The following is a 65,707-nucleotide window of genomic DNA, read 5'->3' as shown; positions in this document are numbered from 1 at the left end:
GGAGAAGGGGGAGGGTGGCTGGGCTGCGCCACGGCGCCGCCGGACAGGGAAGGAGCCCGACCGGGGAGCAGCCGCCGGCCTTACCCAGCTGTACACCTCCTCCCCCTCCTTGCTCTTGCGCATGCGCTGCACGTAGCGGGAGAAGATGGAGAGCAGGGCGACGAGCACGGCGTCCGACTCCGCGCTGCAGGAGCGCTTAGAGAACAGGTGGGACATGATGGTGGAGCGCTCCACGACCAGCCGGGCCACGTCCTGGGGGCAGCAGCACGGCCGTCAGAGGGCCTCCCCCGCCGGCCCTCATCTCCACACCAAGCCCACAGGCAGTGGCGGCCTGCCATGGCCAGGGTCACCAAGACCCAGCTGCATGCAGTGGGCGGGCACACGGGCCACCAGAGAAGACTCCGGGCGAGGTGTCAGGGCCTGGGCTGCTGTTCCCACCCAGCCCTCAGCAAGGAACCCAGACTTGGAAAGAAGCCCCCCTCCAAGGACCTCTAGCTGACTGCATGTCTTCATCCCACAAAGCCTGGGGTCCTCAGGAGCCGTGTGAGGGCCAGAGCAGGCGGATGCGACAGTAAGGTCCCAAGAAAGCTGACCAGGGCAGCAGGCGAAGAGGAAACGGCCAAGCCCTGGGCCCCACTGCCCACCCTGGAGGGAACTGCCCCACGGAGAGGGGCGAGAACACCCCGGTTTGGCCTGGCTCCCTGTCCTGCCCACCCCAAGCCAGTGTGCCTGGGTGGGGGGTGCACAACCCACCTCAGAGCCCAGGCACCATCGCCCTGGGGGGCAAAGATAGTCTCGGAGCCAGCCGGTGACCCCCACGGCTATGCTGGCCCAAGCGTGCCAGGACCCTCACACCCCTGATGCTGAGTATGGGCAGAAAGTCAAGGGGAAGTGAGTGGGGCACATGCAGGCCCGGCCCCCCACCCCGGGGGCTGCCCTACCACTCTCCTGCACAAGGGCCCGGGGCTGCCCCTACCCCCTCACCAGCGCCAGGTCACTGTGCTGGCCCTGCTCCTCCACAGGTGTGTGCTGGGACAGGTAGACCAGGTAGGCGCTGATAGTCTGCGGGTCGGTCTCCATGTGGATGGCCTGGGGACGGAGGGCCACATGAGCTCCGGCTGCAGGCTGTGCCCCCCCCACCCCCACCCCCATCCTGGCACCTCCCCCACCTGCTGCAGCGCCAGGGCAGTGGTAGGCCTGACACTGTCGAACAGAGGCAGCCGGGGCAGGTCCCGCAGAAGCCACTGGTAGCCGCGCAGTGCCTCCGGATCCCCAGGGTCATCCTCCATTGGGGGCTCTTTCTCCTCGCCGTCCCGCACACTGCCCTCCGACAACACCAGGGACAGGCCCTGCAGGCAGACATTCTCATGCCACGTCTCGGCCCCAACCCGCATGTGGGCCTTGGGGGACGGACACGTTCTCTCAAAGCCCCAGGAAGACGGGGGCCACCCGACTAACGAGGACACCGTGTCCGGTCACAAATATTTGAGCCGACGTGACAAGAGCAGCGAGAGCCAGGTCCCTTGGACAGTCGCCCAGCCCCTCAGAAGACAGGGCAAGGATGGTTATGAGGTTGCCCAGTCCCTCTTGGGGTCCAGCTCCCCACAGATGGCACCGTATCCCCCCTCCAGTGTGCGGAACCCGCTGGACAGAGCCCAGGGGCATACAGGCTTGCCCACGCCGTGGAGCGAGGGTGCGGGGGGGCCAAACCTCACCTTCATGGCCAGCACCCTAGAGGCCACCTGGGAGGAGCCGAGGCGCCGCAGGAAATAGTCCAGCACCTCACACGTGGTCTGCTCATCGGCCTTGGGGCCCAGCAGCAGGTCCTGCAGGCGCCCCAGCAGCTGCCGCTGCTTCTGCTGCCTCTGCAGGGGCGAAGGAGACCGCTGGTGGGCCTGCGGGGCCACAGACAAGAGCTGGCACCCTGGGGGGCCTGGAGGCAGGGGGAGGGCACCAACCTGCCGCTTCTTGGCCTTTTGCTCTCTGCTCTCACCCTCTTCCTCCTCCTCCCCAGAGGTGGCGTCATCAGCAGCGTCGTGCAGCAGGAACTCACACAGGCACTGCACGGGCAGTACGTCCAGGGAGCCCTCGCTCGACTGCACCAGATCGGCCAGCCATGGCATGGACTGCGAGGAGGCCTGGGCGGGCGACACACACATTCAGCCTGCCCAGCATGAACGATCCTGATGCTTCCCCCACTGTGGCCCATCTGCCTGCCTCCCCACGTGCCCACAGCCACAGGGCATGGGCTCCGCTCGTATGCGGGCAGCTGCCTGCAGCCACGGAGCCCGTCCTCTGCGGTCCGGAGTCCGAGGGTACCCTCTTCTGGCTATAGTCTCACTTAATGCCAGAGCCTGGGACACCTCTGCCAGGCCCCTGCCGCACACCCCAGAGCTGCCAGGAACTTGCCTGCCTCTGGATGATGTTGAGGAGGAAATCTGGGCTTCGGCTCCGACACAGCAGGTGCCCAAGACGCAGGGACTGGTTGAGGCCTTTCACTTGGTCCAGGATGTGGGGCGGAGGCCTCCGAGGGGGTCCTCTGAAGGTCCCAGAAGACACGAGTGTTAGGAAGCCACGTGTGCACAGAGTCCCCAGAGCAACGGCCACATGCAAGGGCAGGGGGATGGCTTGTGTCCCACCTGAGGCCACCACCCACAGAGGCCCAGCAGTCCCTCCATCCACTCCTCCAGCTGTGCCCCCACCACAGCCCCGCCACTGCCCAATCCAGCCTGGCCCCAGGGCGTGGGCTCCACGTACTGAGGGTCCAGGCTAGTGAGCTGCGATAGCAGAAGGCTGCTGCTCTCAGTGATGGTCTGCTTGGTGGAAGCCGCCGCCAGATGGCCCTCAAAGGCCAGGATCTCCTGCTTTTCCCGCTGGGAGGTCTGCAGCTCCCGATTAATCATTTCCGTCCGGGTCTCCTCGTCCGTCAGGGTGCACGGGGGGTATGAGTAGTTGCTGGGGACCAAAGAGAAGGAAGGCGCTTCTGTGCCCGTCTGAGGCTTGTGGCCACCACACAGCAGTCCATGGGTCAAGAATGGTCACAACCGATGCCCTGCAGATAGCCTCGGCTGCCAAGTGCTCCAGAGAGGCTAGCTGGGCCGTCAGTAGTGCTGTTGGGTCAGGGCCCTGGGAGGGAGCCCCGTACCAGGCAAGCTGCTCTTCCTCCGCAAGGCAGCACATGAGCCACCCCCAGAATCAAGCCCGGTAGGCGTCAGAATCCTGGACACCCGCTCAGTCCTCCCCACGCCAGAACTGCTTTCCTCACGGCATCTGCAGGCCAACCAGCTGCTCCCAGAGGCACACACAGCTCCACCGAGCAACCCAGCTGTCACGGGTTCTGAGATGGAACCCACCGCCTGTGACAGCCACTCAGGACCATATCACATGCACCCGGCCACCGGCTCAGCTCGGCAGGAACACAGCGAACAGCAGGGCGCAGTCACCCAGCCCAGGCGTCGAGCACCCATGCCCACTGTGTTGCTTGGCAGCTGTGGACCCCAGGTAGCCTTTACATGTGCACCCAGTCCTCCCAGGCGGACTCACTTGGTCATCACCATCTCCATGAGCATCTTGAGCGTGGGGTACTCCTCCCAGGCAGCCAGGCCTAGGGAGCAACGAAACTGCGGGTGGCGGCCAGCACACAGCACTCCTGCCCATCTGGGGTCCCAGCCCACCGCCCAGTCCCCGGGCAGGCTCCACCCCAGATTCCAATAAGCAGGAAGTCCTGACAGGACGTTAAGAGCAGCACCCAGGGTGGGGGGCAGGGGAGTGACCGCGAGCTGGCCAGAGGGAGGCTCACCGATGTTCTCAGGGTTGAATGCCGCGACCACCAGCAGGAGGGGCCACGCCTTCCAGTAAAGGGTGGAGATGGCCAGGTTCGGAGGCTGGTACCTGAAACGCAAGGACACCCTGGCATGGCTTGGCCTCGGCAGTGACAGGACTCGGTCCCGACCAGCGTGGAACGGACCAGTGAGGAGACTACTTAAGAGATCAAAATGTCAACACCTGTGACTCCACAACCCCCAGACCTGGTCGTTCAGGAACAACAGCGCCCCAGGAAGGGCACAGCGGCCACCATGACGCTGCCCAGAGCCCAGCCCCAGGACTCACCGCCCAGGTCCCCACGCCGGCTGAGCCCCGGCACACTGGCTGCGAAGTGCGAGCAAGGGCGGTCACGACGCGACATCTTAGTGTTCCCTATGGGTCTTATTCTCTCCGTTGGAGAGCCAGAAGCAGCCCTCTATCCACCCACACAAACTTTAACACCGCCTCCGTGACTTAAAAATCACGTTTACAGCACACTTCTGATTAAAGTACAGCTCTTTCATGTGACAGAACATTCTAGAAAGTGAAGCAGAATGCCACTGCTGCTGAGTACAGAGGAGATCCAAAAAGCCAACGTGGAGAGATAAGTGAATGGGCTGCCATGTGAGAGCGAGCAGGTCGGGAAGCAGAGCACGCACCAGCAGCCCGAAAAGGCAACAAAGAAATGAATGCCGGGCGCGACAAACAGCATTGGGAAGAAAAAAAAGGTACAAACAAAGGAAGATGCACGAGACTAACCCATTAGAAGCGGCAGGCCGATGCTGACAGGAGGAAGAGATCTAAACAAACGGAGACCAGAGCTTCAACACCGTGAACCTGGCCACACCCCCCAAACCCAGCTGTACCCACAGTGATACCGTCAAAACCCTGCTACGCTTTTTTCTAGAAATTAGCAAGCTGACCCGAAAATTCACGGGGAAACACAAGGACCCAAAGAGCCAAAACAGCCTTGCAAAACAAAATTAGAGGACTCCCACCTCCCAGTTTCGGAACTCAGCCTGGCCAAAGGTGTGAAGAGAGTGGCGTGGACGCGGCACAGACACACGCACCAACAGAACAGAACCAAGAGCCCAGAAGAAAACACATGTCATTGTCACCTGATCGCCGACCAGGGTGACAAAACCTTCAGTGGGATGGGGTGAGGGGAACAGCCTTCAGCGCACGGTGCCGGCTCCACAGGCCAGAAGGGAGGGAGAATGAAGTTGGACCTGATGAGCTAAAACTCTTGAGTTCTTGGGAGGACACCCAAGAGAGCTCCGTGAGCCTGGGTAGGCCACGACAGCCACGCAGCAGTACAGCAGCACCCGGGGCCATGTCGTCAGTGGGTTCCTGCACGGAGCAGAGTGGGGGCGCCTGGACAAGCCACGTGAGCGCGGCCAGCAAACAGTGCTCGGCAATGCCTCGTCCGCCGTGGCAGAGCGAACCTGGACCTGGCCTTTTGGTCCACACAACTAACTCGGGGGATCAGAGGCCTAAATTCCAGAGCTGAAGCCATAAAACACAGATGCAAATTTTCATGATCCCAGACAAGGCAACAGTTCCTTAGAAATGACACAAGAGGACAAGAAATGAGAGACAACCAGCAGAATGGGACTTTCCCACAACTAAAGCATTTGTCTCTCAGAGGCTCAAAGGGCACGATCAGGAGCTCAGAAGACAACCCACAGGACGGGAAGATGCGTGCAGATTACAGACCTGTTTGTGGTCTACACGCAAAACAGAGAGCTCCCAGCAACAAAAATCCAAACTCCTCAACTTAAAAATGGACAAAAGACCCAGACAGACATCTCTCCAGACAAAATGGACACATGGCCAAACAGCACACGAAGGGAAGTTCAGCGCCGTCCGTGCTCGGAGACGTGCCCGTGGGAACCACAGCAGGACACCTCCGCACACCCGCTGGGACGGTGAGCACAGGAGACACAGGCGCTGGTGGGGTGAGGACACAGCGGGACTGGAGCCCCCGGCGCTGCTGCGGAGAAGTCGGCAGCACTCAGTTAACCATGTACCCCCTACTAGGAGCCCTGGAAACACAGGTCTGCATGGCATGTCAGAACGTCCTCGGCAGTGTTCTCAGGGCACCGGAAGCTTAAACAGAGCATGCTATCCGCACGGAGCAATGCTACGCGGCCAGGAGAAGAAAGGAAGTGTGGCTGTCTTACACCCCGGCTGAACCCTGGCTGAACCCCAGCGATGTGCAGCCCAGCGAGGGGGGCCAGACGCAGGCCATGGGTCGCCAGCTTCTGTCACTGTGAGGTGTCCAACAATGTCCCAGCCACAGGGACAGAGTGCAGGTCAGAGGCTGCTGAGGGCTGTGTGGGGCGGGGCAGGGATAGCTCCCGGTACAGGCTTCCTGAGGGGGACAGACACACTCTGAACTAGGACTGTGGCAGCGGCGGCACAGCCCCGTGCATTTGCTGGAACCAGCGCACCAGCGACTCTGAGTGGGTGAGGCCTATGCGGACCCCAGCTCGATAAAGTGGATGGGGGACTCCACACGAACCCCTGCTGTGCGCCTGGGAGTGTGTGTGTGCGTGTGTGTATATATATATATATATATATATATATATCCGTAAACAGGAGAGAGAGACAGCTGGGCTGTGAGTCCCTGAGATGTGGGTGCAGGCAGGACAGCAGGCCTGGGGACCCCGCAAGCTGTACGGCCCCATGTCCAGCCTTGCAGGCCTTGCAAGGCATCTGCGCCCAGCATGCCCAACATGGGATGGGTGGGGAGGGAGGAGGTAGGAAGGGAAGGAGCGCCTTACCCGGGGGGAAGCTGGATGTTCTCGGGGTGGTGGTAAGTGCACAGGTTCAGGACCGCATCGATCAGCTGGATCCTCTCCACCTTCAGCACTTCCACGTCTGAAACCGAGAGCCACGTGCAGCTGCCAGAAGCCTGCTCACACGCACCAGGGAGACCCCGGGGCACAGGGCTTGGGCCGCGCGAGGACAGCGGGCAGACGGGGCCTCGCTCTCCAGCAGCCGAGGCATGGGCAGGGACAGGGATGGACACGGGTGGCCCAAGCAGGTGGGCCAAGGGCGCAGACGCGGGCCCCGCAGCAGCCAGAGGAGGCAAGTAGCTCTTGAGGCACAGGCGCCGTCCTCAGGACTGCTGGTGTGGCCCTTTCCGGGGGCAGATGCAGCACCTGCCACCGTGCATCCCACAGACAGCAAGCGCAGACCCCAGGGCTAGCCCCAGACACAGCACCCTGAGGCACTGCCAGATGAATGCCCACTGCCCCATCCCCAATTCCAGGGACCAGTTGGGTCCAGCGGGCACAGGGCTGTGGGATGGAGCAGACACCCAGCTAGACGCCAGGACGCAGGCCCACCGCAGCAGCCTGGAGATGCACATAGGTGCCCAAGGGGCATCTGCAGGGATGCGAGCAACGGAGGCCCACTGGGGGAGGCCGTCACTGAGGGCATGCCCGAACCATCAGAAGGGACCCTCACCGTCTGCCTGCACGGCCGCGGCTCGCTTCACCAGGTGGTCCGCAAGCTCCATGGCGTCTGCGGGGCCCAGTGGGAGCTCCCGGGACAGCCCGATGACCAGGATGCGCATCAGCGTGTCCTCCAGGATGGGCACCTCTGAGCAGAGGCGGAGGAAAAAGCTGTGGGCAAAGCAGGTGGGGCTGGCTTGGGAGGGGGCTGCAAATGCCCCCCTACCCCATGCAGGAGAGGCCCCGGCTCCGAGTCTCGACGGGGCAGGGAGGGGGCACCATCCCGCTCCTGAGGCCTCCATGGACAAGGCCTGGCCACGCCAGGGAAGAAGGCAAGAAGGTGCCCAACCCCCAGGGGCACAGATGAACCAGCCACCAGCCACAGCCACTCACAGCACAGCACAAGGAGGGGCAGGGAGTCTCACAAGCTGGACTAGGCAGCAGAGACCCAAAGGTAAGGATGGCCGGGAACCACTCAAGAACACTTGGGAGATGGGGCCACGACACCAACCCAGGGAGGAAGGGCGTGTGCACATGGCTGCTTGGAGGCCCAGAGGGAACAGTGAGTTTGAGGGTCCTGTGGACATGGGCCAGCTGAAGCCCTGGGAGTGGACGGCACTGCGGAGGCACGGCAGGTGCAGCACAGGGGGATGGGGGAGGGGACAGGGATGGCGATCCGGGAAAACAGACAGAGGGAGCCCTGGCGTCCACAGTGCTCACGGGAGCAGAGCCCCTCCCCACCACCCCTGCACACATGGGGGGTACGCTCACTTGCGGTCGCTCTCGGGGGGCCAGTTGTCCCACTTGTAGTAGGTCTCCGGCTGCTCCGTGAAGAGCACCTTGTGCAGGCTGGTGGGGACAGAGGGGCTGTCGGTGCGGGTGCCCGGGGCTCTCCCCAGCCCACTGGGCTCCGCGGGCTAGAAACTACATGCTCTAGGCAAGGACTCCAGAGCATCTGTCAGAGCCTAGGCAGACCAGACCCTACAGCTGAGCCCGTGTCCCCTGCTCAGGGCACATCTCTGGCTGAGAGTCCGGCGCCAGTGCATGGCCACATCCAGGGTGGCAGGCTCCCGTGGGCTGGACCCAGGGAAGGGGCTGCTGTGGAAGCAGAGCGAGCCGGCCCGTACCAGTGCACGTAGTCCTTGGGGGCGAGCTTGCTGATGGAGGGGACAACGGTGTGCAGCCACCATACGGCATCCCGCTGGATTGCAGCGATCTGGTTCTGGAAGGAGCGCAGTACCTCGAGGTCTGAAAAGGACATGCAGAGTCACGGTGTGCCTGCACTGCAGCCTCCCAGGGTCGGGGGTGAGAAGGGATGGGGGTCTCCGAGCATCCATCCTCGTGCCTCCTACGGGCTACAGGAGGGACACACTGACGGACAACGCAGCTGGAGGAACACTCAGGGAGCACCGCATAAGCCTCCTGTGGGCCGGGGAAATTCCAGACAAAGGAAATCCCCAAATTCCCAACGGTTTCATTCCTCACATTTTTCATGATTTCGTTAAGACACTTGGGCAGCCTCTGCCACCAGACTCCCAGCAGGCTTCGTGATGAGAGCAAGCAGCAGGACCACCCACCCCAGCCTCCTGCTCTCGGAAGCAGGACTGCAAGCCCAAAATGGCCTCCAATGAGCAGATGACCCGAGCAGACAGCAGGCCCTGGGCCCAGAGAACAGGCAATGGCAACTTCCAGAAGCTCCCTGCATGTCCGGGATGGTGGGCAGGTCCCCCAAGGGAACAGCCTGCAGTCTTGGGAATGGCCCCCGGCCCTGCTCTCAAGCTGGGTGGCGTCCAGTCTGTCCTGGGTCCTTACTTTTCTTCTCTCCTTTGTCCCAGGCGGTGCCAGCCTCCTTCACCTGCGCTGTGATGCCCAGCATCATGGCCACAGCCAAGACGTCTGTGACGTGTACCACAAATCGCTCCTGTAAACACAGCCCCGCACAGCCAAGTTCACGTGGGGCAGGGGCCCGCAGCCCAGAGGCCCTGCTCAGGCCCCCAGCCCACAGGCAGCCAGCGCAGAAGGATGCCCAGGGAGCACTGTGCCTGGAGACAACGTGCACGAGGAGGTACGGGGACCAGGAACAGGTCAGCAAAAGGCTCAGCCGACAAAGCTGGGCAAGGCCCACCATCTGGAGCATGGGGCCATCTGCCAACTTGCCCCTGTGGCTTTCAAGATCCTCCACAACCTGCTCCTGTCCTCCTCTCCCTCCATACCTCAAAGTCCAACACCTCCCTAGGGCACACCTGCGGCTCCAGGAGCTCCAACTCTGTCCCCAAGTCTGTCCCCACCTCCATGCCTCGCCAGGTCACCCATTTGCACCCAGTCCCTTCTCAGACCCCACATAGAATAGAACCCAGGCCACCCTCTGAGACCAGTTGCTGGCCACAAGGGGCGCCACCCACGGATGGCAGACGAGGCCGCAGAGCACGGGGTGGGAAGGGGCACCTTGAACTCCATGTCCAGGTACTGGGGCTCCTTGCGCTCCTGCATGAGCCCAAGGCAGAAGGCCTGGAAGTTGACCTCGTGCTTGGTTTGCTTGATGATCTCCCGCAGCAGCGCCCGCGAGGCCCGCAGGTAGTCGTCCTTGTTGGTCAGCAGGTCCTGGAACACCATGGCCAGGAACTGGGAGGAGAGAGGACACCCAGGCAGGTCACTCCCCACCGCCACCAGCTCCCCTACTGTCGCAGGCCTGCCGTCGGGGCCTCCCTTGGCCCTGCATGAGGCTTCCCACAGCCCTGTCTCCCTGGAGCAAGGGCCTGAGCAAGCAGGAACGCTTCCACACTGGCCGCTCCCAGACAGCATGGCACAGTGGAGGACACGGCTTTCACTCTCAGGGCAGCTGGTTCGTGGGGGACCAGGCCTTGTTAAACCACTGCCTGGGGGTGAGGCGTGCCAGGCTCCCGGGCTGCGGGGACGAGTTTAGAGGGGATGGTAGAGTGGCGGTGAGAAGTGGCTCCCTGCGCAGACGCTGTTTAAAGCCCTAGCTCGCTCCAGCAATGACTAGGGCTGCTCTCAGCTCTCCCTTCACAAACACCTGGAATGCAGGGGACTCTCATACTGGGGACCCGAAGGCCAATGCCAGAGACGCCGGTCCTGTTTGGGAAAGACCAGCCCTCAGAAGGGTGTTAAACAGGGGCTTTTTTTGGTGGGCTCAGTGCTGCCTCTTCCTGAACAAGCTGAGCCCGGGCTTCTAAGGAAAATGCCCCATGGCGAGGCTGTACCCGCTCCGGACCTGACCTGAAGTCAGGCCACCGGGTGCTGCTACCTGGGCCCTCTATGCCCTCCCGGGCTTTCTTCCACGCAGCTCGGCCCACACCACCCACTGCATCCCAGTGCCCGGGGCTGCAGCTGCCGCCGAGTGCTCCTCTCCTCTCCTCTCCCCACGTCCACAGGGGCTCCCGGGCTTGTGGCTGGCCCCCCGCGCTGTGGAGCACCCCACCTTGGGCGCCAGCTCCGAGCTGTGCTGCAGCACGGTGTACAAGATCTGCATGTTGTTGGGGTTCCGGGCGTTGGAGAGCTCGTTGAAGACCACAAACTTGATGGTGGTGCCCAGGTTGTCCTTGTGCGCGCTCAGCAGCTCCCTGGACACAGGGCGAATCAAGGGGTGCTGGTGTGGACTGCGGCCACCCACCCTGCCACCCTCCCGCCTGCTGGCTCCCCTCCCACTCCCCTGCCCGCCCTCCAGCTCCCCACCTCTGGCCCTGCCACCCTCCCACCGGCTCCCGTCCGGGCCGCACCTGACACACAGCATGTAATGGTTCAGGAGGACTTTGGGCTTGAGGCGGATCTTGATCAGGTGTGAGATGACGTCCATGTCCTCCACGCCGTGCGTGTTGCAGTTCATGCACACGGACATCAGTAGGTCCTGGGCAGGTCTGGTCAGCTACAGGGGGAGGGGCAGTGCCCCATCAGCCTCGCGCAAAGCCCAGCCCCCACAGCGCCCCGAGGAGGAGGCCCCGCCCCCTGCCCTCACCTTGGGGTTCTGCAGCCACATCTCCAGCCTCTGCACAGCCATCAGCCGCACCTCCTTGTAGCCGCAGGTGGAGGTGAGCAGCCGCAAGAGGTTCCGCGACACGTTGTCAATGGGCTGCCGCCGGTTCAGCTGGTCACGGAGCATGTCCAGGACGTACTCCTCCACGCTCTCTGCGAGGTCGTCGTACCTAGGCCAGAGGGGCGGGGGACGAAGGAAGGAGAGCTGGCTCCCCCCACGGGCCCACCCCACCAGCCTCCCAGCCACAGGCAGGGCCCCACGGGCGGGGGTGCCGCACAGCACGCCTACCTGGGCATGAGCTGGCCCTCCTGCTCGGGGCTGAGCTTCTCCTCAGCGATCAGGAGCTCCGTCTGGCTGTCCTCCTCCTCCGTGAGGGAAGGGTGAGGGCTGCTCCCTGCAGACCCAGCCACTTGTGGACACATCCCCCGGCCACCCTGCGAGCACCCATCCCTGCCACCAGCGGTCTCCGTGGAGGGCGGCGACCTAGCCCCCACCCCGGATGCTCCCTAGCCCGGACACCCAGTGTGTCTTACCAGCACTGAGATCCCCACCACTGCGCGCCACCTCCCCCTGCAGAAGCATGCTCTTGGGGGGCATCTTGGTGTTAAACGCTGTCTGGATGTTGTCCACAAAGGTCTTGCAGTGCGGGCTGTCCACCCAGATCCGCTCACCCAAGGAGTCTTCGATGTACACCTGCATGGGACAGACATCCACACTTCTGGCCCCAGCTGGGCAGTTCTCTTCTGCCCGCACTCTGTGGCTCCCAAGACAGGTGCTTCCCCAAGCACCTCCAGTTGCCTGGGCTGGGAGGGGGCTCCCAGAACGACCTCCCCAGCGACCAGCACAGGAGACAGATGCCCCAAGCTGCCAGATACGCAGCCTCCCAAGAGGACACACTCAGGTTGGCCTCTTTTTCCTCCCGGGGTCCTGCGCTCTGCCCCCATCACCCCAAGTAGGGTAGAGGTCCCAGGGAGCCACCCAGGAGAGGTGAACCCACCTTAACAAAGATCTCAGGCCAGTTCTCATCCTCTTCGTATGCAGCCATGAGCAGGTTACAGGCCAACACGGACACTAGACTATTCCCCTTGGCCTTGAAGTTGATGGAGGCATCCCGCCGCAGCAGGCTGCACAGAGCCTACGAGAGACAGCATGTCATCAGGAAAGCAGTGCCCTGCACACAGGGCAGAGTTGGCAAGCTTCTGGAGAAGCGGACTGGGGTGGGAGGAGACGGGACACGAGGCCAGAGCGAGGGCTCGTCTCACTCAGCCTGGCCCTCACCTCAATGACCCCCTCTGTGGCGAAGATGTTGGGCTTGATCTTGGCCAGATACATGAGGCTGAGGTATAGTGCGCCATCGGGCTTGGCCCGCGTGGCCTTCAGCTGCTTCACGGCCCCACACAGCACGCCCTCGATCCGGCCGTCATTGCCCTCCAGCTCGGCGGCCTCGATCTCATCCAGCAGCACGGAGGGCGGCACTGGCAGGGACAGGAAGGGCATCATTAGAGCGGGCAGCCGGGGCAGAACCCACCTTCAGAGTCCCTCCCAAAGCCAGGGCACAACAGGGTAAACCTGCAGAAGCCCAGTGAGTGAGGGTCTCAGGGCTGTCCCACGGGTCCCCCACCTCCAAGGACAACAACAGCCAGGGAGGGAGCAGGGTGCATGCTAACCGTCTCATGGGGCCCAACCCAGCCAACAACAGGCCACCACAGGAAGAGCACCCTCCAGACTCCGAGCACCGGCCCAGCCACCTCCAGACCTTTCCCTACATCCCTCATGGCTACTCTGGGTTTAGCTGCTCCTGCGCTACATTTTTCTACAAATAGGTCAACTTTTTCTAAGTTTTCAAATTAACCAGCCCAATGCCATTCATTGCCTTTCCTCTCAACAACGGCCGCTTCTCTGCTGGTCTCCCCGCCTGGCACTGCTGGCCCTTTCGACTCAGATCCGTCCCGCAGGGTTTTGCTTCAGTGGTCTCTGCTCCTTAGGTTTTGACCTTCTCTCTCGTGTTCATTTCCACCATTTCTTCATGCTTCCTTTCCCCCTCACTCGCTGTTGTGTGTCCGTGGCACACGGAGCTCACCAACCTCCCTGCGCGGTCAGCCCCCGGAGCACGTCGCAGGTCCACCGCGCCCCTTCCTGGGGCGACAGTCCGTATCGCTCTGACACAGAGGCTACAATCCCCACCGTAGCATCTTTTCTGACCTGAGAGTGTGTTCTGATGGTTTTTAAAGATGCAAACACGCAGAGGGAGGTGCTGCCGTTGGTGTGAGTTAACCGTTCGAGGACAGAGGACTCAGTGATACCCACTGGACGCTTTCCAGGTGCCTGGGACACGAGGCAAGCAGGCCGCGCAGACGCACTGGATGCCGTGAAGACCTCGACCTTCCACATGCCCGGGGCTATGCACAGCTGTGCTGTGTTCCGCCTTCTGTTTGCTTAACACTTTTGTAAAGTGCTTCATCAGCTCTGCGCATATTTTCCGTAACTGCGTTTCATCTCATCGCCAGAAGCACCTCGTCCAGAAGATGCCAGCCGGGGCCTCAGCCCTTGTTGCCGGGAGCAGGTGCCATGGGGCTGGCAGGGCGGTGGCCCGGGGAGGGTTGGGCCTGGATGAGAGGTCTGATTCACCCCTGAAGCCCAGCAAGCCCCAGCCGTGTCTTCTGCTCCTCCTGCCCAGGGTTCCCGGGCACGGTTCCATTCTCCAGGACACATGCCTCGCTCAACGGCTTATTCTCTAACGTCCTCAACCACCTGTCAAAACCCTGTCCAGACTTCAAGGCTCAATGTCACAGATCCCTCATAAGTCTTCCCTGTGCCAAAGCCGTCGTGTGAATTCCTCTGTGCTCAAAACCTGGGGCTGGCTTGATATTTCACAGGTCTGATCTATAGGGTATCGTGGAGGAGCCAAAAGTAATCCATAGGAAGATAACACAGAAAAGCAGGCCCAACCTGATGTGCACATAAATTAAAAGCTCCTCTGTAAATAACAGAATTATAAGTGATTTTTTAAAAACTTTCCCTGGACGTCACTGATGTTGTAGCACCACCTCCTGAAGTGAAGAAATGGAGACAGACGAGCCCTTCACTGTCTGTGGAGATCACTGAAGTCCAAACGCCCACACAGCAGGCAGAGAGGGGAATGCATGAGAACACAGAGCCCACAAAACAAGGCTCTGGTCTCCGTGTCTGCTGATGTCCAATGCACAGACCAGACACAGAGGATGCGCGCAGCAAGCACATCAGAGAAATTGCCAGGCAAAGGATGCCGCTCCCCAAAGAACAGCCGCTGTCAGCGCAGCAGAGGCACCCCCCCCCCATGACATGGGGACAGCTGAAGAGTCACCATCCATCCGTCTCCCAGCTGACAGAACACTGGCACAGGCCGCTGAGCTCACTCGCCAGCACGTGCTCCCGCAGCACGTTGAGGCCTGAGACCCGCCTGTGCCATGCTGCCCTGGGTCCCATTAACACCTCCCATCTCCATCCCAGGTTGGAAGCAGATGGCGGGGCGGTAAAGGGATCTGCTTGAGGAGTGCTTTGCAGAACAGACTCCCTGATGACTCCTCTCCCCCTTCTCCAGAGAACCTGTGCTCCACTCTGGTGCTAAGCCGGGAAGCTGCCTTCAGTGAATCCCCGGGAGGCAGCCGCAGGGTGGGATGTGCTTTCTGGGAAAGGAAGCCCAGAAACCAACTTTACCTTCAATTGGGACCACAGATGGCTCTTTAATGGATGGAGAGATGGCGCGCTTTTCCGCCACTGCAGCCTCAGCCAGGCGTCCCAGGGCACTCAGCGGGGGTGTGGACGAGAGTTTGGGGCGCTTGGTGAGGCCGGTCAGGGCTGAGGCGCCCGCCAAAGCAACTGCAGCATCCCGCTTGCGCTCAGAAGGCAGGCCAGAAGGGGCAGGCTTCAGCAGGGTGGACGCTGTTTTGGATTCATTGGCCTGACCCTTTGAGCCCAGAGCAATGAAGTCTCCCGGTGGAGGGTGTCCTGCAGAGAAGTGGGGGGTGAGCAAACACACAGTTTACCGGGTGGCGGTGGAAAGGGTACTGGAGATGGACCGAAACCTCCCACGGTCTCCAAGGGGATTAAACAAGGGTCAGGGCAGGCAAGGGACAAGTGGCCAGCAAGCCCAGGACGCAGCCCTGTCTGGAGCACTCAGGGACAACAGGGGCTGACAGTCACGCCGTGCTCACCACAGAACAGGCCTGGGCAGGACCGTCAGCCAGGCCGCGACGTCCGCGTTGCAGAGGGAAACAAGGGACAGACCGAGCTCGCGGTGGCAGAGCCCGATCTGACGCCAAGCAAGCCCCCGCCCTGGACTCCCCCGCCTGGGATGTGGTGCGCACAGGAAGCCCGCCACCCGGAGCCCCGCCGCGGCCGCAGCCCAAGCCCACACCTGACGGCTTGGCCGCCGCGCTGGGCCTGCGCACCGTCGCGGGTTTGGCGCGGTTCATCCCGTCCCCTGCTCCGCGCTGCCGCTGGCCGCCGAGGTGTCAGCCGCGGAGAAAGCCGGCGCCGGGTCCGCCGTCCCCGTTCATTCATTCATTCGCCCCGGGGCTGTCGGGCCTGCGGCCTGCGGGCGCACGGGCAGAAACCGCCGCGCGGGGCGACTCCGGGAGGCCGCGGATGCCCGCCTCCGATCGGCCGGACGGGGAGCTGCGTCGCCGGCAGCCGGGGCCCACCAACTACGGTCCGCCAGCACTAGCCCGAGGCAGCCTGCACGACCGCCCCGGAACCGGAAGTCGGCGCCACCGCCCTCAGCAGCCCACTTCCGGAGCTACCGGAAGCAAAACTGCGCCGCAAGGGCGCGAGGGCGGCGACGGGCCCGCGACCGCTGCGTGCTGCCTGCGGCGCCCTCTGGCGGCGGGAGGCCGGCCGGGCGCCGAGCCGTCTAGCACCTGCTAACGCAGGTGAGGGTGACGTCACTGAGCCATGCTCCCGAGGACGCGCAATGTGGGAGGGGGCACGGGATTCTGACCCCGACGCGCTGCACCTCCAGGGTCCTGCTGTCCTGTTTAGTTGTCCAAGGGCAGGGTCTGGGGTGCCCAGCGTGAAACGTGAGGAGGGGACTGGGTAGGGCTGGGAGTGGGCACGGCCCTCATTAAAACCGGGGTGTGGGTGGGACGCCTGGGTGATTCAGTGGGTTAAGCCTCTGCTTTCGGCTCAGGTCATGATCCCAGGGTGCTAGGATCGCGCCCCGAATTGGGCTCTCTGCTCAGCAGGGAGCCTGCTTCCCGTCTTTGTCTGCCTGCCTCTCTGCCTACTTGTGATCTCTCTCTGTCAAATAAATAAATAAAATCTTTTTTAAAAAATAAAAAAAAAAAAAAACCGGGGTGGGGGGGGAGGAGAGGCATCCGTCCCAGCCTCAGTTTCCCCCCCTGCACAGTGGGTCTCTGCAACCTCTCCCAGTCCCTTTGGTGGCTGAGGAGGACTCAGCCTCCTAGACTGAGGGCTCCATGGCAGCAGAGAACCCCTGGCCCTACTCCTCCCAGGGGTCTGGGTGTGTCCAGGGGGTGTCTGGCTGCAACCCCACCCGGCAGCAGGAACCAGGCCCAGAGCAACTACCAGGCCCACAGCTCTGCACTCACAAGCTAGTGCCTTTCTTTATGGAGCGGACGGCCTGGCCTGAAGGGACAAGCCATGTGCACAGACTGAGCTCCAGGCTCCTACCAGACCGCCTGCTTCAGCAAGGCAGAGGCTAAGAGACCTTAGTCCATCTTGGCTGCGGGCAGGAACGGCTGGCTTCACGGGGGAAGGAGGGTGTGGAGCTCAGGTGAAGGCAAAGAGCACGCACCGTGGAGGCACGGCCAACTGGGTCCAGGGTTGGGCGGTGGCCAGAGAGGGGAGATGGGGCCCAGCCTCCTGATGGTCCCATCCACAGAGGTGGCAGTGGGTCCCTGTGTGTATCCCAGAGGGATTCAGGAAAGCTCACCATTACAAGCCTGTGTTGGCCCTGCCTGGAGTCTCTCCGTCTGTGGGCACTGGTAGGACCGGTGGCCTCAGCAGGCAGAAGGAAGGCTCCTTTGTCCCAGGGAGAGGGTATCACTCAGAGCCCAATCGCACTCTGGTGTGGCCGCTGGGGCCCTTCTGCCCACTGCAGAGGGAAGGGAGGTGGTATTGGGGCCATGTTGCTGGGGGCAGTGTAGGGTGTAAATTGGGAGGCCTGTGGGAGATACCCGGTGGCCAGTAGTGCTGCCACAAACAGGGCCCACTCTCCCTGCTGTGGTTGTTGTCATTACTCAGACCCTCGGGCTCCAGGAAGTAGGCCAGGAGGTGAGCAGAGGAAGGAACTAAGGCCCAGGGTCTGTGCAGCCCCAGGGCTAGAGGGTGGGACCCCTGTGATGGGATTAGTGTCCTTTTGAGAAGAGACTGGTGAGTCCTCTCCCACTGCTTGCCCCCAACAGCACCCCCCCACACACACAGACACATAAGCACCTGTGGCTAGGTGCTGTGTGCAGGCCGAGAAGCCTGCTCTCACCAGACGCCAAGGCTGTGGGCAGCTGGATCTCTGATTACCAGCCTCCAGAACCTGGAGAAGGAAGTGTCTGTGCTTTGGGCCCCTTGTGGTACCATGCTGTAGCAGCCGGAACCCAAGCCTTCCTCCTCCTGCTTTTGTGGCCTTGGGAGAGGGAGACAAGAGCGCTAGTTTCAGCAGGCGTGTGTGGCACTCACGGGGCAGAGGTGGCCAGAGGCCTCCTGAGGTTCCAGCCACACCTGCCTGCAACCCACACCCCCCCACCGACTGCCTTCCTTGTCTCCCCCACCCACAGCCCCTGCCCCTGCGGGAACGCCAGGACCCACGTGCATGAGCTCGGAGGACAGGATAGGCACTGCGTAGGAGCTCAGGGCAGGAGGATGACCGCTGCACCCCATCACCCCAGCGAGGACAGACGCTGGTGGTGCTGGTGGGACATGGGCCGTTGGTCACGTGTGAACGGAGCTGCCACAGGACCCCGCAGGTACACTCCTGAACGCAGACCCCAGAGAACCAAGAGATGGCGCTCAGATGCATACCCAGTCACCCTGTTCTTGGCAGCACCACGCACAGATGCCAAGGGGTGGGGCCAACGTCCATCAACAGGTGAAGGGACACAGAAATGTGGTCTCTCCGCACCGTGGAATATTATTCAGTCACGAGAAAGAAGGAAGCACAGATCTATGCCATGACACGGGTGAACCCCACAAACTTGCTGGGAGAAGCCAGACACAAAAGACCTTGTGTTGTCTGGCTCCAGGGATGTGAGATGTCTCAAACAAGTCCGCAGAGGCGGAAAGCAACCTTGTGGGGGTGGTTGTGTGTGCTGGAAGTGGGAGATGGGCACTGCTCTAGAGGCTCCGGGTTTCTTTTGGGGCGATAAACACATCTGGGATTTGATGCCGGCGCTGGAGGCAGGACTCGGGAATGCACTACCAGCTGCCGGATCATGTGCTTCGGGATGGAGAACGTTACAGTCTGTGTCCCCGGAGTTACTGAGAAAGGGGCAGGAGCAATGATAAGTAGTGGGGATTTTTTCCTGTAGCGAGAAAAAAAATGGGCTTTTCTGAACTTCATGGATGTGTAATTGACAACAATTATAAGCGTGTAAGGTAGAGAACATGACGTTTGACCCATGTGCTGTTTGTGAAATGATTTCTGTAATCCTGTGGATTCCCAGTTCCTTGGCATCGCCTGGTCACTGCTTGGATGGTGCATAGTGGTTTTGACACAAAGCTGTGTGAGCCCCCCGATGGCGAGAGGTGGGGTCCCACTGCATCCCTCTGGAGCTGGCGCCCCTGAGGGCTCGGCCCTCAGAACTCAGCAGCCGGGACACCGTGCCCACCGCCATGCCCTTTTTCTGGGATGGCGGCTCCTAGAACCCAGGCACATCTCAGACTCTGTGACACGTGACCCTATGGAGGGGGTGGCAGAGACCCAGAGCACAGACCCATGAGCAAGGTGGTGACCATTGTTACTTTAACTCACTAAGGTGTTTGTTTTTTTTTTTTTTAAGATTTTATTTATTTATTTGACAGAGAGAAATCACAAGTAGATGGAGAGGCAGGCAGAGAGAGAGAGGGAAGCAGGCTCCCTGCCGAGCAGAGAGCCCGATGCGGGCCTCGATCCCAGGACCCTGAGATCACGACCTGAGCTGAAGGCAGCAGCTTAACCCACTGAGCCACCCAGGCGCCCCACTAAGGTGTTTTTTAAAAAGATATATTTATTTATATGAGGGAGGCATTGGTGGGAGGGGCAGAGGGAGGCAGGCTTCATGCCCAGCAGAGTGGGACTCAATCCCAGGACTCTGAGATCTCTGTCTGGGCTGAAAGTAAGAGTCAGATGCTGAATGGACTGAGCCCTCCAAATGCACCTTAAATCAGTAAGGTTTTAAAAAAAAAATGGCGAACGTGATTTCAAACACAAAGAGTCTGTAAGAACGGAGCCCTGCGTTACTGGATAGTCTTATCCCAAATCCCTCCCTGTTAACCACATGCTGTCTTCATTTTATTCTCTTCTCTTTCCCCATAATTTTTCCTGAACCATTTAAGAATAAAGAGAAAATGGGGCGCCTGGGTGGCTCAGTGGGTTAAACCTCTGCCTTCGGGTCAGGTCAGGATCTCAGGGTCCTGGGATCAAGCCCTGCATCAGGCTGTCTGCTCAGTGGGGAGCCTGCTTCTTTCTCTCTCTCTGCCCGCTTCTCTGCCTACTTGTGACTTCTCTCTGTCAAATTAAAAAAAGAAAAAAAAAAGAATAAGGAGAAGATTCCCTTAACCCCCAGACGCTGAGCGTGTCTTTCCTGAAAACAAGGACATCGTTGTTACCAGCATCAAAGAAACAACATCAGAGCGACACTGTTGTCCACCTAAGGCCTTGGGAGACACCGTCCATTGTCCCAGCAAGATCTCTGTGGCAGAGATGATCCGAGATCCTGCACTGCATTCGTGGCCCCATCCCCTGCAGCCCCCCAGACTTTCTTCTAGAAGTCTCCCAACCATCCTTGGTCATTCAGGACACTGACGTTTTTGAAGTGTCTGCCTTGCTCTTTTGTCAAATTCCCATCCAAGTTCGCGCACGGGCTCACAATTAGGCTCTTCTGGCGGGAATAGGGCACAGAGGCTAACTTCTCGCCCATCTAATCAGCAGGCACGTGACTTTAACTTAACTGTAGTTTATCTCATTCCTGGCAAAGTTAACTTGATTCCTTGGTTCGGGGCGGAGAAGGGGTGTCTGCTGGATTTCTCCTTTCTTTCACTGCTCCCCCACCAACTTTAAGCCACTCCAGCAGATTAGCGTAACCCTTCACCATCATTATTATTTTTTTTTTTTAAAAGGGAAAGAGAGACTCTCTTTTTTTTTTTTTTTAAGATTTTTATTTATTTATTTGATAGAGATCACAAGTAGGGAGAATGCAGGCAGAGAGAGAGGGGGAAGCAGGCTCTCCGCTGAGCAGAGAGCCCGATGTGGGGCTCGATCCCAGAACCCTGAGATCATGACCTGAGCCGAAGGCAGAGGCCTAAACCACTGAGCCACCCAGGCACCCCCTTCACCATCATTATTTATTTGAGGCACAAATGCCCCAGATTTTGGACAGTGGGGCCCTGCCTAGCTCACTTGTGGCTTGTGGCCCTTCCAACACAACTCATTGTTATGAAACTCGTCCTTCCTACCCCTTTCCTCACTCTGTGAAGCCACTAAGCGTGGAGGTTGTTTGGTACAGACGGCTGGGCTGGAGGACGAAAAGAGTGAGGGGCAGATGGATCAGAGTGGGGAGGGAGTGGGGCATCCTCGGTCGCCTGAGTGATGGTGCGGGAGCACAGGCCGGGTGGCAGCTGAGGCGAGTGTGCTGGACGCAGGAGGGGCTGCTGTCAGCCTCCCCACCTGCCCCTTCCAGGTTCCCCATCCTCAAGCCTCCCTGTGGTGGGTGGACCTGGGCTGCTGGCAGCTGCAGGATCGGGGGACGGCGAAAGGGCCAAACCAGGGCCAGACCCCAACCGAGGTTCCCCCCGCTGCCAACGGTGTGTGGGCAAGACGGGACGTCTGGCGAGAGCCATCAGAGAGCGAGTTGTGCCTGACCCCTGATCCCGGCTTTGAGCCCAAATGGGCAGAAATGCAGGCTCCAGCTTGACCACCACGGGACCCGGCGTCCAGCCATGCCGGCCGCTCAGTACAGCTGCGGGGCATCCAGATGCCCTGCGCCTCTGAAGCTGCTGTAAGAGGCCCACGCCCACCCTCCAGTGCCAAGATGACCAGACAGCGGGAAAAGGGAGCTGCTTATGGCCCCGTCTGCGTGCTGCAACCACCTCTGTCGCAAGTGGGAAGGAACAAGTGGCGGAGCTCACAGGGGCGTGTGCCTCCGTTTTTGCAATCAGGTGGATTTCCCAGGGAAAAGGAAGTTTTCGACAGGAAGCAAAGAGGTGTGTGCAGTCTGGTGGGCTGTATCAGACCCCGGCCCGCGGAGACCAGGGGGCCGCCTGGTCTGCCTGGGTCCCAGGACCAGACACGAAGGCAGCCCCACCCCAGAGGTGAGGGCTGTCAGCCTCACAGGTGTCCGCATTCCACGGGCTCCCCACGGACACCAACACAGGGACTCCTAGGCTCCTGGAGATGTGCTGAGTCCCCTCCAGGGGCTGCTGGGGAGAGCTGAACAATGGAAGTTCATTCTCCCCCAGTGCTGGAGGCCCAAACCTGAGATCAAGGTGGCAGCAGGCTGCGCTCCCTCCAGGCCTCCGGGGAGGGTCCTTCCTGGTCCCTTCTAGCTCCTGGGGGGTGGGTGGCACTGCTTGCCCCCGCCCCCAGGCCTACTCCCCAACCCCCACCAGCCCCTGCTGCCTCTTCCCACCTCTTCCGTGGAGGTGGCCTCTGCCCCTCTGTGTCCCTGCCGCCTGCTCCTCCGAGTGGATGGAGGGCCCACTCCGGGCCGGGGTGATCTCAGACCCTTACCTGACTTACACGTGCAAGGACTCTGCTTCCCAGTAGGGCCCGTTCTGTGTTTGGGGGCCGCTGCTGCTCCATACTGGGACCTGGGGGTGCTGGGGGCTCTGCTTTCTGTTTCCATGTCAGGAGTCCCGGGCATGCCCACGGACACCCTTCCCCTTCACTGGTCTTTGCTCAGTGTGGCCTTCTTCCCTCGCACCCACAACCACGCCCCCACCCCCGGACCCGGCTGGCACCTTGACCGCCTCTGGTCACTGCCGAGAGGCTGCTTCTCACCCACCAGGTGGCCTGACTCAAATCCCCAGCGTCCCCGGCCGCCACCTCCTGTTGCATCGAGGCCACAGGCCACACGTGAGACACGTGGGCAGGACTAAGAAACAGCCCCACACAGAGCAAGCTTCCAAGCAGGAAAGCCATCACTGTTCGGAGCTGGGCTCAGCCGCAGGGGTGCGTCAGGTGGGTAAACACAGGTCTCTGAGGCCCATATGCCCAGTCCCCTTTGCTGGGTCACCATGAGAATCTTCTCCGCCACTGGCCCTGACCTAGCGGCTGTGTGGCGTGCTCACGTGGCCCCGAGAGGGAAGGAGGGAGGTTCTTGCAGCGGGGACCAGACCAGGGCAGTCCCTCCCGGAACCTGAAATGCCTGGGGCTAGTGGCCAGCAGGTTAGGGGGCAGAGGTGAACAGGGGCTGGCCTAGGCACCCCTCCAGGGAGTGGGAGGAGTTGGGGAGGCACAGGTCTGCAGTTGCCTGCGGTCTAACGACCTCTAGGCCAGGAAGCAGCTGCTCCCGCTGCCTGGCCTGGGCCCCAGGGCTGGGCTTGGACTTGGGCTGTGTCTCCCTGGGGTCCAGGTCTCCCCGCCTGGGTCAGGTGTCCCCAGACCCGGATCAGGCGGGGCCTTTCCCAGAGCTCACATTGGGGGTACAGTGAGATGAGGTGCAGGGTGCCCTGGGGGTGCTGGTCGGTTCCCAACTACCTTGTCTGCTAAATTTAGAAAGCGCTTCACCCATGCTGGAAGCCCCAGTGACTAGGTTTCAAAGCCCTACGTCGGCAGTTATTAGGGCTCAAACGCCCATGTCCTGGGGGGGTCGGTCCGACTCAGAGACTCATCTACGCTCAGGCGGATGTTTGGGCCACTTCTCCACTAGCGAACATTCTGACACGGAGCGCTGAAGACCGGAATCCGCCAGTGAGACGCCCCTGTGGTGGGGCCAGCTGGCGGCGCCCAAGGAGGCTGTCAGGACAGCTCTTCTCCTGGTGCCCGGGAAGGCTGGGCGGCGAGATATCCGAGACTCTGCTGGGCAGACGCTGGCCAGCGAGCGGAAACTCCGGGGAGGCAGCCTCTGGCTGGAGGCGGGGAAGTGCTTTCCAACAATTGTCTGAAAATAGAACGGGCTGGCTCACGAGGAAATGAGTCTCCCGTCACGGGAAGGGAGCAAGCAGCAGCAGTAGGAAGACTGCTTAGCAGGCAGAGGATCCAAGGTGTCTGAACCCGCCAGGCCCTGAGTCCTGTTTCTCACCTGCTGCTCCCTCCCCCCAAATGCTTGGGGGCTGGAGATGAGGAAGCAGGAGGGGTGCAGGCACCTTTCTCCCAGTCATGCTGCGGGGGGGCGGGGAGCTGGCAGAGAGCACTTTCTCTGGGATCGTGGGTGTGCAGAGCAAAGAACCAATGGTGGGGGGGATCTGTGTGGTCCCATCTGAAGGCCCTGCACCCCTCTCCCTGAGCCTCAGCTTTCCTTTCCCTTCAGTTAGCATCAGGCTGCAGCTCTCGGTGCTGCACACCGACATCCAGGGACTCAGCAGCTTGAACGCCGAGGATCCCATGCCAGGGTGCAGGCAGCAGCCGAGGCTGAGCGCCGGGCGGCCCAGCTCTGCGCTTGCGGGTGCAAACGCCAGGAGAAGGAGGCCCACGCTTTTGTCGGGAGCCAGCTGTGACTCCCCACCTTTGAAAGACCATGAGGGGACCTCAGGGCCCCTCTTCATGGCTTGCCCCCATGGGACCCTGGGGTTCCGGGGAGCACAGTTTAAGAACCAATGACAGCGTGGCTACAGACTGAGTAGGGGATCCCACAGCCCGGCTACACGCTCCCAGCCGGCATCCTGCCCACTTTCTGAAATTTTCACCTGGAATGGCTGAGGCTTTCTTTGGTGGCTGGTGGGAACCCGTGTCCCTGAGGACACCCTGTGCCCAGTCAGCTGTGGTGGGAGGCAGAGGGCAGAGGTCACGGGCATAGGGCTGGCGGTTGCAGCCCACGTCAGGCAGGACCGAGAGGTGGCCTGGGTGGGGAGAGTCTTGTCCTCTCGGGGATGGCAGTTGGAGAACCTGGGTCCCCGCCCCTGGGCCTGTGCCTCTGTTCTCTCTCCATCCTGCAGCTGGGTGGGGGGGTGGAGGGGAGGCACCCAGGCGATGATGGCCTTCTCCTGCTCTGCGCAGCACAGACCTGACTCCAGGCCTTTGTCTCACTGTCCCTGTGCACCATCCAAGTGTCCCCATGCTGTCAGGGCAGGGGCCACACACGGTTTGGTTTCCTTGTCCGGCCTCGTGCAGATTTTCTGCCAAGAGCATGCGGTATACTCGAAATGAGGAAAAGGCCTCCTTGACTTGTCTTACAAGGAGATACATCCATGAAGTGCACGTCCCAGAAATTCTGTGTCCTAATCGCAGTTGCCAGGGGTTATCTTGTTTATTGAGAAGCACCACTGCACGCCCACGCCGCGTCCGGCGTCCTGACTTGCAGGGCAGCAATTACTGTCAGTCCATGTGACCTTCTCAGGCTCTGTGGAGGACGAGGCGTGTCCGATTTCCAGGGGTCTTGACGTCTCCTGCAGGTCAGCATTGCTCGTGCTGTTGGTCGCTTACACCCCACGTTTGCACAGGGGACCTCTGCGGTGACTGGTCACGGTCGGGGTCCACTGAGCCCAGCTGGGCTTGTGCCTGAGGCTGGTCATGTTCCTCCCAACGTGGTGCGGGGCTCCCCGAGCAGGAGGCCAGGCAGAAGCTGCGTGGCCGTGAAACACGTGGAAACAATGAGGATATGTTTGGTCCAGGGTCCTGGCACCAAGCTCCTACAGCCCTTGAAATGTCCTAAATGGTGGGAGCCTCTTTTGTTATTCCTGAAGAGCCCCCTTGACCTTACCTGAGTTTGTGCTAAGGAGGTGACTGCAGGTGGGGCCCCTGGACAGCCTCAGGATGGGGATGGTCTAGGTGGCATTGATTAGAGGCCTGGGCCTCCAGGGAGGGGAGGGGTGGAGGCGGCCAGCCAGCTAGTCTGTTCCTGTTCCCCTAACTGATCTTCGAAACAAACTCAAAGACTGGAACAGCTCCGCTAGCCCAGGGTCGCGGCCTGGGGAGGGTGGGAAGCGGAGCATCCCTCTCTCCCTTTCTTTCCCCCGCATCTCCTCGGGCTGTTGTCGCACAGTTTCCTTTATGGTAACACCGTACCTCTAGGTTTGATGCGCTCCTGCATTTTGCGATTTGAGACTGAGCCTGATTTTGTTGTTGGCAGACGAAGGGGGGTGACCTGAGGGCCCAGGGCCTGTGATGGGTGCCTGAGGTCGTGGGGGTGGCTGGTGGGACCTAGCCCTTTACCCCTGCTCTATGCAACCCTGGGAGGTCATGGAGGACTGCAGTGAACTTGGGACACCCAGCAGGTGCTGGAGAGCTGGAGAACTGGTTGGTGTTTGGGCAGACAGAATACTGGACGTCACGCCCACTGCCTGTCATAGGTCAAGACTACTGGGAGGCCACGCCCAGCTTCCGGGAGAAGATGCGTGGTCTGCTCCCGGGAGGAAGACGCTGCCACAGCTGCCCTGGGAGTTGGGGTGTGCTACAGTACATGGAATGTGGCTCCTGGCCTGCCACGACCACAGACATCCGGTCAGGGGCCACGCCGGCTGGCTGGGGGACACGTGGGTGATCCCACTTGGCAAGATGATGAGTCAGGCCAAGAGAAACGCTCATGCAGGAGCCTCCCAATAGATCCAGATTCCACCTGCATGGCTGCGTCTGGGCCCAGGGTCTGGCTCTCTGATGCTCCCCAACCTGGAGATGACCAAGCCGTCTGGCCAGGCTCATCAGCAGAGTCGAACGAAAGCATGCCAAATACTGAAGCCCGCATCTGGCCCACAAGAGGGACTAAGACTCGCAGCTGTCCACCGCTAGCACTGTGGCCCTTTAGGGGTGAGGGGAAGATGGCTGTCGGACGGTGGCTTCCCGGTCCAATACCCGTATTTGGTGCCGGATCAGTCTCTGCGTGAGGGGCCGTCCTGTGTGCGGCGGCATTCCGGGCCTCTACCCGCTAGATGCCAATAGTAACCCCTCGCCCTCCAGCTGCCACTACCGAGGATGGAAGAATGTCTCCAGACTGGCCAAAGGTCCCCTGGGGGCCGAGTCCCCCTGTGGGTGAGAACCAGTGCCCAAAGCGCCTCCATGTTCCACAGGCGGGAACAGGGTGTGTGGTGTGCAGGGTAAACGGTGTGGGTCGCGGGGTGGAGGGAGCGAATGTGGCACCCAGTCCCTCTGCCCCAGAGGTGCCAGGCAAGGTGCCCCCTGCCCCCATGGAGCAGGCCAAACTCTCCTGTGGCTCTTGAGTACTGGACAGGGCAGGGCCCCAAGTTGCCATGGTGGCCACAGACATGAATTGCCAAGGAGGGCCGCCAGATGTGCCCTGTCCACTGGGCATGCTGGTGGCTGGTGGGCTGGAGATTGTGACCAGAGGCAGCAAGAGGCTCACTGGTTTGCAGACAGGATGTGGCTGCTTACCCCCGAGGGTATGGGAGGGATGGGGGACAAAGTATCTTCTTCAGGAAGAAGAATCTTGACCCAATTGCTCTCAAAGGATGAATGGAAATCAACTCTATTACTTCATAACAACTTAATATCATCGCAATGACAGAAATCTTTTCATTTGAGAACTCTGAATTTTACAAAGACCTTCCCACGTCTGATCCTCAGTCAGTCCTACTCCCGAGGTCAGGATGTGCAGACAGGCTCAGCGACCGGGCGACCTGCCCAAGGCCACACAGCTGGCCAAATGCCAGGGGAGCGTCTAGAAGCCCACTTCTGCTTCTTCTCCCCCCAGGATCTGAAAGATGGAGAGATCCCTTTCCCCTGGGCTAGTGGAAAAAAGGCAGTTTCAAGACCGGCTCCTCCCCAAGCCGAGCCGACCACCTCCTTTGCCCCCCGAAGGGAGCAGGGGACAAGCAGACAAAGGCTCTCAGCCACCCCCAAGCTCCCACCATAGCCATCGGCCACTTTGTGGCAGAGGACTCAGCCTGCTGGAGCCCAGCTGCAGGGAACTGGGCTGGACAGGCACCCCTCTGGGGAGGGGGCACTGAGGCCCCGAGGAACTCCCCAGCTAGGCTGAGGCCAGGCCCTGAGAGCAGGTGCATAGTGGCGTCAGAGGCAGAGGTGAAGGCAAGCGCATGCCACCTGGGGCGTGGGGAGGGGGGCTTCTCCCTTGTCCTCAAGGGCAGTCCTGGACAGCAAGGGGTGAGGGAAGGGCATCGCTGAGCACTGCTGGCCTGCACAGATGCATGAGTCATCTGTTCCAGGTCAGCAAACATCCGCCTACAAAGGCTGCCCCCTTACAGGGTGTGGGGTGAAAACACCCCGCCCCACTGACTTCCTAGAGGACTGTACCAGCCCGCCCAAGGTGTGTGTGTGGGGGGGGTCGTGCAGCACGTTGTCCCCAAGGCCAGACTATCCAAGTTTTAACCCCTCACCTTCCTGGGGTCGGGCTGGGATCAGGGGGGCCCCTTCAGGGGGAGCAGTCACCCCCACAGGCTAGAGCTAGCACAGCGGCTGCCTCTCCTTTTCCCCCAGAGTGATTGGTGTCCCTCCCTCGCCCTGGACCTTGCCCAGGGCCACCTGAGTCCGCCCTGTGGCACTCCCTACATCAGCTCTCTGGAAGGAGGGCAGGGCAGCATGCCCAGCTGGCCAAGGGGCAGTTCTGCTGCTTCCCAGGGCCCAGCACCCTCCGGTCTCCCCCACCCACACCCAGGATTAAGAGGGACACTTTATCTGGTATAAGCAGACGCTTGTTACGAGCTTGTCCTTCCTGCAGTCTCCCTTTGGCAGGGACAGATGTACAGACACCCATTTTATCTCCCTCCTTCCTCACGCTGAAGGCGGGACAGCGTACACACTGTTGGGCACCTTGCCAGTCACTCACAACATGCCCCACGTCCCACACACCTGTGCCCTACGCCCCTGCGCGTGGATCTTCGTGGAACTTTCTCTCCTGCCTGGTGCCCAGGTGCCCTGGGCCCAGTGCTCACTTAGCTGGCCCTTGAGCAGTGATGACTTGATGGTCCCACCTTTAGCTATGACGCCCGGTGCCACCACTGTGAGCCGCGGACACCCCAGGTTCACTCACAAACAGGTGCACCTGTGGCACGGGGCTCTCAAAGCGGGGAGGCTGGGTCTGAGGTCAAGTAAAGGGCAGAAGGTGCCTCCGGATTGCCCTCCTGCACCCCCACCGGCAGCCTTGCCGTCAGAGGACACTCTCCTATTCTTGGGCTCTGATGGACAAGAAGCAGGATTTCAGTTCTGCTTTAATATGCATTTCTGATCATGCACACCTTTCTCTATGTTTGTCTTTTAGGGCTTTTTTTTTTTTTTTTTTTTTTTTCTGTGAGTGATCTGTGCCCATCCTGTGCTTCTTTCCATTTGGTCATTTGGTCTTCCTTCCTTCCCGGGGGCCTTTTGTAGATTGGGGAGATAGACCTGTGCGCCATGGGTTGCAAATATTTTTTCCTAGTGTGTACTTTGTGTTATGACTTTGCTTAGACTAATTTTTGCCTTAAGTCTTTCTCGTGTGTCTGGGTTTTGAACCAGGATTTAAAAACATTTTTCTTGCCTTGGAGTTTTAAAGGCAGACACTCATGTTCTCTGCAAATATTTGTAATGGCTTTCTAAAATACATTTTTTTTATTGTGGTAAAATATACATAACCTAAAATTTTCTGTTTTAACCACTTGTAAGTGCACAGTTGAGGGGCACTCGTAAGCCCCTATGGCTGTGCAAGCAGCAAGCATCCGCCACCCGTTTCCAGAACATTCTCATCATGTCTGGTTTCTTGTTAAAAACGTACGTCTTTGATCCAGCTGCGGTGTATAGGGCTGGGGTGCTGTGTGAAGGGTCATCACATTGTTGCAACGTCACTTACTGATGAATCCATCCTCGTTCTGTTTCCCCGAGCCCATTTTAGAGCTGGGGAAAGTGAGATTAGGAGCACGTGCCCTTGGGCTGTGTCAAAACTTCCTACGTCACAGAAGGAAAAACAACCAATCACCCAAGGAGGACTTCCTAAGTTTATTGTGCACACACCAAAAAGACACTCGGCAAGCCGGGAGCACTCCCGCCGGAGCACGGGGCGGGGCTCTGGGGTCACTTAGCTCCTTGCATGGTGAGAGCCCAGTGAGTGTTTTGTTCGCAGTAATTGGTTATCATATCAGAAGTTTCCCAAACGACCGGGACCTGGGGCGCCATCCTTTCCCGACAACTTCAGGAGGCAGTTTCGGTTTTGCTTATGATTTCAGAGGCACGAGCAGGGGATGACCTGGATCAGCTGAGCCTTCTATGACTAAACTGGGACTTTTCAAGGTTGGTCTCTTGTTTTGGGTTTTAGCAATTCTTCCCTGTTGGTGATCGTGTCAGTGGGGTTCTCTTGCCTTGGCTGCTTGAGGCTTCAGGCCGGAGGGTCGTGTCGTCCCCATCTTCATTGCTTCTGTGGTTCTTGTTGACTTCATCCAGGTGTCTGGTCCTCGCGGACACCGTTCGGCACATGGGTGGCTGCCCACCGGCATTGAAACCCTGGAGAGTGTGCGACCTATTGCAGAGGTCAGTCCGACCACAGTGAGGAGGACAATAGCCAGGATCGAAGAGTCCCCGGGAACAGAGGTTCCCAGGAGCCAACAGCTCACCAGTCAAATACACTAAATGGGTTACAATTGTCTGAGGTTATTTACAAAGGCACACGTGAGCCTTAGCAATCCCGCAGCCTCACCGTCACGCAGGCCGGGGAGAACTTGAGGACACCGTCCGTCAGACGCCCATGTTGTAGGTGGGCTTCCACCAAGTCAGGTCCCCAAATGATGTAAGCGATCAGGTAATTTAATGACAGACGCGCCCACAGAAACACAGGAAAAACAAAGGTTAGTCCTTCAGGCAAATTACAAATTAGTTTCTGAATTTGGAGAGCAGCCGGCTGAGTTTCTAGACATTGGGTTTGGAGCATCTTCAGGTGGGGCAACTGCCGGCCACGGTGATCTAACCCCTCTTCCTGGTCTGCAGTGCAAACGTCCCCAGTAATTTTTCTAAGCAGCCACATGGCAGCAGACACAGAGACTGTCCACACACCGGCTGTTGTGGCGATTTCTCCGAGGTTGACATCAAGGAGTCAAGCTTTTGGTCGCATAGCTCTGGGACGGTTTTAGTTTCATAGTGATTCTGAGTCAAGAGAGTAGGAGACCTGGAGATGATAGCTTGAAGAATTCTAGCCAAATTCTGGAGGAAACTGAAATTCAGGATCTAGTCCCATCTATAGCTATAAAACAAAACCTCCAAGACAAGAAACAGCACTAGAATCTGATATCCCCAAGGATCGTTATTATTGAAACACAATTTTTCTCTGTAATCATCTCCCATTTTTATCAAAGATAACCATAGTAAGGCTAATTTGTTCACAGATTGAGACCAGCTTCAATACGCTCAGTCCAATTATTTATACAAATGCACAGGACGAGTGATCAATCATATAGGTGCTTTTAACTCTGCTTTGCTGGAACTTTTCACAAGGAACTCAGATTGGACTTTCAAGAACCTCTCCAGGCCAGGAAGGTAAGCCAGTTGTGTCCTGTTATTGGGAGAACCCGGAAAACAAGACACCAAAGAACCAGCAGTGCTGTAATCCAGGTCGTCCAAATTACAGTCCTCTCTATCCCTTCGTCCCATGTTTTGTAATCAATTTTGCTTTGCTTCATCTTGGGGTAGTGGCTTTATGAATCAATCCATTTTCCATTAAAGTTTTAGAAATTCTTGCTCAGTTCAGTGCTACGGTCTTGAAGTTATCAGCAGAGCTGCATTCTAGAATGCTTGTCAGAATCTTTCCTGGGAATGTCTTTGAAGAAGAAGCATTTTTGCGGGAACATTTTTGCAAAAGCATTAGAGCAAAACGATGAGTGTCTATAAATGGCAAAAAGATTTAAAATGGCCATGGTTAAAGAGCTGTGAGAATTTGTTATAATGCCATCAACAAGAAAGGTTGATTATTTCTGTGATATATTTTAAAACAGTAACTAGAATCATGATGGATAAATTATAGCAGGACATGTCAGGTTTTTAAGAATCTCATAGAATTTCTGGAATGCACATATTCTTAACATGGATTTGTACAAATATAAGCTAAAAAAGGTTTATCTTCACATCTTTTTTTTTTAAGATTTTATTTATTTATTTGACAGAGAGAAATCACAAGTAGATGGAGAGGCAGGCAGAGAGAGAGAGAGGGAAGCAGGCTCCCTGCCGAGCAGAGAGCCCAATGCAGAACTCGATCCCAGGACCCTGAGATCATGACCCGAGCCGAAGGCAGCGGCTTAACCCACTGAGCCACCCAGGCGCCCCTATCTTCACATCTTATTTGACAAAGTTTCTCATGTAATATAATATATCAAATAAGCCTAATTAGTTCAGCATTTTTCTGTTATAAGGACAGAGAACAAAGATAGTCCGGGGCCCTTTTTAAAATCCCAAAGTTAGTTTGAGGTCAAAAGAACTTCATTTAGAATTTGGTTTTTGTGGGATGCCTGGTGGCTCTGTCCGTTAAGCATCTGGGATTGGGTCCTGATCCCGAGATCCTGAGATCAAGTCCCACATCCGGCTCCCTGCTCAACGGGGAGTCAGCTGTTCCCTCTGCCACTCCCCCTGCTTGTGCTCTCTCTCTCTCTCTGTCAAGTAAATAAATAAAATCTTTTGAGCGCCTGGGTGGCTCAGTGGGTTAAGCCTCTGCCTTCGGCTCGGGTCATGATCTCAGGGTCCTGGGATCGAGTCCCAAATCGGGCTCTCTGCTCGGCGGGAAGCCTGCTTCCCTCTTTGTCTCTCTGCCTGCCTCTCTGCCTACTTGTGATTTCGCTCTGTCAAATAAATAAATAAAATCTTTAAAAAAATCTTTCAAAAAAGAAAAAGAAAAAGAGAACGTGGATTAAAACAAACAAACAAACAAACAAAAGAATTTGGTTTTTGAGAAATTTGTCAAAAATAGTTCCAGGGTTAAAACACTTGCTCAGATAGGATCACAGTTCGCCATGAAAACAGTGTCTAGTCATCCACTGGTACCAAAGTGACAACTAAAAATTTCAAAAGCAAATACAGAAAGTTATTGAGTTGCAAAAATGACCTTAGTTCTTTTTTTTTTTTAATTTTTTTTTTTAAAGATTTTATTTATTAATTTGACAGAGAGAAATCACAAGTAGACGGAGAGGCAGCCAGAGAGAGAGAGAGAGAGAGGGAAGCAGGCTCTCCGCCAAGCAGAGAGCCCGATGCGGGACTCGATCCCAGGACTCTGAGATCATGACCCGAGCCGAAGGCAGCGGCTTAACCCACTGAGCCACCCAGGCGCCCCGACCTTAGTTCTTTTAATAGAGAAGAGTCCGTTGTTTTTTTCTAGGTAATCGAGGACTTGGTAAAGACACTGTTAAGTACAGGAAAATTATATTCCTAAAATACAGAATCTTTGTTTACATTAAAAGTAAAGGAATCCTTTGTTTAAAATTTCTGATTAGGGGCAGACAGATAACCTAAAAGAAAATTTTGTGATTTTAACCAAGAAAAAACCAAATTCTAATTTTGTACCAGTGTACTTTTGATATTAAAAATCTGTTTTTCTTTTTCTAATTTAAGTGCCCAACATGGGGCTTGAACTCATGACCAAGATTAAGAGTCACTCACTCTATTGACTGAGCCAGCAGGCACAGTCAGTAGAGTAAGATCTATTGAGGTTAAATAAATTCATTCCAATCTTAGGCCGCTTGACCACACATTAAATTGCTTTCTCAAGATCTTTTTCCACAAACCTCTTGCAACTTTCTATATCCATTTAGCCTTTTCCTATCTTTTTCCTTTCTTATTCCAGAATAATCATTTTGCTCTAAGATGAACTTATTTTCTTGTTCCTTTACCAATCCTCACTGCCACCCCTGAAACCAGAACCCAAACAAAAACAAAACAATAACAACAAAAACCCATGTCTTTTTAATTTTTTTTCTGTCCAAAAACTCATTCGGAGACAATGGGATGCATTCTTTAATGGGCATGCTGAAGCTGCTAGAAGATGAAAGGACTCCCGAAACACAGCTCCAAAGGGGTCCTCACAGGATGCAAAATAGAGAATGTTTCCAAAACCCTTTGGCCATCTGGGCAGGTATGCGCACTGAGGTTGGAGAGCTCGGAACACCAGAAAGCAGAGCTCAGATCTGAGAGACTCACCTGCAAATCTTAGGGTTGGCGAGAAAGCACTGAGCTCTGTGGGCTATGTGGGAGCCAGGACCTGTCTGCACAGCAGTCTTGGAGTCATTGTGTGTGGGGGGGGGATTTTTTTTTTATCCCACTTCTGACACCATGTAATGTCAAAAGTTGCCACGTAACAGAAAGGAAAACCAACAAATCCCCCAAATAGGACTTACTAAGTATATGATACACACACCAAAAAGACACTTGGCTAGCTGGGAGCACTCCCATGGAAAGAAGGGGCAAGATTCAGGGGAGCCAGGAGCTCTCCCACCAGAACACCGGGCACAGCCAGGGGAACCAAGAGCGCTCCCACCAGGCATGGAGTGGGACTCTGGGGTCACACAGCACCTTCTGTGGTGAGAGCATAGTGAGTGCTCTGTTCATGGGATTAGTGGTTCTCATACCAGAAGTTTCCTCCATGACAGGGACCTGGGTCGTGATTCTCTCTCGACAACCTCAGGAAGCAGTTTCGGTTTTGCTTATGATTTGCAGAAGCAGGGGGGATGACCTGGGTCATCTTAGACTTGCAGAATAAGCTCAATGACGCTTTCAATGACTAAACTGATTTTGTCTGTTCAGGGACTTTTCCAGGGTAGTCTCTGCTTGTTTTGGATTTTAACAGAGGGGACCTCTCCCCAGCTTTGTCCTCTACCTGGGACAGAACCAGGCTACTCCCTTCTGGAGCCAGGGGCACTGTTCTGGGCTTGCCTTTGCAACCATGAGCTGGGGCTCTAGCCAGGCGCTCTTCTGCAGGCCCCTGGGGCCTTGGAGTCCTTTGCATTGAGGCCCTGGGCCAAAGCTGTTTATCACCGTACCTATAGAAGAGAAATAATTCTCTTTATCCTCTTCTTTTTTTTCCCCCAAGATTTTATTTACTTATTAGAGAGAGCGCACAAGCAGAGGGGAAGGGATAGAAGGAGAGGGAGAAGCAGACTCCCCACTGAGCAGGGAGCCAGATACTGGACTGGGTCCCAGGATCCTGGTATCACGACCTGAGTGGAAGGCAGACACTTGACTGACTGAGCCACCCAGATGCCCCTCTTTACCCATTTCTTGATCAACAGAGGGAAATCAAAGGACAGATGGGGATATCCCTGGGGGGCGCAATGCCAGCTGCCCTTTGCTTGTGGGTCTGTGGCCCTGGAACAGGGTGGGTGTGCCCTGAAATGCGTCCACTCCTCTCTGGTCAGCGCACTGTCCCCTGGGGCGTGAACTCCAGCTGGACTCCTCTGGGGAGCCCCCTAACCCCAAGGCAGGATAGCGCTGGGACCACCCCTGGGGGCAGCAGGGTCTCCTGAGGGCTCCATGGGAATGAGAGAATGCACCGTCGGGGAAGTGGGGCTCCAGAGGAGAGCAACACGGCTACGGCGCGCTGTGGTGGGAGGTGCGGGTGCTTCCGGGTGGGCTCACTTAGTGGGGACGACTGTCATCACGGGGGGGGGGGGACTCAGGACACCTGCGGGCACAGGTTGCAGCCGCCGCCTTGCACAGGCGGGGCAGCGGGGCTGGAGCTCCGCAGACAAGGGGCGGGACCCAGCGGTGGGCGGGGCCGAGAGCAGGGCTGGGCGGTGGCGGGCGGCGGCGGGCGGCGGCGGGCAGGCCCGGCGGCGGCGCGCGGTGGGCGGGGCGGCGTGACGCGCGCCGACGCCGATCCCGGAAGCGGTGTCAGATGCTGGGGAGCCGGGCGGGCGGGCTGGCGGCGGGCGGCGGGGGGGACTTGTTGTTCTTCGCGAAGTCGGAGCCCCAGAGCGCGGCGGAAGCGGCGGTCGAAAAGGAGCGCGAGAGTGAGCGCGAGCGCGAGGAGAGCGCGTGCCCGCGAGGAGCCGCCGCGCGCCCGCGCCCCCCGCGCGACTCCAGGTGAGGAGCGGCCGCGCGGGGCTGGGCCGGGCCGGGTTGGGGGCCGGGGGCGGGGCGGGGCGGGGGCGGTTCGGGGCCGGGGCCCGCGCGCGGCTGAGTCACGGCCGCCTTGGACCCGCGGCGAAGTTGGGCGGGACCCGGAGACCCCGGCCCGCGCACCTGCCGTCAGGTGCCCTGCCGCGAGCGCGTCGCGCGGGCCGGGGCTCCTCTTTCTCAGGCCCGGGAGCGCGCCCCGACCCCCGGGCCACTCTGAGGTAGAGCGGGAGAGGGTCGGTCCTCCCGGGGGCCGCGCTGGGGGAGCCCGGGGCGTGTCGGCGGGCCCGGCGCCCCCTGTCGAGCCCCCCACCGCCTGCTTTGGCTTTAGCCCTGGGAGATGCGCTCCGAGGCGGGAAGGCGGGGGTTGAAAATAAACGGCCACGTGCAGGGAAGCGCGTGGTCGCGCAGGGCCGATACGGCCGGTGCTGCCCTGCCTGGCGGTGGCTGCCCACCCGCGCTCGGCGGGGATGGGAGAGAGGGCGGGAGCGCCAGGACTAGGGGAATCAGGACCGATGTCGCGTTCAGAGCAGCTGACCTGCCAAGGGTTCCCAGAAGGGAGGCCTTGGTGTGGAAGCTTTGGGGTGGGGAGGGGGGCAGGGCAAACGTGTCTCTTTCCCTAAACCCAACAGCCTGCAGTCTTCTCTTCCCCACCTGCGAGTGGGGGTCTCCATCTCTTCCAAGTCCAGCTGCGGGTTCTTCTGTGACCCTGCTGAGTTGGGGGGATGCGGTGTCCCCGCCCGCGGGCTTCCGCAGGCGTCCCCGGGAGGCTGGGAGGGGTCCTGGGCATGCTTCACTCTCCACCTAGCTCTAAGGTGCTGCAGACCGCTTTGCCTTCTGTCTGTCATGGTGTTCTCTCTGGCCACGTGTTGTGAAGTCTTTTCACAAAGCGGTACACAGTCGTGGAGCAGTTGGTGTTGGGGGTTGCTGGAAGCTCCCTGCTCTTTCTGTCCTGCAGTAATGATTGTGTTCTTGTTTACCTTTCACGTTGCTCTATGGGGCCAGGCAGGAATGCTCCATGCTGAATGAATTGTTAGTGCAGAAGGTCCCCACACTCAGCCGCCTTCTCTCGCCAGGCGCCTGGCCTCAGGAAGCTCCCACGGCTGGTGCACCCACGCCCCGCACGGCAGATAGAATCAGTGGCTTCCTGAGCTGGTGTGGCTTGGCCGCCCAGCCTGGCCGCCGTCCCCTGTCCCCACTATTGGCATTGGCATTGGCATTGGCGCGGTTTTGTTGCTCCAGCCCTCACGGGGAGCAGGGCTGTGTGCCCTGGGAGCTGGGCGGTCTCCAAGCACCCTGCCTTCTGGGGTGGGGCTTTTGAAAGTGTCCCTCTAAGCAGGTGGGAGGGGTCTAGGAAGTTTAAGGTGGGCTGTGCAGGTGGGTGAGGCACACCTCCAGCCTTGGGTTGCAAAGTAGGTGACACCTTTTGGAGAGCATCCCTCCCTGGGCAGCCCAGTAGGTGTGTTTGCTGGAGGGGAGGTCTGCTTTCCGATCCTAGCGCTGGTCCTCTTGTGATCCCAAAATACAGTTCCCTGACTCAAAAACACATGCAGGGCTTCTCTTTGGAACACGTTTACTTTCTGTGCTTGAACGTAGCTGGACTTTGAGGGACGCGATCCAAGTTCAGCCCCACTCACTCAAGGTGGTTGCTAAAAATGGGAGTTGAATTGGAGCTACTCAGGGAAGCTGTTTCTGGGGCTTGCTGCGTCCCAGCACTGTCTCCAGGGCCCAGCTGCCTGAGTGAGCTTGCTTTCCTGACCCACCGTTTTCCCTCCGCATGTCCGTGGCCCCTCCTTCTGGGGGCTCCGGGAGCTGGAGAGTCTATGAACTGGCTTCCGGCAGCGGAGGAGTCCGGCCTGCGTCCTGGTTATTCCCGAGTCTGAAGGTTTCTGGAATGGACTTGCTGGCTTTAGGGTCCAGTCCACACGGGAAATGGAACCCGGCAGCTGTGAGCTTCTCTGTGTGCTGCTCCGAGCAGTAAACAGTGACTCACCCTCCCCTCTGCTCCCCGCCTCCCTGCTCCCGGCCACTGGAAGATGCATGGCTCCCGTGTTTACTTTTGCTTTTTGTAAGTCACAGACTCGTCATGTTTCCTCTTTCTTCTAGTTTCAGGAAATTGAAAGTGTTCTCTTCAAGTCATAGATCCTTAGAACAGGTGGAAATAAATGTAGGGATCACACAGTACACTCTCCTGCACCCCCACTTTAGATGAGGACACCGAGCCCGGAGCCTCCCCACCTGGCCTGTGGCGGCAGAGTCTGATATCCGGAGGGTGGGGAAGCACCCTGCCTGCTTTCCTGCGCCATGTGTGGGCTGCCCTGGATGAGGGGAGCCAGGAGGTCCTGAGCTGGGGTGGCCCCGATCCCCTCCGTTCGGTGCATTGCTGCCATGTGTGCTCAGGTGGCATGCCTCTCCCTTGAGGAGAGTTGAGGGGAGCAGGTGTAGTTAAGAATGTCCCCTGCCCTCCATCCAGCAAGGGAGGCAAACCTGGGACAGAAAGACCAGGACTAAGTTCTGGGCTCACCCTGATGTGTCCTTGTGAGAGAGTACCTGCCTACCACAGGGAGGGCAGGAGGGGGCCTTCTGGTGAAGCAAGGGTTGGGGGAAGAGGGTGGGAGCCCAGCACTGATCGCGGAGGCTCTGGAAGCCAGAGGTGGGGGCCTGGAGGCGACAGGTGGCCAGGGGAGTGAGGGGCTCAGGAGGGCCTTCGGGCAGGGGTTTCTTCTACCTGCCCTGGGGCCCTCATTTGAGGGACCAAGGCCCAGACAGAAGCAGCCAAAGCCTGAGCCAGGTAGCGCTGGCGGGCCAGAGCCTCTGCAGGAAGGTGGGCTGAGGCTAGCTGGCCAGGCTCAGCAGGCGGACATGGAAGGAGAGGTGAGGCATAGGGGATGACTTCTGCACGAGTGCCATGATGGGTCATCATGCACTGGAGACACAGGATGCAGGCAGGTATGGGGATAGGGCGCATCTCCAGGGCCTGTCAGACATGTGGGCTGTGTAATCTTGGCTGGATGTGGAGGTTGGGGGCCGGTCGAACCCCTGGGCAGCCATGGCATGGACAGAGCCCCAGAGCGGAGCCTGGAGACGGGAGGACCACCCTGAGGGTTCCCGGGGGAGTGAGGGGCCGGGGTGTGGCCAGGGAGGTCCAGCAGTCAGCCTGCTGTCAGCCTAGCAGCCGCCTGAGTCACCTCCGGACAGAGCCAGGATGACACAGCTTCCTCGAACTGCAAACGCAAGGTGACCAGACGTCCTCCAAGCCAGGCAGACAGTCATGTCTTGGCGGAGGGCGGCCAGCCAGGGCCAGCTTGCGGACTGGGTGTGGGCCGGGCTGGTGGGGTACACCCCCACATGGAGGGGAGCGGGGTGGGAGGTATGAGTCCTCCTGGTCCTGAGACCTGTCTTCAGTTGGGTGAGGCGTCAGCTTGGGGGGCAAGCTGGCTCTGTCACCCTGTGCTTGTGGGACACGGGCCCACTGTGCAGCCAGCTGGGAGGGGTGCCCAGCTTTGGGTCTCCCCCTGAGAAGGCCCACAGCCCCCCAGAACAGAGGTGGTCACATCACGGTGGCATCTGGCTTTGGGGTTTGCACCCATCAGGGTGAGTCAAGGGGCTTGTTTTCTGCAAGGAGCAGAGATCTGCTCCAGGACAGAACCCTTTCTGTCCCTTCCCATTTCCCTCCTACCCTTCCCCCTCTCCCCAAGGAGACCCCCTTGGAGAGCTGGGAGAGCGGGCGTAGAACAGTTGGCTGGGAGGGCTGGAGGGGGCAGGCACGGGGAGTGGCAGTCACCTTCACTCCACACAGAACAAGAATGAGAGTTTTTTTGAGAGCCCACCCTGTGGGGTGTGGGCTTGTCCAACTGAGTAAGGGTCAGAGCCATGTCAGACTCCAAAAGCCTCTTTTCTGTGACATCCTCTAGACCTCGGACTGTCTGGGTGGGGACGTTGTGCCCATCAGCCGCCTGGCTTTGCGGGTGGACCAGATGCCCCCCCAGGGTCCCGAACCTGAGTCCAGCCCAGTGAGGGCCAGAGCGCACTGCGGATGGCCTGGGCTCTGAGTTGCCCCAGATGAGCTGAATCAGACAGTGGGCTAGCAGTTGGTGTTTGTTAGGGGATGCAGGATCGGGGATCCTGGCCTCCAGCTCACCTGGCCCTGGGAAAGCCCTTCTGGACTCTTGAACCTGGATGACCTGGCCCGTTCTTTGTGTGGCCCGAAGGGAGGGCTCCCTAACTTGTTCCCAGCTGTGCCGTCCCCAGAGTTGACTCCCCATCTAGACTGCCGGTCCCTTTTTTTATTTTTTTTCAGCGTAGTCTTGCCCTTGACTTTGTTTAGCTGCACACCAGGCCTTGGGTTGAAACCAGCCTCCCTCAGTCAGGAGAGCAGTGCCCCAGAAGGTGTTTCGAGCTCTCAGGGCTGACCACGCAGCCCTTCTGACCAGCAGCGTCCCCACGGCTGTGGGAGTGGAGTGTGGAGGTTCACGGTTGCCTTCGGGGGTGTCCCTGCCTGACTCTGGCCGTGGAGCTGCTTGGGAGGCGACTTTACTGGAGTTCAGGAAAGCCCGTGGGGAGCACGTGCATGCGTGGCTGAGGTTCTGTCAGTCGGTGGTGGCAGGACTCGGTGCCCGCAGTGTCCTCTCGTGCAGCTGCTGGAGAGGCGGGTGCCGGCTGGTGGCTGTGGCAGAAGGCGCAGCTGTGTGGCTTGCGCTCTTGCCCGGCCTGTCGGGGCCTCGGTCTTTCAGCCCAGCTGGGGTCTGGCTGAGGCCGGAAGGTAGTTTCTCTTGCATGTACTCTGGCGGCCGCGAGGTTGCGTGAGGTTCAGAGCTTTACATGCGCAGTTTGAGGGCAGTTGTTCTAAAATCAGTGGTTGTACAAACTCGCACACATTTGAAATGCGTTTCTGAACCCGTTTTCAAAAGCAAACTGTCGGGTTTTTTGCCTTGCATGTTAGCAGGGACCTCAGGTCACTGCTGTCTGCTGGGGTCGGCAGAGGGGCGTGATGGTGCCGCGTCTGCCCATGTACTGAGCTCTGGAGAGACTGGGCAGTGCCCGGCCTACTCCTCACTCCCCGAGCCGCTGCCGAGTCTGCGAAGTGCCCCTTGGAGCAGCCCACCATCCAGCAGCTGGTGGGCAGGGGGCCGTGGGACAGTGTCTGCCCCTGCCTGGGACTTGCCCACCCATGTCAGGGTCTCTGGTTTCACAGGGGGTTCCTGGTGCAGGCCCCAGGCCCCTGGGGGCTGGGTGGAGCCTCCAGTCAGGGTCTCACCTGGCATCACCTGCTCTGCCCAACCAAGGTTGCAAGCTGGACAGAACCCTGGGACCCCTAATTCCCATCCCCTCACTTTCAGAGGAGGAGAATAAGGCCTGCAGAGAGAAGAGCTTTATGGCTTATCCCCCAACTTTGTCTCAAGGCGATGATCACCTCCATGTGTACTCCCATTCACTCTTAGGCCTCACATTGCTCTTGTTGAATAGGAGCTCTGACGATGGCTGGGGTTCCCCAGAGGTTAGACCCAGTGTGGCACCCTCCCACAGAGAGAGGTGTCCCTCCTCGCTTGGACCCCAGTGGGCCCTATCTATGCCGGGGCTGTCATCTGTCCTATGCCCAGAAGGCAGATGGGGTGCAGAGCTGGTGGACATGGGGCTTTGCCCAGGTGACCTCAACCTTGCAGACATAGCCAGTGGACCCTCCTGGGGCCTCTGCGGAGTGGAGGGGGCCGAGCCCGTGGAGTGCTGTGGCCCTGTCCCATGACCATCCTGGTTGCCTGGACATTCCCCCAGGCACTGTCATGGAGGGCAGGTTCTCTGAGGAGGTGTACGCGCCCTGAATGCAGCCCCATGGCCCCAGGTGCTGACTGAGCCGGCCCGCCGGTGTGGGGAGGCACGGATGCCCCTGCTGCTCCTGCTGCTCGGGGTCTGAGCGGAGGTCCCTCCTGTGCTGGGGCCTCCCTGTTCTCCTCAGGCAGGCTGGGCGGTGCGTGTGGGGTGGGAGGGCCTTTGGTCTGTGGGAATGTGAGCTCCTCGCTCTGTAAACAGCCGTGACTCACCGCACAGCTATGTGCTGGCGGCTCCAGGCCCTGTGCGCTGACGTGTGCTGGGATGACACCCAGCCCGTGGAAAAGTTTCTCAGGGCTCTTCCAGCTGCCTGGCTCCTGCCAGCCCTCTAGGTGGTCTATCTGGTGCAGTAGGACCCCTGCACCCGGAGGGAGGAGTGCTGGTTGTGGCCCCCCCACCAAAGAGGCTGGGGGTCAGGCTGCTGTCAGGAGGCAGCTCCTGGTCCCTGCTGCCGTTCCCCCGTGCTGCTGCATGTCTGCGTGTCTGTCTCATGCACATGTGTGGGGGGTGCAGGGGAGCCTGGAGCCCCCCGAGGGAGGGCCCCGCCCCGGCCCTGCTGCTGTGCTGCTCGCTGTCATCCAGTGTCAGCTCCCGGGAAAGTGGCCGTGTTGCCTGGGCGATGGGGGGCCCAGTGGCCTGGGCACTGACACCCTCCGGTAACGGCAGGCTGGCAGGGTGCTGGAGGCAGGAGCAGTGGGAGTCGTGTCTAGGCCATGCCACACGCGGGGTCCCAGGGCTTTCATCCCAGGGCGAAAGAAGGCGAGGTGGAGACACCCACCCTAGTCCTGCTCACGCTGGAGATGGAGGCTTTGGTGAGGCTCACCCCCCCTCCCCCGCCATGCGTTTCTCTGATGTTCTTTCTGCTCAGTTCATCCTGCCTAGTCCCTAACCCAGTGACAGAGCGTGCCAGCAAGTCTAGGGTCCGGTCCCCTCTGCCCACCCTCCCCCCAGCCTCGGGGGCTCACGGGTTTGTTTACTGTCCCACAACCTGTGATGTCTGTGCTGGCTGCCCAAAGCCATTGTTGCTGTGGGCTTCTCCGTTTCCATGACGACCATCAGGGGTTGGCTACGTCCCAAGGTCGCCATGGCAACTATCAGAGGGGAATCATGCTTGGGATGCTTTGGCTGGCTTTTTCATGAATGATTAGAATGTGTGACACAATGCAGACGCGAAAACTAGAAGGGCGGGCTACGTTGGGGGCTGGCGGGCGCCGGGGACAACTCCCGCCAGACGGGTTCGTGAGCTCGCACAGTGGCGGCTCCCCACCTCCCGGATCCTGGCTTGGCTGCTGGAGGGGGACCCCGCCCACCTGGTGGGCCTCAGGTCAGGGCTGTAGGGCAGCCCAGGGCTGGTGGTGATGTCACAGCTGCGGTGCCCTGTGCAGAGGTAGGTTTGCTGGGAAGGGTGGGGCTGGGCCAGGGCGGGGGCGTGCTCCCCCCAGGGCCCCTTCCTCTCCAGCCAGGCTACGTCAGGGGGACTGGGGGCTTCGCCTGGGCAGGGTGCTGTCCTGGGGGCCAGTGATGCCCTGTAGGTGCTGGGTGCGGCCCATCTCGGGAGGGGGCTCTGCTGCTGTGCACTTTGGCCCTTAAACGTGGTATCCTGTGCCTCGTGGTGCCAGCGTCTCAGCTCCGAGGGAGAGAACAGGAAGTCACAGCTGCTCTCACCCAGTGGCCCCCAGGCGCTGGTGGCAGAGACCTGGCAGGCATGGGACTGCGGTGTGGCTGCTGGGTGCCTGGTCAAAGTGGGTCCGGCCAAGGGGGGTCTGGGTTGCTCCACAGTCTGATGCTGGAGTGTGTGTGGCCAGCTTGCCCACCCTGCGGGGAGTCCCTCAGCACTGGCTGGCTCCTGTCTTGCTTTTGGGGTGACATGGAATGAGGACATGAGCCTCCTCGGAGCCACTCTGTGGTGGGGATGTCCCCGCTTTAGGTCACTTGTGACAGCAGCAGGCCCCATCCCCAGCCTGGCCAGCACCTAACCTCACTCGTTTCTGTGTTCTTGTGTGATTTTCTAGTTCCAATTTCCAAGCCCTTCTGTTCGGGTGACTGTGCCCAGGTTATGACGACTAATCCCAAACCAAACAAGGCGTTAAAGGTAAGCGGGGCTGTGGGTAAGCAGACCCCATTTCTGTCCCGGGCTCAGGCCTAGGAAAGGTCCCTTCTGGTTCCAGCAGCGCTTCTTTCCCAGGATGGCCCTGAGTGTGAGGAAAGAAGCCCTGTTCCCTGGAAGGGGCTGTCGGCTAGAAGATGTGTTATAGAGCAGTGGTGACAGAATTGGGGGTCGTGGCCTTGGGAGTGGGCAGCTCTGACATCCGAGGGGATCAGTCCTTGGGAGCGAGTCGAAGGGGTGGGTCCCCATTGGCTAGGAGGTGTTCATCACCCCAGCCCCCAGGCGTGGGTAGTGTGGCCTCCGTCCTGTGGAAACAGGGCCCAGGCAGCATACACCCTGGCTTCGGGGGCCCAGCTCTGGCCAGCCACAGTGTGTGCCGGCTCCTCGGGCCTTCCCCGCTTCTGGGGCCGGCAGCGTTTTTTTGAGTCAGCTGTCTCATCCTGGGAGCAAACCTGGGTCTGGCAGGAGAGGGGGCTCTCCAAGCATGCCCAAGCCCTTTCTGAGGTTCCGCTGGGTCTGAGGGGTGTGGAAGGATGGGCTGCTGTGCCTTCCCGTGCCCCACCTGCCTCTGTGCGTCCTGCCCCCCGGGAGATGTACAGAGCAGGGCACACATGCAGGCCACAGCCTTGCAGCATCTGGGTGGCCAGTGGGAACCAGGCAATGGCCAGGTGTAGTCAGCGGCCCCCATCCGAGAACCGTCAGCATGACGCTGGGTGCTGGCGTCCCATGACCCTGCAGGGAGCAGCCCTGTGCCTTGCCGGCAGACTGGAGGCCCGCTTGCACCACAGAAGGCCTGCTGCCAGCTCTCCCCAGCCCAGACCCGGGCTCCCATGCCCACACGGTTTGAGCCGTCCTCCGGGCTCCCGCTGTGCCCCTGTGCTGACCGCTGTGCCGTGGCCCCTGCAGGTCAAGAAGGAGGCGGGTGAGAACGCCCCGGTGCTCAGCGATGACGAGCTGGTGTCCATGTCAGTGCGGGAGCTGAACCAGCACCTGCGGGGCCTCACCAAGGAGGAAGTGGTGCGCCTGAAGCAGCGGCGGCGCACACTCAAGAACCGGGGCTACGCCGCCAGCTGCCGCATCAAGCGCGTGACGCAGAAGGAGGAGCTGGAGCGGCAGCGGGTGGAGCTGCAGCAGGAGGTGGAGAAGCTGGCCCGCGAGAACAGCAGCATGAAGCTGGAGCTTGACGCGCTGCGCTCCAAGTACGAGGCCCTGCAGACCTTCGCCCGCACTGTGGCCCGTGGGCCCGTCACCCCCACCAAGGTGGCCACCACCAGCGTCATCACCATCGTCAAGTCTGCTGACATCTCCTCCACCTCCGTGCCCTTCTCGGCCGCGTCCTAGTGCCCAACGGGGGGTGGGGGTCTGGGTGGTGCGGCTGGAGCACTGGGCAGGCGGGGGGCACCTCCCTCGTGCCCATCGGAGGGTCCCATGGGGAGCAGACCCCTTAACACCCGAGTACAGTATAGACTCATGGCGAGGACAAGGTTGCTGGCTGAAGATGGGGTCTTGTGAGACCGTGTGCTGCACGCCTTCCCACACGCACGCACACGCACACGCGCACACGTATGCACTCGGCCTTCCTCTGGGCCCTGCCAGCTCTCTCCAGACTGTCCTTTTCCCGGGGGGGGGGGTCTCATGCTGGGGGGCGTCGGGAGGTATGGAAGGAAGGTCTGCTGGAGGTTCCTGGCCCTGTGGCCCAGACGGTGGGGGCTCTGTCCTCCACGTGTCCCAGGAGTGGCTGCCGCCGTCCTTCAGCTGCCGCGGGAACCCCCTCCCTGCCCTGAGCTCTGGTGCTGCAGGAGGAACCGATTGTCCGTGGGGACGGAAAGCACCACGAGCCTGCTTTAGCCTTAGCGGAGACTGCACCGTGCAAGGCAGAGGGAGGGAGGGGGCTGCCTAAGGGGCTGTGTGTGCGTGCACGTGTGCTCGGGGACGCGCCTGCCATTGCACCGGCACCAGCAGCACCAGGCCCTTGGGGGAGCAGCTCAGGGGGCTGGTCACTGGGGGGCCTCCGGGGTCTATGCAGCAGGAGTTACAGGGGCATTGGGAACCGTCCCTCTGTCTGAGTGACCCCAGGGAGTACCCTGTTGGATCAGGAAGGTGGAGCCCTGTGCAGGGAGGGGTGGCAGGGCCTGGAGTGGATGTGCGCAGGTTCTGTATGGCGTGGGGTGAGGTGGGCAGGGGCCTCAGGACTGGGTTGTGGCTCTGCTGGGAGAGGACGGGCAGGGTCTGAGAGTGAGGAGGGTGCGGTGACAGGGGAGGTGACATGGCACGGGGCCTGGACCTTTCTCCTGGGGGCACCTGGGTGGTCTCTCGGTGCAGAGGACAAGGGGACACAGCCACCATGGTGCTTAACCCTCACCCGGAACCTGTACTTGCTCTTTCTGGCACCTGGAACCCCATGACCTTGGTGATCCTTGCTGGGGCTTCCCACCCCTACAAGCCTCGATCGATTGGGGCTTCCGGCTCCCACGTGCTGAGCTTGGACTGCCTCTCCTTGGCCTTGCTGGAGAGAGGCTGGGGCTTCGGGGCCTGGGGGTGGGCGGTGAGCGCAAGCTCCCAGCCTCCTCTTGGCCCTGCCATCCAGCACTGAGGGAGACCCCCAGCAAGCCGCAGGCCCCCCGCCCGGGAAGAGGAGGCTCAGGCAGGGCTGATGGCCCCAAGGGCTGCATCCTCCTCTTGCGTCTGCTGTCGCTAGTGACCAGTGAAGGTCTGGGGCCTCCGTCGCATTGCATGCGGCCTTCACCTTGTCCTGGGGAGAGGTGAAGGGTCTGGGGTGCGCTGGATCCTTATGGAGCAAAAGGCCCAGTGTGTAAAAAAAAAAAAAAAAAAAAAGCTGTTGATACCATAGCCATGGTAGGTAATCCACATTGGATATCGATAAGGACCATGGGGAAATATTTAAAAGAGAGAAAGTATATATATATATAAAATTATATACACATTTTATCGTACAGATTTTTCGTAATTTTCCTGTTTTTACTGTAAATCCCTAATAGAGCAGAGCTACAGTGGGGGTGGGGGTGGGAGCCTGTCACCCCTGGCTCTGGGGAGGGAGGCTCAGGCTGCCTGCCCTCTGCCTGTCCCCGCCGCCTGCTTGGCCTTGGGGGGACCCAGGAGGAGGGAAGACCAGAGCCTTCTCGTGCTCTGCCTTCCAGCTCGCTGAGACTCCACTGTCACAGGTTTAACGTATGGATGCTCTTTATGTAAGAGAAAAGGCAAGGACCTCTGTCCCTGGGGTTTGTCCCCCCTGCCTTCTGGGCTTCAGATGCGCGGGTCTTTCCCGGGGGCGGGGCCTCCCGCTTCCTCACCTCTGCCGCTCAGCTGCTCCGTTTCAATATTTATTTTTGTGCTACTTTTATCATGGTATAAATTATTGAGAAGAGACCCCACGTCGTGGTCCTCGTCCGTACGACACGTGCCCCGCGCCTGCCCCGCGCCTGCCCCTTCCCCTCACGGCCACCACCTAATTTATTGCTGTACATCTCTGCCGTGACGCTTTTGTACCTTTGCAATAAAGAGTTTTCTGGTTTCAGACCTGCCTGGTTGTGTGGTTAGTGCGGGGGTAGGAGGTGTCAAGTCCCTGAGTGCAGGGCACCGCTGTTTGTGAGGGGCTTGCCACCGCCTCCATGTCCTGCCCCCCGCCCCACTCGGTGGTCCTCACCTGCGAGGTCCATCAGGACAGCCCTGAGGTGGGGAGGGGGTCAGGCCCGTGGAGGCGGCCGGGCTGGCTTTCCAAATGGTGGGCCCAATTCCCAAGTGCCCTGTCTGCCCCAACCGGGAGCCTCCAGCCTTTGGACATAGCCTTCTCCAGCTCCGATGGCTCCCCTCCCCACCCCCACCAGGTGGTATGTGCCCCAATCTTGGGCCAGGTCCTGCCACAGGTGAGGTGATAGACACTTGGCCTGGGGTAGACAGCAGGGTGCCTAAAGTAAGCAGGCTGTCCTGCAAGCCGGCATTCCCCATGGGCCTTCCCCACCCCTGTCCCTGAGGGGCAAACATGTCAGCACTTGGCCTCAGCCTCTGCAGGAGGGCAGACTTGCAGGCCAGGTCTCAGGCTTTCTAAGACCCGCTGCCCCTCCTGCCTCACCTCTGCCTGAGCTGATGGGACCGCTCACGCCCACGGTCATTGCCAGCAGCAGCTCGGGTGGGGTGGGGTAGGCTCTAGGGGGCCTGTTCCCTCCCTTTCCAGTCCGCTGGCTCCCTTCTGTGAAATGGGTGGGGAGTGGAGTGTGCCAGCCCTGTGGGGTCGCTGTGGCCCCCCACATGGCCAGGCCTGCTCCCCCTGCGAGAGCTCTGCACGGTGGCCCAGTGACTGGAGCTAGGGCAGGCCTGGACCCCAGCCCTGTCAGGGCCCCTTGGAAGTTGGCGAAGGCTGCTGCTCCTCCCGGCCCAGTCATCCGTCTCTCGGGGCTGCCTCCTTTGGGGTGGATTGCTGCGACCATTTCCCAGGTGAGAGCGCCGAGGCTGGGAAAGGCCCTGTGTGGTGGGGCCCAGAACTGGGAGCCCCCTTTGTCGTCATGGATGGCAAGACGTGCCTCCCTCCCTCCTCGAGAGCGCCCATACTCCCCCTCCTCCCCGGGGAGGACGAAGCCAGTGAGGTGGGGGCGACTGTGATCTACCCGTGGGTGGTGGGGCACGGCCTGACTTTGTGTCTGAAGGAGAAGCTGGGCCTCATCCCACAGAGGTCTGTGGGGGCTGGACGAGTGCAGGAGCTGCCTCTGTGGGGCTAGTCTGTCTCTTGCCGGCTGTGTGATCAGGCCCCTTTCCCCAGGCTTGTGAGGATTCAGGGCAGGCTGGGGTCCGGGCCCCGCCCTCGGCACACTGTGGACACAGCACACGGGGCTGCTGGGGCCTGTGCTGAAGGCGCCTTCTAACCGGGAGCCCGCACTGCGTGTGGTCACTGGAAGGGGGTCCCAGCCCACATACCCCATGCACATGGTTTAGGCAACTGGGGCCCTAATGGGGTGACCCTCCCCAGGCAGAGGCCTGCAGGGCCACACCCCCATTTGCCCACAGGGGGTCTGGCACTGGCCCCCTCTGAGTCCTCCAGACAACCTCCTGCCCTGGTTGCTCCCAGAGCTGCTGACTGAGCCGGCTGTGCCGGAGTGTGGCCCACCATGGTCCCGCAGCCGGGATGGCATGATAAGGCGGTGTGTGGGGGGGGTGCTCTTCAGCTGGGTGGCGGGGTGGCGGCCTGGCTTATCTTGCCAGGCAGCCCGGTGGGGCCTTCAGAGAAGCTGTGGCCTTGAGTGCTAGGTCTGCAGGCCTAGGGAGCAGGGAGGATGCGGGGCGGCCCCCGCTCTGGCCAGGGCCGGGCTGCATTTCTTCTGACCCTCAGGGGTCTCCTCAGGCACCAGCCTGGCACACAGGAGAGAGAAGGCCGGGGGAAGGCGGGCTCAAGCTTCACGCTCCGTCTGCGCCCCTTGCTGTCTGGGCCTGTGTCCATCTGTGGCCTTCATGGCCCTTCAGGCAGGGCTGGCTGCAGGTTCATCTTAAGGAGGAAGCTGAGCTCCCAAGGGAAGGGCAACACTCCGGGTCTCCTAACGGCGTGGGGCACAGCCTTCGGTCTGCTTGTGAGCTCTGTGCCCTGCTGGGCTCTGAGCAGCACCCCGGATCCTTCCCCCAACAGCAGACTTAGCACCGTGGGGCTTGTCTGAACACCCCAGTACAGTTGGCTCCTCCAGGGCTGACCCTGTGGGAACAGAGACCACTGGAGTCTGTAGAAAAGCCAGGTGTTTATGTACAAATAAGTATAATTCATCTGTGAGCTGCCTGTGCCCTGTGGGCTGGTCAGGACGAAGTCCCTGTGCAGGTGGCCCCGGACACCTCCCAGAGACCCACATCCGCACGTCGGGTGGGGACTTTCAGGAGTCTCCTTGGCTGGAGGGGCTGCACGGTGGCCTGGCAAGGCCCAGCTGAGGCCCCCTACTGGCCCACCTGTCTGCACCCACAGCTCCCATGATCATGGGGTGGCTGCTTGCTCTCCGGAGGCCGCCCTTCCCTGCAGAGGCCCAGCCTAGAGTCCGTCCATCCTGCTGGCGCCCGCTTCACAGCAGCCCCTGAGCAGACGGCCAGGGGGCCCAGCGAGTCCCAAGCTCATCGGATAAGCTCCGATGTCCCGTCTGGAGCCATGGGCCTACAGGGGAGGCAGGCTGGACAGTGGCCCCACATTCCTGGAAGGAGGGCTCCCAGAAGGCTTCCCCTCTGGCAACAGGGCTGGTGGGTGAGGGGCTCTGTGCTTGGCCAGAGGCCCGGGCAGACAGGTGGCAGCCAGGTGTCCAGTGACCTGTGGCCCTCCTACAGCTCCTCCGCGGGGATCAGCATCCGCTTCTCCACGTTCCGACTCTTCCGGATCCCCCCGGGGCCACTGGCTGCACTGGGATGGGCGCCAGGGCTTGGGGCCTCATGTGTGGCCTGCTGGGTGTAGTGCTGGTAGGTCGGCGAGAAGTTGTGGACGGCGTCCTGCACAATGTCCTGTGGGCTCATGGTCTCTTTGAGGCCGCTGGAGATGCTGTGCATGGGTGCCTCGGGGGCTGGGGGCAAACGGCACATGTGTGGGGTCAGTGGGGGTGCCCAGACCCGTCATGTTGCACTCAGACCCCAGCCCTGGGGACATGGCCCTGCTCCCCACCAACCTCTGGGCTGCCCAGGCCTGGACTTGGCCAGCAGGGGGTGATTTCAGGACTGCTGAACCCCAGCCTGGCTCCTCCCCTCAAGCCCCTGCCGGCCTGTCCCAGCCCAGACTCCCCAGAGGACACATCGATACCTTGGCCGGCTCCTGCCTTCTCCCCAGCCCAGAGTGAGCCCTTTATGCTTGTGGTCACGCCAGGCAGCTGGAGCAGGTGCAGGCCATCCCTGCCCGAAAGGGTCATTCCCCAGGGATGTCTACGTCTCTGGGTGTGGTGGGCAGGCCCCCCCCAGGCTTGGGAGGCATCAAGCCCCCCCACGGCCAGACATCCAGTCCAGCCCATCTCACTCAGAGCTTGGGGCCTGGGCCAGATGCAGATGTGGGCCCTGTCTAGGCTGGGGTTCTCCCCAAGGGTTGTCTGTCAGTGCTCCTCCCCGGGCCCACTGTCCGTGCGCCCACCCACTCTTGCACAGGACCCGGCCAGTGCACCTGGTGAGTTCTCTTTCTTCTCTGCGTACACCTGGCAGCTGAAAGCATAGCGCAGGGCAATGGAGGCAAACAGCATCTCAATGCAGATGATGAAATTCTGGTAGCCAGCGGCCAGTGTGCCAGCCCCGAGCTTGCTCCCATCGATGACCTGGACCTCAGGGATGACCCCACACTTCTCCAGGATGGCCAGCAACATCCCTAGGGGATGGTGACAGCCGCTCAGGCACCCACCCTGCACAGGCCTCGGGAGCCGTGTGGGGTCTGTGGGGGAAGACGAGGTTCCGGCCCTGCAAAGGCTCCCCCAGGTGGCCCTGGGACGTCCCATCCCCGTGGTCCTGTTCCATGGAGGGAGAGGCTGATGTTCAGGGGTGTGGTTACCTCCCACACCATGGTCATGGCCCAGTGGGCATCTGGCTACTCCCCACATGTCTGCTCTGGCCTCCCAATCCCAGAGCTGGGGCTCACCCCCCCGACACACTGTCTGCGGGGTGAGGTCCGGGAGCACCCCCATCCTGGCCCCAGGCCTTTGCTGGGCCTTTCCACCCACAACAGCCAGACCTGCTGGGTGGGGGACTCAAGGTTTCCCCTGCACCATGGCTTCCAGCTGAGGGGATGGTGGTTCTGACCTGTGCTCCAGCCAGGGAAACCGAGGCCAGGCCTGAGGGCACATGGGGAACTGGGGACTGAGGTGGGATGGGGGCAGGCTCTAGGCTCCACCAGGGCCCCCATAGCGCACCTACCCTGCCAGAAAGAGAGGAAGATGACCGCCTTGATGGTGAAGAACTTGAGGACAGGCTCAAATGGCTGCAGGAGCTCCCTGGTGGCGAAGTAGAAAAGGAACAGGGCGTAGAGGGCCAGGCTGACGGAGACATTGTAGATGAGGGTGACGTAGAGGTAGCCACTGTGGATGCTGGGGCCAGAGCAGATGCGGGGGTCAGGGTGGGCCCCAAGCCCTGTGCCTTCCCTGCTATCCCAGCCTGGGCCCTCCCTGCAGGCCAGGCAGGCAGGTGGGCAGCACCCGAGCACAACGGCCAGGGAGCTGGGGGGTCCCCATGCAGCTGTGAGGACGTAGCCCTTCTCCCTACAAAGGCCGCCCTCTGTCCCTCTTCCCCGGTCCAGTTGTGCACAGACTGAAGGACTGGGCCTCTACACTATGCACACACAGGCAGACGTGTGCTGGTGTAGGAGTGCGTACGTGATGTGCGTGCACCTGTGGGTGTGTTCATACACACACGTCAGCACTGAGCATGTGAGGGTGTGCGTTCACGTGAAACCACATGTGTGCCTGCTCATGTGCACGTGTGAGCATGTGAGCATGCATGTGAGTGTGTGCATCTGCTCGTGTGCATGTGTGTGGTTGTGAGGGGGTCTTGTGTGCGTGTGTGAGGGGGTCATGCACATATGTGCATGCATGTGTGTACCTGTTGTGTGTGTGTGTCAGCATGCGTGTGCAGGCTTGTGTGCATGTATGAGCGTGTGTGCATGGGCTCGTGAGCCTGTGTGTGAGCACGCTTGTGCATGTGTAAGCATGCATGTGTGCACCTGCTCGTGTGCATGTGTGAGCATGTGTGCATGTGTGCACCTGCTGTGTGTGTGTGCGTGTGTGTGCACTTGCTGTGTGTGTGTGTGCACCTGCTGTGTGGACCTGGTATGGGGCTCCTGGGCTGTCTGGGAGGTGCCACCAGTGGCTCCCTGGGCCTGAGGGCCTGAACTCCCCTTTGGCTCTCCTTCGGGAGGGCGGGCTGCAGGCCGGGATTGGGGGTTAACCCACGGCAGCGAGGCTCCTAGCCCTGTAGTCAGGGGCCCACTCCTCCGGGTCCGTTTGCTGCGGCCTCACCCTGGCAGTCTCCCGGGAGCACACGTGAGGACTCAGACTCGTGCTGAACCCCCTCCCTGACCTGGGGCCCGCACCCTTCTCCCGCCAGGCTGGCCCACCCCTCCCACCCCTCCCAGGCCAAGCAGCCTGGCCTTACTTGAAGTCCCCGTCATGGTATTTGCCGAACGCCTGCAGGACGATGGTGACCAAGGCCATGACCGGCTTCACGATACAAAACTGCAGTGTGGCCTGGGGAGGACGGAGTAAGGGGTGGTGGGGGGTGTAGCTGGGAGAGCCAGGGCAGGGCAGGCCAGCCCCCTACGCCCCCACTCACCTGCTTGCAGAATCGCAGGAAGCCAATGGAGTAAGACATGCCATGCAGGCAGCAGGTGCCATAGACGCAGCTGGACCTGAGTGTGCAAGTCCGTGAAGCAGGGCCCGTGAGGACCCGTCCCCAGCCCGGCCCTGCTGCCGGGGTGCGGGGGGCCCCTATGGGCTCTGGAGCAAGATGCTTACCGGATGGGCTTTCCCCGGATCTCTGCCATGATGGCGCTCTCGCCCCCCAGGTACTGGAAGCAGAGGCTTAGGAAGCTATAGATGACAAAAGCTGCATGGCAGGGGGCCAGGGCGGGCAGCAGTGAGCTTGGGCTCCCTGAGGCCCCGCGCTCCCCGCCATCCCTGCTGCCCCCGGCCATCAGCAGTCCCTGTGGCAGCGAGGCCCCACCCCGTTGAAGGCCCCCGCTCCCCCCTAATCCAGGTCCTGGGCCAGCCTGCTGCAGGGCCCCCACCCTTGGCACCCCCGATCCTGACCATCAGGGGAGCTGACTCGGCCCTGAAGGCTGGGGTTCCCGAGCTGGCTGAGGCCTCTCTGCGCCCTCTCTGGATCTCGCAGGAGCCCGGAGCCAGACGGCACTCACCCTCATAGCAGTCACGCACTGAGTCCAAGTAGATGTAGTGCTGGTGGCCCCCCAGGAGGAGGAGGCTGAGCCAGGAGTCGAAGGCGTAGACGGGCACAATAAGGAGCAGGCGAATGATGTAGCGCTGCTCGTTGGGAACCGTGTAGGAGCGCAGGTGCAGGTAGATCTAGGCAGGCAGAGCAAGGGCAGGCTTGGGGCACGATGGCTACGTGCCCTCCCACCCCCCACCCCCGTGTAGAGCAGCGTGGGAAGCAGCGCGAGCTCCCCCGGGTGCGGCCGGCCCCTTCTGCCTGCACACTCTGCCGCGGGAACGCCTGTTTGCTCACGCTCTTGCTCCTGTGTTCGTTCATTCCAAGCCGGGGGGCATCTGTAGCCCCGGAGTTTGGCATCTCAGCATGGGGGGGTCTACAAAGGGCTGACCCCCTGGTGCCCTTTCGGGGATTGGCCCCATGGGGCAGGTACATTGGGAAAGCAAGGGTCTGTGTATGAGACTGACCCTGGCAGCGACGTGGGGGAAGACGCAGTGGGGCTGGCTGGGTCTTGGACGGCCAGTGAAAGGGGCATCCCAAGATGTCCACGGGGGACCTGCTGTGCAACAATAGGGCGTGGAAGCATCAGAGGACAAAGCGGGTGTGACCCCATGTGTGTGGGAAACACGGAGTGAACACGAAAGGAAAGATGGTACTGTCCTGTCCCTGGGCGGTGGGAAATATGGCTGATTATAGTCTGTCTGGAAACCTTTCTTGACTGTCCACATCCTCCAAGGGGAGAAGGAAGAGCAGCGAGAGGGTCTTGAAGAGGAAGAGGTGCCAGGGAGCCGGGCACATGGCACCTCTGGAAGGCTTCCTGGAGGAGGTGCCCCTGAGCGTAGGTGGAGAGAGGGCCGTGGCAGAGCAGGCTGTGTGTGGAGCCCTGCGTGCGCCGGTCTTCAGAGGGCACAATGCAGTGAGTGGCAGGGGCAGACTGGCATCCGGAACAGTCCCTTATCAGTCTCTGCCGCCTGGCTGAGGCAGTGGGAGCGCCTGGCACAGGCGGCCCCTGGGAGACGTGGTTTCTGTCCTGGGGCTGGCACTACCTGGCGGGCGGCCTTGGCAGGCCCTCTCCGTCCTCTACCCCCTTACCTTCCCATCCTAAAGCCAGAGGATGAGTCCCTCTTTGCCCTTGGGGGCTCTGGAAGGGCAGAGATGGCTGCCCTCCTGTCTCGGAGGGGCTGGGGCTGGGGGCAGGGGCAGGGCTGCAGCCCACGGGGTCTCTGTCTGCCCTTCTGGGGAGGCCCAGGATTCAGAGACAGACATGCAGAAGTGCTGGGGTTAGGCTCACACAGAGCGGGCATCCAAGACCCCCACTCAGGACTCTGGGGCCTGCCCCTGCTGCTTCTGGTCCCATAAGTCACAGCCTATCCCGGATTTTACTCGCCACCCAAGTGCACACGCACCATCCACCAGTTCAATCTTCCCGGCCAGAGCCCCAAGAGCAGCTCGGTAAGACTCTGTGCCAATCCTGCCTCCTCCGGGCAGCCCTCCCAATGGGCGCCCACTGCTCTTGCCTGTACTGTGCCTGCCGGTCCCTCTCATACCCTTGTGTCTACTTCTGATGTGGTCGTTTGAGACCACACAGGAGGCGGCTCTCACTGAGAAAGGAGTCCGCTCACCCCTCCCTGCCTGCCGGCCGGCCTGACCACCCCTGCCCCAAGCTCACACTCTCACTCATTCCCTCCCCATCCTGAAGGCCAGTCCTCCCTGGCTCCCACACCCTGCGTTCGGGGGAAATCTCCCTCCGCCGCCCCTGCACGCTGGCCTGTTGCCACCCCTGAGGGCCCTCCCTGCAGCCGGGCCTCTGGTGGCTGCCCCGGATCCCAGCACGGTCAGGCCAGGGCCATGTCCCATGGCCAGCAGGGTCCCAAGAGAGGGGCAGAAGGGAGGGCCTACCTGGTGGCAGGTGAGCACCAGGGCAGTCCACACGAAGACCCCTGAGACGCCACGGGCCAACGCGGTGGTGAGGAAGAGGCGGGAGGCGCCCTGGGAGCTGTTCCCAATGGGGTCCATCTGTGGCCCGCCGGGCACGGAGGACGCGGAGGGCACGGCGGGCATGGCGGGAGGGGGGCTGGGCTGTGGCCAGGTTGCTGACACCAGGGGGCCGCGGGCTGTTCCCATGAGCCCTGAGGCATTAGTCATCTGCAGAGGTGAGGGAGGACACAGGGAGGAGTGAGGACAAAGGTGCACCCAGGCAGCTGGCAGCCCCAGTGCCGGCCCAGGGAGGAGGGGGTGGGGGCAGGGCAGGAGGAGCTCCTCCTGGTGGCCACGCACAGGCCACCGACAGGCCGGGGCTGCCCTGGGCGTCCCTCCCTATCCCTTCTGGGTGGTTCAAGCCTGACCGTCGTGCCTACGCCCCTGACTTGGGCTCTCCTTCCCAGGTGGGACTCAGCTGCCTGGGCGCAGAATCAGGGAGCAGACCGTGGCATCGAGTGGTCCTCCTGTCTGCTGCTCAGACTTGTGGGAGCCCACGTTTGGGGACCCAAGATGTCTGGGAACGTGAGAGAGCCCCGCTGCCCTGCCTGCCCAGAGGGGAGGGCAGTCGGAGAGAAGGCTGGACTGGTGCTGCCCGCCACTGCCCACGGGGGCGCAGCCCAGCAGCCACCAGCTCCCCGGGCCCTGCCCGGCTGTCCGGGCGCCCGGCTGTGCTGCAGGGCCCTTCAGCTCCCCAGGCCTGCTCGCTTGCTCCGGATGCCGTCTCTCTGGTCACTAGCCAGCCAGCCGGGGCACTGGGCACTTTGCTCCTCCCATGCCAGAGGCTGACCTGGCCTCTCCCCCGGCCTCCAGCCCACAGCAGGTAGGGGCCCAGTGCCTACCTCTCAGGCAGGAAGCTCTGGCTGGCCCTGGGAGGCCCGGCCTCCAGGGAAGCCTGGCTGGTCATTTGCATGGCCACGTGGCCCAGGGCAGCCCCACTGGGGGTGGGGCCGTGCTGCTCTCTGGAGTCTGTACCAGGCTTGGGGAGGGGGCCGGCCAGGGCTGGCGCCTGCAGGAAGGGACCCGGTTGGAGGGGGAGGAGCAGAGGCTTGTCCCCTCCCGCTGCTGCTGACATTCTATCTTTGCTCAGCAGCAGCTGGCTCCCAGGAAGCTGCGGGCTGCCAGGTGCCCTCACCTGCCTTTGGCAGACGGGCAGCCACGTGGCCTCTGCCTGGGCCCCAAGCAGGCAGGAGGGGTTTCAGGGGGCCGGGCTGGTGTTTGCCTAAACACAGGTGACTTTCTGTTGTGAGAATCTCGCCCAGTCTGTACGAGTTGCACAGGAAACATTGCTGGGATTGTGGAGTTGGGAGGGGGGACAGGCAGGTCCCTGGGTTCAGCCGGATGCCAGCGGCTTCTTTGCAAAGAGGCTTCCCCCACTCTGTCTTTGGAGGGTCCAGCGGGTAGGGGCCGTGCTCTGCACATTCACGCCGCTGCCCCCACTGTCGCTGCCGGGGGGCACCAGGACAGAGGGTCTGCTCTGTGCCCTTGACAGTGCACACATTCACATCCCTTGTGGCCACCTGACTCTCCCTGCGGCCCTGGGCCATGGGTCAAGGGCTGAACTGTTGGAATGACTGATCCCTTTTCACTCACAGAGGCTCATCCACACCGGTGTGCACAGCTGTGTGTGGGAGGCTGCAGGCCCAACCCCTGGACACACGAGACCACTCCTCGCCCCTTCACCCCCACCAGCCCCCTGCCCTCCAGGAGCCCCCAGCGGGCCTCCTCTGAGCACTGCCTGGAAACTTCCTTACTGACTTCTCTCCCAGCTGTCTCCTTGTCCTACCAATTCAGATGTCACCATTCAGTACTGTCTCCCCCTTATATCCCACCCGGAGTTCCTGTCCGCCTGTTGGCTTTGCGCTTGCTGCCAGACGCCCTCCGTGGGAGCTTCCAGAATCCTGTGCTAGGCACACTGTGCAGCTGGCCCTCTGGCTGTGGCTCCCACCAGCTCTGGCTGGGGCGACAGGTGTGGTCTACACCGCATCCAGTCAGAGTAAGGCTCTCGTGTGCCCGAATCCCACCATCTGCCCTGGGTGCCGGGAGTGTGGGTCAGCGTGTGCGGAGGCAGCACCCTTCATGGCCCCTGGTGACAATGGCTTGGGGACCCTGAAGGGTGTACACTTAGCTATGGAGACGTGGATGGAGCTGGCAGGGGCCCAGGGACACCCCACCCCCCGTGCCACAGGTGGGGAAGCAAGGCCTAGGGCCTTCCCAGGCTGCTTCTGGGAGACTGAGCCTCCAGCAGGACGCACTCAGAAGGGCTTCCATGCTGGCCCCAGGGGGCCAGGCCTTTGGGAGAGCCCTGAGGGGCCTTGGCCCTGGGGAGGCTTGAAGCCTGGACCCTGGACAAGACGGAGGTACTTCCAGAGCTCGGCCCTTTCTTCAGAGCCAGAAAACACTGTGGGGAAGGGCAGTGGATGCTGACCTGCAGGTTGTACACGGGGGTCAGGCCCTCCTGCCAGCAGCAAGGGGGGCCAGGGGTCCCTGACCCTGGGAAGCCCCTGCCGCCCAGGGCCATCCCTGCTCTCATGGTGGAGACCAGGCCCAGTGTCACTTCTGGGTTGTTCCCGCAGCTGCCTTACTCTGAAGCCTTGTTCAGCTGTTGCCTCCAGGAAGGCCTCCAGGGATCCCTGGCTCCGAAGCCTCCCCACTCCAGGACACTGCGCACTCCCGGGCATGGCTTTGCTCAGGGGCCCTCCCATCGGCACCAGGCCATGTGTGTATTGTAGAATCCCGGGCCTCTGCTAAATTGGGGCCTTCTGCCCCCAACCCCTTTCTCTGGGTCCTGACCTGTTGCTCCAGGGGCAGCCTTAGCCCTCTGTGCCATGCTTTGCCCACGTTCTTGGCAGCCACCTCAGCAGAGCCCTTCACCTCTCTGGGCCTCTTCTTTCCCGTCTGTACAGATGGGGTACAGCAGGTGGGTCCTGTCTGGGACACCCCTTTGCCTTGCTCTGAGCTCTGGGAAGGACCTGAGCTGCCTGGCCCTCCCAGGGCTGCCCAGGTGTGACACAGAGAGCAGCCCAGGTCAGGGAGGCGTGGGAGATGGGGAGGGGAAGGAGCCAGACTCTGCCCCACAGAGTGCTGGGCTTCAGCACCGGAGTCACCAGGTAGTAGGTGCAGGAGAGCTGACCTGCCCGAATTCAACCCTGCCTCCAGCAGCCAGTGTCATGGCCCATGTGCACTCAGCAGAGGTGGCTGGGCCGGCCTGGCCTGATTTCCCTGCCCGGGGCTGGACGCTGACCAAGCCCAGCACAGGACAGACCTGCCTGCCCAGGTCCGTGGAGCTGGGGCCTCTGACCCCTGTTTGTGGTGACCAGGTGACGAGGCTCTGGGCAGGTTGTTGCTGGGGCGTGGGTGGCTAAGACGCTGTGGCCGCTGTCAGACCTGTCTCCTCATCCCCACGCCTGCCTTTCACTACTGGTGACCCAATGCCCATGGCTCCTTGGCCTTCCTGCTGGCCCTGGAGCTCCTTCCAGACACACCTTGCCACGGGGGCCCCCTTCTCAGCCAGCCTGCCATCTGGGGACATCTCTGGGAGCCTGTGGCTCCTTTCCTGCCACCGGCCCGGTCCAGCGTGCCCCCAACCCCCACCGGGCAGGCAGAGACAAGTTGGGGAAGGACAGTGGGGGCATCAAGACACCATGCTCCCCAAGGCCAGACCCCCAGGGTCCTTTGGCTCTCCAGGGGTGCCCTCCTGCTGTATCTGGGGAGTTTCGGTCCCGGCACCCGCAACGGCCCTTGACTTAACCAACAGCCACTGTGGCCAAGGGCCTGGGGGTGACTGGCCCGGGGGCACTGTCAACCAAGGGTCCTGGGTGCTCAGTTCTTTAAGCCACTCAGGTGGGAGCTGGGAGAAGTGGGGAGCAGCGGTGGGGCCCCCAGGCCTCTGCAGGCCATGGAAGGAACCTACATCCCGGGGAACCTAAGCCCCTTCTCCCCTCCTCTGGGCCCGCAGCGGGGACCGTGGGTCCCTCCAGTTCTAGTTCTGGGATTCCTTGTGTGGTGGGCAAACTGGGCCCTGGGCCCCAGAGCTGCAGGAGCAGGGCCCTGGTTCGGACACACCGGGCTGGGAACCTGACGTGGCCCTCACGGTGTCTGTGACCTTCCTTAGCGTCCCCTGCACCTGGAACCCTACTTGCAGCAGGTCAGCGCTCGTCCCTTGCTCAAAGGTGGGTCTGGGTCAGTGTGGCCCAGTACTGCTCTGCAGTCAAGGTCACTGAGGCCCAGGACCCCTCTGTGGCACTAGTCGTCTCAGTCAACCCGCTGTCCTGCCGGCCAGATCACCGTCCCGGGGTTTCTCTCGACCTCTAGGCCGGTCAGCCCAGGGGACCCCACTGTGGGATCTCGGGGACCTCACTCCCTCCTGGGGCTTTCTGTCCTTTCTGCGCTGCCTATTCCTAGCCTGTGTCCCTCCCCTGGGCCACTTCCCTCCCCCAGGCCTCCGTCCCCAGAGAGGAGCTGTGTCCCTGGAGCCTGCCTGTACCTGCCTGCTGTCCCAGAGCCAGCTGCCAGCCCTGGGTGTGTCCCCGGGGGCAGCCCTCCATGCCGGGCTGGGGCAGGGGTGCAGCCCTGAGACCCTTTTTGGTTACCAGGTGGTATCCCAGGGCCTGGCAGGGCCCTGTCATCTTGGGTGGAGAGGGGGTGGGGCAGAGAGGCCCAGACTCTCAGAATTTCACCGTGCAAGATTTTTTCTCTAGGAATTCCAACCCCACTAGAGTGAATGGGACCCCGGCCTGGACCCCACCCCCTCCTGTGGGTGTGCACACTTGCACACACATGCGCGCCTGTGCTCACCTCTCTGGTGGCTCGATCAGCAATCTGGTCGGGCCCCTCGGGCTGCTCTGCTCAGGGCTCCAGGCCCCGGGGGGTGGGGGTGGGGGTCCAGTCCCGATGTGCAGCCTCTAGACCTCCGTTGCTCCTCCTCACAGCAGCCTGGGCTGGTCCAAGGCACTGCTGCTCCTGGGGGGCGGGGGGTGCCAGCTTTTCCCTGATCCCAGAAAACACCTCCTTGCCACCGCCCACCTCACCAGGCCGGCCCTGCCAGGCGGAGTGCAGCCCCGGCCACACCCTCTGCTGGGCCCTGCCCACACCCTGGGCCTCCCTCCCATTCCTCCAGGCGTGCACTGCCTGGCGGGGGTACAAGCCGGCCTCGAGTCTCTGACTTCCGGGTGTGGCCTTGAGTGGTTGCATCTCTCCATCCGTGTGGGTGGCGGTCCGATCCACCCCTGCCTCAGTGCAGTGAGGGGTAGACGGGGGGTTGCCTGCCTTCATCGAGGGACAGCTCCTGGCTCTGAGCACCCCACACAGGGGATCCGAGTGGCCTCCCCAAGAGACGCGGAGCCACTGAGAGGATGGCCCCCCTCCAGCTGCTCCCGCAGAAGAGGGGTTTCCACCATCTCATCACGATCTCTCGGAATCAGTGGGGCCTCACTTCCCACCAAGCCCACCTCCTCCCTCCCCGCCGCCCTGCAGACCCATCTGTCTGCTTCGGGTTCAGACCATGAAGCCGCAGGGGCTGAGCGCCTCCCCGCAGTCCCTCTCTGGTCGCTCAGGGCCCTCTGACTGCACACATGCCCTGGGCATCCTAGTCGCTCACTGTGTGCCCCCCTCCTGCCAGTGTCACTCCGAGGCACTGAGACGCTCAGCGGCTCAGCGGTCCTGCACGTGGCTGTCTTAGTCCACTGGCTCCTTGTCATAGCTGGTTTGGGTGGCTTGGGGGCTGCAAAGCCCTGGAGAAGCCGCTCGGAGAGATTGCCTACAGCGGCTGCCCTCCCTGGGTTCTGTCGCTCGCCCTCGTTTCTGAGCCACGTCCCTACATCCACTAAGAAGGAAGGGCGTGCAAGGGATGGGGTCTGGGGGCGGGGGCACCGTGCGCAGCTCAGCGGAGAACTGCACGGGGCAGATGGCACTGGAGGTCCAAGGGTATGACCTTGACGGAGGAGCCCCTGGTAGTCTGGGCTGGAGGGGCTGCAGACGAGCCCCCTGGTCTTTTACTTCCGTGGGCCTATGGATCGCTGGAAGGTGTGATGACAGTCTGATCACTGGTTAAGCGCCGTGTACAAAAATAAATTTACATGGCACCAGCCACCGCCTGTGGGAGCTGCGGCTTCACCGATGGCTCCTCCTGAATCATGGCGGCCGAAGCAGAGGGCCCTGCACCTTCCCACCCCATCCCATGCCTGCCAAGGAGCATGCAGGCTTCAGGGACAGGAGCGTGTAGTGCCAGGCTGTGATTTCCACCAGCCACCAGACAGCTTCCGGCAGCTGTAAGGGTGGGGCGTGGAGAAAGTCCTGAGGGCCCCGCTCTCAGTTCCACGCCGGGTCCACCACCCCCTGCCAGGCACTGTCCATGCCGCTGCCCAACTGCGGGGTGGGAGTGTCACTCCTTCACAAGGTCAGGCTGCCACCTGGCAGCAGTGAGAGGTCCTGTGACCCCGGGGTCAAGCCCGGGCTCGGCCAGGGCAGCTTGGTGATGCTGCCTCCATTTCCGTCTCTGGAACACATGGATGATGAGAGGAGTGAGGTTCCCAGGTCCGAGCGAGGACTGTTAGGGTACATGCGACAAAGGGTGTACCCTGAGCCTGGTCATTGTGATAGGCAGGTGTGCTAGTCCTATAGAGATGAATTTAGGGACCAAACCAGAACACCAAAAGCTGCAACTCTGAACCCAGACTCGGACTTGAGACCCTCTCCGTGCCTCGGGTTCCCTGCTTGTGCAATGGGAGGAGTTGTGATCCCCCAGCACAAACACCTAATTTTTAGATGAGCATTGCATAACTATTGCTTTGAAGTATTAATCTGAGGACACCAGGCCTCTGCTTCTGCTGGGGGGCAGGGGGTGTCCTCCCCACCCATCGGGACACCCCAGGCCTTGGGGGTCCACATGTGTGTGAACATCTCCTCCCTTCTTCAGTCGGCTCCTGTGTCCTTAGACCTGACCCTGGTCCCAGTCCTGCCAAGGGACACACCAAGTGGGACTGAGGGCCAGTCTAACCGGGGGAATGGCAGTGTGGACACAGGTCGGGTAGGAGCAGCCAGGCTGGATGCAATCTGCCCAAGAGGTCGGGAGGTGGGGCAGAGCTGGCCACAAAGGAGCCCTGTGTCTCTCAGGGATGGGTTTGCCTGTTTCCCCTGATCACCCAGGCTCCCTGCAGCAGCAGCAGCAGCACGAGGGGCCTTCCCTGCTCAAGCATCGGCACCCACTCTGGGAAGTGGGCAGGAGTCCCATGGGTGACTCCTGCGGTCACGGTCAGCCAGTCTGTGCTCCCAGCGGGACAGGGCTGACAGTGGGGCTGATGGTGATATTTCATAGGCACGGTCTGCTGACAGAATGAGCCCTTGAAAACTTTCCCTCTGTCTCATCTTCAGCAAACTCATGCTTGCCTCTAGACCAGACTGGCAGGTTGAACCAGTCCTTTCATCACCTCTTGGAGAGCAGTTTCTAAAGTCAAGAACTTCAGGGTCTCAGAAGCTGTTGATTCTGAGGGAAACCAAATAAAAACATCCCCTTCTGATCTTATGAGGACATGGACGCCACCCAACATGTTTTCTATACAGAGATCTCTTTTAAGACTTTATTTTTAGGTCATCTCTAGGTCCACCGTGGGGCTGGAACGCACAGCTCCAAGATTGAGTTACACGCTCCACTGACCAAGCTAGCTGGGTGCTGCTCTTTACACTGGGACCCCAGCTTCCAGACCCCGAGCCCACATCCTCTCTTGTCTCCAATCCTGTGGGGCGGACTCACACGGCAGGCACATGGACAGCGACGCGCCACTAGTGGGGGATGAGGACCAGCCCAGAGGGTCCGAGCTGCTGTCCGCAAGGGCAAACGCCATCCCGAAGCCAGCGCCTCACTGGACCTGTCATGCAGCAGGACAGTAAGGGATGTTTGCGGAATGGAAGTTCATAGCTGTCCAGAGAAGTCAGAGAAGGAGGAGCAAAAGAAGTGTGTAGAGCGTGTGAACCTTGCTAAACAAGGTCTCCTCCCACTTCCGCATAGTGTCCTGCACCGTGGGATGCTAGTTCTCAGTATCGCCAGGAAGGCTGGTGAATTATTTGGGGATAGGCGTTTATTGTGAATAAAAAAAATTTCCTTCAACGACAGATACTGCACATGGAGGGCCAGGACTCCAACCTAATGACTCATCTCTCAGTCTCGAATACACGCAGCTATTTGGACCCTAGTAAAAACCGTTCACAACCCCCCAAGACATACTCCTCAGCTTTCCTCCATCCGCGGGTACGTTAGTGCCCAAAGTACGGGTCTGCCTGGGACGGGCGTATTTCCTCCAGCTTCTAGAGCTAAGCCAGAGTTGCTCCTCCTGTCTAACCGAGGGAGTGCTTCCATATCAAGAGAGTATCCGCGTGTCCCCTCGGCTCGCTGAGTAGCAGGCGCAGCTGCTGCCTCCAGGGTCACCACACCTGGCAGGACTGGATCACCTCCTTCAAGGCCTTCAGCCCCTCCACACTCCTGTCCTTCACGGCCAGGGCCAGGAGGACCGCTCTGTTTCCAGCCTCCTGAGACACAAACGTCACCAGGTTCTTTGCAAAGACGTGGATGAGAGGCTGGTAAAGGGAAGGAGAGAAACCATTTTAATTGTGACAAATCTGTTTTCCTTAGTGCCTTCACAGAGTGTCCCTCAGGAACCCTCCTGACTTCCTGCACCCTCAATAATCAACCCCCTCCATGTAAGTTCAATGCAACACTGGTTTAGCGTTCAACCGACTTCAGAACACTCCAGTCCTAAACAAAACACCAGGGAGGCACCATTACACTCATTTCCGTGGTGCCTTATGATTCCTTGCTCTCTTCTGGCGGGCTGTCATCCAGAAGGAATCATGGAAGGTATTCTACAGGGCTGGCGTGGGGTCTGTCAAATCTCACCGGCTCCAAGGTCACACAAGAGGGTCAAATTTTACGAAATCAGTACTGCCTCTCTGCTAGATAAAACACTGATATGCTGGGGAAAGCATGCACCAAGGGCAGGCCAAATGCCCTCACAGCTACATAGGCCTCAGAAAACAATGTGGAGCCTGCAGGCTCCAGACCCTACTCACAACCCGCAGCCACACAAGCAGTTTTCCCTCCAGCATGGGGTCCCCTTCCCACCACTTTACCTCGTCCTGCCCAAGAAGGACTTTGGTGGTGAGCACGGGCTTGCTGATGTCACCAGCCACGGTGCTGGGCTCCAGGGAGACCAGGGTACCCATCTTCCCGAACTGGGTCACCACCACCAGGATGTGGCTGTTGAAGGATGTGCAGACCACCTGCGTGGGGACCCCACACACCACTTCCGTCTTCTGTTTGGAAGTCAGCAAGGGTTTGCCTTCCATGGATGGGTCTTTTCAGTGGCACTTTAATGTTTACCAAGCAAAGAGAGGAAAAAAGGTCACTCAAGCCGTGTCGGAGGTGCTCGTGCTCCAGCATTAGCACCGCCTGGTATTCGCACAGAGGCACAAGCACGCCCACCCGAGCAAACCCACCCGAGCAGGCGCCCGCGCGTGCCCGCCGCCTTCACCGGCGGCCCTCAGAAGCCGCTCCAGGGCGCGCGTGTGCAGACGTGCGGGCTGCGCCGAGAAGGCGGGCCATCGGGGCACTCGCGGGTCTCTGTCCCCGGACCAGGCTCTATGCCCACCCGCCACAGGCGCACAAGCCCGGGCTCCAGCAGGTGGCCGCGCCCCCGCCGTCCTCTGAGCGTCCTCTTCCGCTTGGGAAAACGACCGCCCCCGCAGGACAGGGAAGCACCTCCGCGCGGGCTAAGGGCAGAGGGCGGCGGGAGGCCGGGGGCCCCGCGGGGCGCCCTCGTTACCCATCCCACCCGCCATGCCGCCCGCGCTCACCGCGCCGCGCCCGGAAGTGACGCCCGGTGGGCGACGCGGGCCCGCCCCCGCAGGGGCCCCGCCCACCGGCCCTGCGTCCCCTCCACCGGAAGTGCGCCTGGGGGTTTCCGGTCCCGGCGGGGTCTCTGGCTCGTCAGCGGTGCGGTTCCGCGCTGCGGAGAGGGGCCGGCCGTACTGGGCGAGGGGCTGCATCCCCCACCCGCGAGTCTCGGCCACCCGGCCTCTGGCTGCTCCCCCGGGGTGTCCTCGGTGGTCGGGGGGCTGCCTGGCTGTGGGTTCCCTACCCCACTTGGCGGCCCTGTGGCTGTGGGAGCGGAGCAGTGCGGAGGTCGCCCCGCGGAGAGCGGGCACAGGGACTTGGGTGTGTCCGGCGGGAGTCCCATCCCGGAGCCAGGGCACGGGGTGTCCTGCTGGCCCGGGCGGGGATGCGGGGACGGCGCGGTGGCGCCACGGCGAGGCCGAGGCCGTAGGGTCCGGGGCGGGGGCGGCTCGTGTGGGGGCGA

General features: G+C 60.6%; 4 protein-coding genes across 15 annotated transcripts in view; 1 reads left to right on the top strand and 3 right to left on the bottom strand.

Moving 5' to 3' along the window:
* Positions 1-16,002, bottom strand: part of INTS1 (integrator complex subunit 1) — a 28,677-nt gene extending 12,675 nt beyond the window's left edge. For 2 of the 3 annotated variants that reach the window (XM_013047771.2, XM_045075183.1), the window contains exons 1-24: positions 15,653-16,002; positions 14,953-15,243; positions 12,535-12,731; positions 12,254-12,391; positions 11,790-11,949; positions 11,545-11,650; positions 11,239-11,431; positions 11,003-11,148; positions 10,705-10,846; positions 9,711-9,887; positions 9,078-9,186; positions 8,393-8,513; positions 8,037-8,114; positions 7,279-7,436; positions 6,591-6,687; positions 3,800-3,891; positions 3,544-3,604; positions 2,758-2,955; positions 2,410-2,539; positions 1,959-2,138; positions 1,716-1,865; positions 1,170-1,349; positions 985-1,089; positions 85-252 (exon numbers count right to left, since the gene is read on the bottom strand). In XM_013047771.2, the coding sequence (XP_012903225.1) occupies positions 85-252; positions 985-1,089; positions 1,170-1,349; positions 1,716-1,865; positions 1,959-2,138; positions 2,410-2,539; positions 2,758-2,955; positions 3,544-3,604; positions 3,800-3,891; positions 6,591-6,687; positions 7,279-7,436; positions 8,037-8,114; positions 8,393-8,513; positions 9,078-9,186; positions 9,711-9,887; positions 10,705-10,846; positions 11,003-11,148; positions 11,239-11,431; positions 11,545-11,650; positions 11,790-11,949; positions 12,254-12,391; positions 12,535-12,731; positions 14,953-15,243; positions 15,653-15,710 (3,435 nt within the window). In that variant the 5' untranslated portion in view covers positions 15,711-16,002. The remainder of the gene's footprint in view (positions 1-84; positions 253-984; positions 1,090-1,169; positions 1,350-1,715; positions 1,866-1,958; positions 2,139-2,409; positions 2,540-2,757; positions 2,956-3,543; positions 3,605-3,799; positions 3,892-6,590; positions 6,688-7,278; positions 7,437-8,036; positions 8,115-8,392; positions 8,514-9,077; positions 9,187-9,710; positions 9,888-10,704; positions 10,847-11,002; positions 11,149-11,238; positions 11,432-11,544; positions 11,651-11,789; positions 11,950-12,253; positions 12,392-12,534; positions 12,732-14,952; positions 15,244-15,652) is intronic. The other variant, XM_004776327.3, reaches the window with a different exon arrangement.
* Positions 16,003-29,754: 13,752 nt separating this feature from the next.
* Positions 29,755-47,034, top strand: MAFK (MAF bZIP transcription factor K). 5 transcript variants are annotated; one of them, XM_045075182.1, is made up of 3 exons: positions 29,755-29,773; positions 43,405-43,484; positions 44,406-47,034. In XM_045075182.1, the coding sequence occupies exons 2-3, from the start codon at positions 43,449-43,451 to the stop codon at positions 44,838-44,840; spliced, it is 471 nt and encodes a 156-aa protein (XP_044931117.1). In that variant the 5' UTR covers positions 29,755-29,773; positions 43,405-43,448; the 3' UTR covers positions 44,841-47,034. The 5 variants fall into 5 exon arrangements, with proteins under 5 accessions (XP_044931117.1, XP_044931116.1, XP_004776392.1 ...); XM_045075181.1 differs by lacking the exon at positions 29,755-29,773 and adding an exon at positions 35,312-35,533; XM_004776335.3 differs by lacking the exon at positions 29,755-29,773 and adding an exon at positions 35,610-35,787.
* Positions 47,035-49,218: 2,184 nt separating this feature from the next.
* TMEM184A (transmembrane protein 184A) lies at positions 49,219-60,426 on the bottom strand. 4 transcript variants are annotated; one of them, XM_004776331.3, is made up of 10 exons: positions 60,156-60,426; positions 56,201-56,367; positions 55,281-55,526; positions 53,353-53,518; positions 52,952-53,042; positions 52,770-52,845; positions 52,593-52,684; positions 51,360-51,436; positions 50,620-50,817; positions 49,219-50,035 (listed from the first exon to the last, which is right to left on the bottom strand). In XM_004776331.3, the coding sequence occupies exons 3-10, from the start codon at positions 55,524-55,526 to the stop codon at positions 49,800-49,802; spliced, it is 1,182 nt and encodes a 393-aa protein (XP_004776388.1). In that variant the 5' UTR covers positions 56,201-56,367; positions 60,156-60,426; the 3' UTR covers positions 49,219-49,799. The 4 variants fall into 4 exon arrangements, with proteins under 4 accessions (XP_004776388.1, XP_004776385.1, XP_004776386.1 ...); XM_004776328.3 differs by having other exon boundaries at positions 51,360-51,529; positions 60,156-60,424; XM_004776329.3 differs by lacking the exon at positions 56,201-56,367 and having other exon boundaries at positions 51,360-51,529; positions 60,156-60,424.
* A 2,989-nt stretch (positions 60,427-63,415) lies between these two features.
* On the bottom strand, positions 63,416-65,225 carry PSMG3 (proteasome assembly chaperone 3). Of its 3 annotated transcripts, none has more exons than XM_004776339.3 (3): positions 65,205-65,225; positions 64,482-64,718; positions 63,416-63,929 (listed from the first exon to the last, which is right to left on the bottom strand). In XM_004776339.3, the coding sequence occupies exons 2-3, from the start codon at positions 64,695-64,697 to the stop codon at positions 63,777-63,779; spliced, it is 369 nt and encodes a 122-aa protein (XP_004776396.1). In that variant the 5' UTR covers positions 64,698-64,718; positions 65,205-65,225; the 3' UTR covers positions 63,416-63,776. The 3 variants fall into 3 exon arrangements, with proteins under 3 accessions (XP_004776396.1, XP_004776394.1, XP_004776395.1); XM_004776337.3 differs by lacking the exon at positions 65,205-65,225 and adding an exon at positions 64,848-65,198; XM_004776338.3 differs by lacking the exon at positions 65,205-65,225 and adding an exon at positions 65,000-65,198.
* Positions 65,226-65,707: the final 482 nt, after the last annotated feature.

The sequence above is a fragment of the Mustela putorius genome, unplaced genomic scaffold (assembly GCF_011764305.1).
Source record: "Mustela putorius furo isolate JIRA1106 unplaced genomic scaffold, ASM1176430v1.1 tig00000139_pilon_pilon_pilon, whole genome shotgun sequence".
Lineage (NCBI taxonomy): Eukaryota > Metazoa > Chordata > Mammalia > Carnivora > Mustelidae > Mustela > Mustela putorius.
Note: the sequence above shows the minus strand (reverse complement) of the source record. Positions and strands in the feature narration are given on the sequence as shown.

Excerpts from the sequence above, each read along its gene's own strand:
- MAFK (XM_045075180.1), top strand. The coding sequence starts at position 37,499 with ATGGAACCCGGCAGCTGTGAGCTTCTCTGTGTGCTGCTCCGAGCAGTA. Across the intron at positions 37,635-43,404 it reads CGTGTTTACTTTTGCTTTTT|TTCCAATTTCCAAGCCCTTC; the intron begins GTAAGTCACAGA and ends GTGATTTTCTAG. Across the intron at positions 43,485-44,405 it reads AACCAAACAAGGCGTTAAAG|GTCAAGAAGGAGGCGGGTGA; the intron begins GTAAGCGGGGCT and ends TGGCCCCTGCAG.
- TMEM184A (XM_004776328.3), bottom strand. The coding sequence starts at position 55,526 with ATGACTAATGCCTCAGGGCTCATGGGAACAGCCCGCGGCCCCCTGGTG. Across the intron at positions 53,043-53,352 it reads AGTGCGTGACTGCTATGAGG|CTTTTGTCATCTATAGCTTC; the intron begins GTGAGTGCCGTC and ends CCTGCCATGCAG. Across the intron at positions 52,846-52,951 it reads ATCCGGGGAAAGCCCATCCG|GTCCAGCTGCGTCTATGGCA; the intron begins GTAAGCATCTTG and ends TTGCACACTCAG.
- PSMG3 (XM_004776339.3), bottom strand. The coding sequence starts at position 64,697 with ATGGAAGGCAAACCCTTGCTGACTTCCAAACAGAAGACGGAAGTGGTG. Across the intron at positions 63,930-64,481 it reads TCCTTCTTGGGCAGGACGAG|CCTCTCATCCACGTCTTTGC; the intron begins GTAAAGTGGTGG and ends TCCCTTTACCAG.